This window comes from Telmatherina bonti (assembly GCF_933228915.1).
Source record: "Telmatherina bonti genome assembly, chromosome: 6".
Lineage (NCBI taxonomy): Eukaryota > Metazoa > Chordata > Actinopteri > Atheriniformes > Telmatherinidae > Telmatherina > Telmatherina bonti.
The window spans coordinates 14,473,377-14,543,559 of record NC_136624.1 but is presented as its reverse complement, the minus strand read 5'-3'; the positions used below and the strand labels follow the sequence as shown (position 1 = coordinate 14,543,559).

At 40.4% G+C, this 70,183-nt stretch overlaps 1 protein-coding gene across 10 annotated transcripts; it reads left to right on the top strand.

The window, feature by feature from the left end:
* Nucleotides 1–11,608: 11,608 nt before the first annotated feature.
* LOC306757486 (plasma membrane calcium-transporting ATPase 1-like) lies at nucleotides 11,609–68,494 on the top strand (the record flags this gene model as incomplete). Of its 10 annotated transcripts, none has more annotated exons than XM_079242549.1 (21): nucleotides 11,609–11,804; nucleotides 33,935–34,132; nucleotides 34,453–34,710; nucleotides 35,208–35,333; nucleotides 35,616–35,741; nucleotides 37,834–37,869; nucleotides 44,439–44,621; nucleotides 47,177–47,391; nucleotides 47,486–47,728; nucleotides 48,165–48,406; nucleotides 48,524–48,761; nucleotides 49,581–49,760; nucleotides 51,466–51,553; nucleotides 51,733–51,839; nucleotides 54,517–54,708; nucleotides 56,265–56,478; nucleotides 56,604–56,815; nucleotides 57,813–57,920; nucleotides 59,627–59,809; nucleotides 64,531–64,620; nucleotides 68,048–68,494. In XM_079242549.1, the coding sequence occupies 21 exons, from the start codon at nucleotides 11,609–11,611 to the stop codon at nucleotides 68,249–68,251; spliced, it is 3,639 nt and encodes a 1,212-aa protein (XP_079098675.1). In that variant the 3' UTR covers nucleotides 68,252–68,494. The 10 variants fall into 10 exon arrangements, with proteins under 10 accessions (XP_079098675.1, XP_079098674.1, XP_079098671.1 ...); XM_079242548.1 differs by having other exon boundaries at nucleotides 35,616–35,762; XM_079242545.1 differs by having other exon boundaries at nucleotides 35,616–35,771.
* Nucleotides 68,495–70,183: the final 1,689 nt, after the last annotated feature.

Genomic DNA, 70,183 nt, shown 5'->3' with positions numbered 1-70,183 from the left:
TGTTGGTTGGAGGGAGGTAAGGTGACGCCCCAGTGAGGCCGGTCAGGTTTTTTTAAGCACTTAACAGCCCTAAGTGATCTGATTGAAGAGAGAATGGACAAATACAATGCATTTTATTTGTAATCTGTTCATGACCGTAAAGTCTTACAGATGCAGAACTACAGAATTGTAGAGAACTGCCAACATATTCCTCATTCTGCAAAACACTGATTTCTGAGTTATTGGATGTTTCCTTCTTACTGGTAGGATAACTTGCTTATCCATAATCGGCAAAGCAGATTGGAAAATTTAATTATTGAATTATGGTCAGGAAGAAGGAAGCATTTTCTGTGTTGAAAAAAATCAACATTTCTATTTATACATAATTTTTATATGTAGTAAAAGTGCTTTTAAAAAGTTTGGTCTTAAGTCAAGGGCTCCTCTCAGGACAACATTTAACATTAAGGGGGTCGTCTCTGTTTGCTTTGCATCAGAGATGTTGATGGCGTCACAGAAAAACCTGTATTGCCCTTTTCACATATCTGTTTAAAACAAGGAAACCGGTCGTTCCCATCAACCTGCTTCTCCCCTTAGGTAATTCACACATGCCAAACAGTGGAAACTCAGCCCTTCATCCAGCTGGTGTATTTCATCAGCTGAGTGGCAGCAGCAATGTCAGAAAGGCAAGTTCCACCATGCACACATAAGATGTTCTACTCTGCTTTTCTTGTGATACTACCTGCTGAGCTGGCTCAGAGGTATTCCAGTGGTTCAGTATTTTTTTTGGCTTCCTGAAAACTTTTTTCTTTCATCTTTCAAATTCTAGACAATTGTTTTATTTACACTTATTTCTAACGGTACTTTTGTTTTACACTGGGCTTTGTGACGTCTTTAGGGTTGTAGGTTTTTTGCTGGCAAAAGAAAAAGATTTGATGGGGCTTGTGTAACATCTTGGGCTTGTACCCAGACATGTTGGTTTGTCTTGTAGGTTCATGTTTGTTACCAACACAGCGGTGCTGCTGTCTGTGAAAATGATCTGACTTCATTACCATTACTCGAGATGTTTACTGTGGACACATCTTGCACAGAAAAGGAGATTTAACACTAATATTGCATGTCTCAGCTGGATCATTTTACAAATTACAAACAAAAACAAAAAAAAACATGACCCGATTAACAGAATACAGTGAATGGATGTAAAGTTCCCACAGTTTTTTTTTTTTTTTTTAAAAACTTTTGAGGTGTTTTTCAGTAAACTAGCTCCTCAGAAGTTCAGGTGTGTTCCCATCCATAACACCAGATGGAAAAACATATGAGACCTGCTGACTGTACAGTTTATCGATTAGCCTTAAAAAAAATGTGTATATACTTTAGGGGAGATTTTCAAACTCACATTTACTCCTTCTTTAGGAGGATACAGCAGACTGACAGTCGCCTTTTTCTATCTTCAGTCTGCTGTAACTTCTCAAACATACTACACTGATTTAGTAAAACAGTGATTTGTCAACCTTCCAGCAGTGAATCTTTTTTTTTTTTTAATCTTTGAATTTATTTAAATTTGATTTAATTTGAATTAAATTGTACTAAATGCCAGAGCCATGACATCAAAATGCTTTCAGTATTAATTTAAAATTTGTTCAGTAAAAATGAATGATAAATAAAATTTTATTTACTTTTTGCATTTCCTTCATTATCCTCCATTATTGGTAGAGATCTTTTATATTTGTTGTTATGCAACCAAGTTTTTGACTTTATCTCATTTAGTAACCGTGGAGAGAATATAAAATCCAAATTAAAAAGCAATAATTTCTTGCATTAGAAATCACCATAGCAACTCTGGAAGTTTGATTCATTATTTAAAAGAAACACGTGCAGATGAAGGAGAGTATTGATGCTTTAATAGAGATGTTTGTCCGAATGGTTGGATCCATTTGTTGAAGGCAACAATAATAAGAGAATCAGTGTAATCTGAATTAGCTTCAGATGTTTCAGCTCTGCTCCACTTCTTTTCCAGCAACAGTACTTTCTCCAGCTGCAGTCACACCAGACCACTGTCTGATTTGTTTTTCTGAACACATACAGGCTGTTTTTGGTGTGTTTCAGTAAATCCGGGTTATGGATCTGGACTCAGCTGTGATGAACAAACTGGACCTTACAGCATGAGGCTCCAAACAGGATTATTGAATTTCTGGATGCTCTCCAGATACGTCTGATTTGTTTTGGCTCAAATCAGTCTTTTCTTTAATCAGTCTTTTTCTTTGGACAAGAAGGACACCGTGTGCCGTTAATAACTTTCTCACTCCACTTCTTGGCTTCTTTGCTTCCTCAGAAATTGATCTAAAGCCACAGCCAACGGTAGAAGTTGGCTGTTGCATTAATTCTTCTGCAGTTGTGTACTTAACTGGATGTTTGAAGTTTTTCATTCTGCATATTTTATCTGGACCCTTGCTTCACTCTGATGGGGAGCGATAATTAAGTCCAAGCTGTTGCAGCAAAGCGCTCAGAGATCGAAGCATTAATGTGTAGCCAGCGTTTGTTTGCTGAAATCCATCCACTTATGTTTGCTAATTACAGTTGGCTAATTCATAACAAGTGTATCTGAGAGGTTAACTGTGATTTGGTGCTCTCCTGCTGGTGCACCATTCGTCACTGTGTCTTCCTGTTGGAAGTGGGAAATAAACGTGTCTCCCTCTGTGTCTGCCCATCCACAACGCTGAGAGTTACACATATGAACCTCTGCTGCTCAGTCTGTGCCTCTCGGTGTTATGACGGCACACAGTGTGACTTTAGTCAACCTGTGTGATATGTGCTAGGTTGAGACAAAAATATCTTTTTTCTAGTGTTACGTCTTCTTTATGTGGACACCCTGTCTGAAGATGAAATATTACTGTTATATTGCTGTTCCCTCTGAGCTGTGACAAAGGATGAAAGTAAAAATGTTCATGTCCTCTCCACAGCTCCCAGGTTGACTGGTCTGATAATAAAAATGACTGAATTTAAAAAAGAAAAAGATTGTAACCAAAGAGGGAATTAAATGCATTTAGAGCAGTAATTAACACATTTTAAGGGAGAAGTAAAAGCAAGTAAAGTGACAAAATAAATGTCAAAGAAGAATAAATCTAAAACAGGAGAACATTTGTGCAGTAAACACGAGGTACAATGCATGAGGCACATGTATGAATATGCAGCAATTTCTGTATTTGTCTGAAACACAGCTCATTTTGTATCCTCACAAAGTGCACAATGGACTGTGGGGCCTTAGTAAGGTAGTCTAAACTGTCCTGTCATCCAGCCAGTCAGGAATCAGGAATCCCAGGAATGAGCTTTCTGCTTTAAAGCATGACGTTTTAAATGTCTTCACACTGTTATGATGGTTGGGATAAACTGTTGCTTCTCCTTGAGAATTTTTGATGTTGTCTGTCTTTGCAGACAACAAGTTGTCTTTAAATTCTTTAAAACATATTGGATCCATTTTAGGCTATTACACGGCTTAAAATGATACACAGATCAGTAGTAGTATTTTTCTTTTGTTTGTCCATTTTAATTTACTTCTCTCTGTACATAGAGCATATACGCTAATTTTACTTTTTGCACAACCCCCCCCCCCCCCCCCCCCCCAAAAAACAGGCTTCATGTTACACAGCGACTCTAACCGGACCAGAGGAGTGTCATAAGGTTGTCTGTGTCAATGGTTTCTGTGTTGAACTCTGAACTGTCCAGCGTGCATAGAAAAGGGACTGATGAATGTTTATGTTGTGGTTCAGTATTGACATTAGTTTAATCTGCCTTTGAACTCAATTCTGTCTTTCCTATTTTTGTGTTTCTGCTGTTCCTTTTGTATGCCAACTCATAACAACTGATTAATGGAGTATATTTGATGGCATGTCTCCTGCAGCAGCCATTTTAGAAACTGTTCTTGGTATATATGTTAAAAAAAAAAAAAAAAGCCTAAGGAGCAGAGCTATTACCTCTCGGTGCTACCCTTTTCTTATAAACACACCTCCTGCCAGTTTGCCATACTTTGCTTCATTTCACCAGTAAATTAGCAGTGGATTCATTTGTGACGACTAAATCCCTGATTTGTGTTGCATTTATATGATTTCCACCGACATTGGGACGTTTGAAGCATTTGGAAACTTACCAACTATGCATTCAGGTTTGCTGTGTGTTAGGATTATATAGTATGAGTGACAAATCTACAACGCACAGAAGATGTGTTAAGCTTCAAGAGCTGGAAATGGAAACAGTCAATCAGAGCCAGGCAGACTTCTAAACTGGCTGCATGAATGGCCAATTTTACAACAGCTTGTCAAGATTCGGTCATATATCATAATAAGCTTTATGTCTGTGTATCAGAAATAGTATTTAAACACACAGACACTCTGAAGGCCCGTCAGACTCAACAGATGACTTGTGTATTTGAATTATTTCCTGTTAATATTTCTTTATAGTTGTGCAATGAATCTGCCTCAGAGAGCATTATTAACACTCTGAACTGTGTGCCTGTGTGTGAGTCCACACCTCCCTTCCTCTTCTCTGCAGTGTGGGATTTCCTTTTTTCCCCTGTCACATGACTGCAGATATGGGTGTGGTCTCCTGCTTTCCTGGGCTCTCTCACCAACGTTCTCTGGTTGCTGTGTGACACACTGCGCCACGCCGTCTCTAATGCGCTCACAATTTCTGGTCTAGGCCAATCACACACTGCTTAGTTTGGGCTGTTTGATGTGACCTGCATGTGGAAATGTTTGAGTGCAGTTGAATCAGTAAGTCTGCATGTGTGGGAGTGTGTGTTTGTTGGGTGCACCAAGACAAAATGTTTCTGTTTGTGTGGAAGGTGTGGCCAAGTTGGACTTTGCATAGTGGATTGATTGTGAGTGTGTGCTGAGGAGGGTAACGCAGGCTGCTCCTTTAGTATGCAGAGCAGGTGTGTCTGCAGAGGCAGAGATGGAGGGAAGAGGAGGAAGAATACCGGCTGCTGAAAAGACGGGTGGTCTGATAGATGATGAAAAGGAGACATAATGTTTCCTGCCTTGTGCTTACTCTATGTGTGTGTTTTGTATTAGTTCTAGGTTTTTGACTTACAACACACTGATTAATGAAATAATTGATGGAAGACCTGCTTTGGTATGCAAAGTGACAACAGGTGGACGGGAGAGCAGGACAGGAAGACAACTCCTCAGAGAGGAGCTGTTTTAAGGTGGAAGCCACAGATTATTTTTCTCTATTTATTCTCTCTGCTTGATGTTTCTGTGGTTTTGCATCTTGCTGCAGCTCCTTTCACTGCTGGTAGCATCAGGTTACACAGGTAGTTGAGTTTGCAGTGTTTTCCAGCACAGTTTTATAATTCTGAAGGGGAGGCCTTCATATACATGGAGAGCTAGACATGACAACAGCATGGCACCATCCAACTTCAGGTACAGTATCTGCTTCATTGTGTGTGTGATCACTTCCAGCAGGCTGTTTGTATTCAGGATTGTTTCTGAACACTTGAAGTTACAGTCGGGAAAATTTGGTTGGTAATGATTCAGCTGTCTTTGTTTTCTGTCACTATTTTAGTAAAAGCTAACTGAGGACTTGGTGATGGGCATAATCCTTCATAAAAACAGTAGCCTTTCAATTATTAGAAATAAATACAGGAGCATATAGGAATAAAGGCCTGCTTGCTTTTAAAGCCTTCAAAACAAAAATAGAATGTCAGAGAAGATCTTTCTATATCAGATAATGTTGGTAAAACTGTATCATCTTCGTCAATCAGTCATCTTATTTAAGGGGTGGAAAGTGACGTGGAAACCTGACAGTTTCACCCAGCAGTTTTCATGCAGCTGAATGAAAGTGATTTTGACAGCTATGATGACTATTATTTTAAAGAATCTCTATTATAATATGTTAATTGTGATAGGCCCGAGAGGAATGCTGGTGCTTCCCTGCGAGTCTGAGGACCCTTTTTCCCCCATTCCAGGCACATCTTTTTTTTCTCTCTCTCTCGACACATTCAGCTCCCCACAAGGCTGATAATTGATCTAAGCAAATGTAGATGTAAATGCAACCAGCATCACATAATTTGTGTTTTATCAGATTTTTGGATAATAAATCAGTAATTTCTGGTTAACTTGTAGTATGTGCTTTAGTCACTGCCTTATACTTGTGTTAAAACAAAACATGTTTAATGAGAACAGCTTTATTGGTCCTTCATCTGTATTTATATGAAGAATATTTCATATGAAGAATATTTTATAGGACTGAGGTAAACAGACAGGCTGCTGCTGAGCTCAGAGCAAATTTCTACAGTATTATAAGACAATATCATATGTATTAGAAGAACAGGACACAGAAAAGAAAAAGTTTGACAGATTAAAGTGGTATGTATTAGTTTAAAATGATCAACTTTGCATTTATGTTGATCCACAATGTTAAAAATAACCATCAAAATTTAAACCATAGTTATCTGGGATTTGGCTTCAAAGGTAAAATGAACACATGTTGCATCAGGTCTAAATGAAAAGGAGATTTTAACAGTAAATTTGGAGATACTAGCTTATCTGTCAATTCTTTTTTTTTTTTTTTTTTTTTTTTTTTTTTTTTTTTTTTTTTTACACTTAACCTTCAAATCCTCAAGTTTCCTTCCATAATTAGCCAGAGTTTAAGTGAAATATCTCCCAGCTAACTGACGTGTAGCTTCCTATTGACTGTCTCCATGACAGTCCATACCGGCTCTCAAGAAGACAGAAGTGTAAGAGAAAAAGATTTAAAATGAACAGTAATCTGACTTGGTTACCCAAACAGATGGTGGTTCTGCTCTGTCTTGGGTAATGCCATACATCAGCCAGTGGCTCATTCTTAAAGTGGAACTATTATGTGCATTTCAGGCTAATTTATTTTTATTTCCGAGACCAGAAGGGCTGGGATTGATCGAGTTATTGTCACAAATCGCTTTATTTACTTCAGACCGACCCTCTCCGTAGGCTGTCAGATCAGCCTGTGGGCAAAACGAGTGGATTGAGACTCTTCCGCATTAAGCCCCACCTCCCGCCACCGCGCTACGTCGGGAGCGCGCACCACACCTGCTTTTGCCGTCATTGTAACATCTCATAAACAGAAGGATTAGGCTAATATGAACTCAATAAAAAAACAAAATACCATGTCAACACATAGCATACAGGCTTACATGTTGGAAAACAGCAACCCACAGCAACAAATGCAGCAGGATGTCTCTCTTTGGTAAACTCACCAGCCATTGTTGGAAATAACTTTATCCGACGTTTTCCACCTGCCTGATGTATTTGTACATACCCTTGTTCACCAGTAGAAGGTAACCAATCACCGAACCTTATTCCCCGGGACGTCACAAGGATTTCCAAGTTGAAAAAACTCTCTAAAACGATGCGTTTTTTGTCGCCATGGAAACCGAACGGAGAGAGTGCTGGAAGTCAAACTCAAACTGAGATATACGTTTAAGTGATAAAAAACGGTGTCGTTCACATGTCTGATTCAGCACTGTAACACTGTAGAAAGCTCAGAAAACTCAAAATACCATAATAGCACCCCTTTAAATATTTTTACAACACCAAGCTTGCATTGTTTCTTCATGGAATCTGAACTTGCATCCCTTTTCCTAAAAGCTGCCTATTTTTTATTTTAAAGGAAACTGTACTACCCGGCTTGGATGAGAAGATACAAACCGTTCTAGTGGATCAGCTTGCCACAAACTCATTATTGTGGTTCATTCACAAACCGGACTGTCCTGTTGTCTGTGTGTTCATGATAGTTTTATTGGCATTTTGGTCTCAACAAAAGCATGAAGATCTTTAAAATGCCCCCCTCTGCATGTTCCCCTGTGATTCATGTCATGTTGGTCTACGAATTTAGCCATTCTGCTCATCAGCTTTCGTTAGTTGAAGCAAATTTAGCTCCCTCTGTTGCCACACCCCATGCTATTATGGAGACATATTATTTCTAAAATGGCATGTGAAATTGTGGGTCTGCGCCTGAATGTGTCCTTCAAATTCCCTTTAGTTAACCCTGATACATAAAACTATTGGAAACTCGGTCTTGTTATCCGCTCCAACCTGATAACATGAACAGATAGTATTTACGAGTTTTACGGCTGTGTCTGAACTCAGATTCCTGTGGTAATTGTAGTATTACAAAGCATATCTATGAACACACAAACCAGCAAATAACTTAAATACCTGAACATTGACATGAACCCTACAGAGAGGGTAGAGGTCTGCTGAGATTCCGACACCCCAGACTATATGCAGTCATCTCTGCCGGTACACGCACAAACTTCCTATTTATTTTCTAAATGCATAAAATCTGAATGGCTGGCAATGTGCAGTCTAACTGAACCTTGCATCAATAACCAAAAGATAAATTGGACAAAAACAGATACTTTTACTCTGTATAGAATAAGCTGAATCCATGAACTCACTTCCTCCATAATAAAAGCTATCCAGACTTTGTTCCTGTAACCTTTATGGGAAACTAATTCATGACACAAGCCAAACATAATTCATCTGTTGTGATCAGCCACACAGAATATTTAGACTTACTTTCTTTGTTCCTTTAATGCTGACTTCACTATTCTAAGAAAGATGCAATGTTGCCTTTTTTTATTTTTTTACTTGAATCACTGCTGTGTTCAAAGTTAAGAGACTTTTATTGCAGGGCTGGTTTATGGGTTTAATTTTCTTCTAAAAATGTGAAGGATTCAGTGCCTCCTGATTTGGTTTTGCCTGGTTGCTGTTTGCTGTAAATATTCAGCACCCTCAGTTTGTGTTGTGTAAACTTAAAACTTTGGTATCAGCTGATCAGTGTTTGTCCATGAGAATATGATCAGACCTGTAGTTTCTTATCTGACCTGGTGTTTTTAATGTCTGGTTGGTTGTGCTGTCTGATCCATCTGCCCTCCTAGTCCTCATTCATTTATATTTTCAGTTAAATTGATGCATTTAAATTGTGATGATTATAAATTAGCTGTTGGTTAAATGTGCTTTTTGTGATTACATATGATGTGTTGTACACTCCATAAATCATTGCCTTGATTGGTTGGATGATTTTTATCATTCCAGCTACTGGTTCTGTACAGCAGTGATTCTGGCTGTCTTTGTTTGAATAGTTTCAGCTTCTCTTCTGATCTATTAAATTTAGTCAAAAGCAAACTGTACTTGTCCTGCAGACAAGGCTAATGGCTTTGCTGCGTTTTATTTACATTGACTGTTTCAGTGGGTCTCAGTCTGTTAATGTGCTTTTATGGGGGAAATAACATGATGTCAGTCAAAGAGAGAGGATTTGCTCTGATTCAGTGTCAGATGTGATTCAGTTTAGTCGGTGTATGTGACGCTCACTCTGCCTCCCACACACATATTCTTTATTCTGTCTTTTAAAAGTTGGCCTAATGCTTTGTGTTAGGCTAAGTGATAATTAAACGGTGTGTCTGAGCTGCTGGAGTTAGTTTCAACATGTTGACTTCTTAGTTCAGGTGTTCTACGTAAAACAGCCAGAAACTGTCAGTCAGGCACATGACTGGGAAGGAAGTGTTTGTGAGAGTGTGAACAGGTCCGCCATTAAGGTCTAAAGATAGGAATGTTTACGCCTGGATTGGGTTGGGTGGGGTAGTGTATTTTAACAAGGTGTGTGTGTGTATCAGAGTGTGGATATTGTAAAACATTACCAAAACTATTCTGGCTCGTTTGGCTCCTTCGTTGTCATCTTTGTGAACAAATATCTCATTTTCATGCAACAATTTGTTTTTTTTCTTCCTGTTTCTCGTAACCACATATGATAAACAGTATTTAGTGATTTTACAACCTTCCTAATGTACACCTAAGAGATGAAATAACCATAGACTTTGTTGTTCTGCAAAAGAACAAAAAAAAAAAAAACAAACTCAAAACAGGCTTAGAAATCTGTTTTTATTTGACATTTTCTAATGAAACATTTCCTTGTACAATTCTAATCACATCATCAGCTGATTGTGTAAAAATGTTTATAAAACATGCTGTTTATTTGAAATTCATTTAGTCATCATTATATATTTTTTTTTTTAAAAAAAAAAAAAAAAAAAAAAGCAAAGAAGCAGATGATGACTGCATTTCTAACAAGACCCACAGATGTCACCTGGAATTTATCTCATGATGTCGATTGTTGTTTTGAAAAATTGAGCTGAATGATACGCTTGTTAAAATAAACTATTCACAGCATTATGAATAGAAAGATGACAAATATATCTATTGAAAGTGAATTTCTGAGAGTTTACCACCTTTGAAGGATGTTGCTGCAAACACTTGACCAACCCTGGGCTGATTCGGTGTGTCAGAAATAGATTTTATTTATTTTTTTTTTGCTTTTGTTTTATTATATTGCTTCCTAATACAAACTCCCTCACTGGGGTTTCCTGTTATAGAAAGTTACAGTGATGATGTAATGAAGCTCCATCTGCGAGCCTGGCTCTGAGCACACAAGGAGTCTGCTAAAGCAGCCAATATTACACACACAGCATCTGAGCTGAGCTTTAAAATAACTATTACACCTGTAATTACAGCACACTGCTCAGAGTGCACCTGACCCTAGCATCAGCAGCACTGCTTCTAGCAGTGTGTTCCTGTGTGTACCTATCTCCAGATTTTGACGTGCTCTTAAATGATCTTTGCCAGTGGGTTGAAATGCCACAGTTTGGCCTTGCTCTTTCTTTTACACTCACACTGGAGTTCTTCCATCTCATTGGTCAGCTCTCCTCTGCTGGAAGCTGATTTGTTCGTAGAGCTACACAGCGTTCATTCTTGACCTCTGGTTTTTTCACCGATGAAGAACCAGAGGCTATCCTGAATGTGTATTTACAGCTTTTACAGCATTGTTGATCTGATTCTTGTATGTATTCTCAGACGGATTTGTATGTGCTATGGTTACATTTGTTGTCATAGCTTTTTGTGGATTTAAGATTCTTCAGGTGTTTGGTCTGTTGTATTGTAACGTGATTGATCTGAATGTTTGTGATGAGATGCTGCTGCTGGTTATATTTCATGTTGTGAAATACTACCCCCTGTTAAATAGGCTAAGGAAGAGGGGGGTCCTGTTTTTAAATGTTTAATGGGATTTCCATTCTATATTCATAAAGATAAGGAGATGTTTCAACGATAGCAGACATTTAACAATCATGAGTCCCAGAGGAGCAATAAAATACCAATAATCACTCTTTTCTAAGGGTATATCTCTGTGATTCACTGAGTCCCTTTAATGGTCTGAGATAAGAAAGTCTCCTCTAATTGGCCAAACAGGTATCTTTGCTGTTAGTTAAAAGGAGGGAGGGAGGGTCCTGAACGGATTTCTGTAATGATGTTGTTACTTTGTATTTAGACTTTTTTCTCTCCATATCTGATTTCTAAAAACTTTCCTGTTTCCGTTTCCTCCACAGTGTGAAGCCAACAGAACATGTCTTCTCCCCTGTTTCCATGGTGATCAAAAGGAGCATGCACATCCAGGTCAGGAGTTAACCACAGCGTTTGTCTCCTTCACCTGCCTTCTGTAACAACTACACTACCCACAATCCCCTGTGAACTGACACAGTCAAGATTCAGACCACTACAGCAAAGACAGTCAGTGGAGCAACGCTGCTGTGAAGAGGACCAACATGGCCAACAATACAGCAGACCATCCTCCGGGAAATTCGGTTGCTGAAGGCAGCCATGACGGGGACTTTGGGTTGACAACGGAGGATCTTAGGGCTCTCATGGAGCTGCGAAGCACCGAGGCCGTCAACAAGATCCGGGATGAGTTTGGAGATGTGCAGGGCATATGCCGCCGCCTGAAGACATCACCCATAGAGGGTAAGATTCATCCTGTGTTCAGTCAGACTAATCTAAATCCAGTGATATTTGGAGGCTTTGATTCTTACACACATCCATAATTTGTGAGTTTTAAGAAGATAACGTCTTAATTATTTCATGCAATTTAGATAGTTTGTATTTAAAAAGACTCAAACAATTAAGTTCTGTCATCCTGAGTAATTAATAACAAGACTTGATCATCTAAAGCAAATACACAGCACACACGTAATAGATCAAGTCCAATTGATATGACCATGTGAAATGTCAACCATTTCACATGGTTGACATTTCACATATACACACTTGGTGCCAAAGCAGTACCAAGTGTGTATAAGAGAGGAAGAAGCAGCTTCCTGCTTATGAAGAGAGCAGGAAGTGTCTGGAGGTAGTTTAGCTTCTATGGGAGCTTGAAGGTCTGGTTTGTTTGGAGAAGTGTGAATGCGAATTCTGGTCCACCCACAGATGTAGTTCGTGATTTGCTTACCGTGAACCCACAAAGCAGACTAGCACAAACGGCATTGTGGGTAAACACAACCAAAATATACACGCATGCAGGAAAATGGGCGTCTCTGTCTGGGAGAAATAACTGGGATGAGGAATGAGAATGATATAAAAGTTGTGATTTTAAAAAAAAAAAAAAAAAAAAAAAAAAAAAAAAAAAATCAATCCCAGACGGCTATAAATGAATGCAGCTCCATGTTTAACCCCCATGCAATAGAAACTGTTTTCCTGCATTAACCTATAGATAAACAAGTTTTCTTCTTTGTTTATCTTGACAGGTATATGAAAATATTCCATTCAGAATGTAGTAATGGTCAACCCGTCACACAGATTTAAAAAGAAAAGCAACAATAATCATTTTATAGTCAAATTGCACTCATCTTAATCATAATCATACAAAATCATGAGCAGCCTAAAGATTTCCACCCACCTTGAGTAAAAATGCATTCAACTCTAATTCACTGTTTCTTCTTCATTTAGACAAGGCATTGTTAAAAAAAACTCTTAAACTGGTGGAGATTACACCCAGTTTTGAGCTGGGTCAGTGCAGGTAACATCACACTAACCTGTGTGACATGCTGCGATGGTCTAAATACATTCAGCTCTCATCCAACTTTTCTGGTTAATTTTGTTCAATTGAATCCAGTTCCCGCAAGTCTCTTTTAGCGTTTCTACGACGTACCAAATGTCTAATGTGTGCTGGTCTTAAGTTCAAGCCGGATCGTAACACGTGTACAACTGTGAATTAAAGCCAATCAGAGGTGAAACCCCACCCCTCCTCTTAGTTTTTATTTTGACATTCCTCTATGAGCTCAGGTAAGACAGGAATGAACACAGAATAGAGAGAGATATTCAGAGAGATAATGGAAGTCCTTAACCCCGCTCTGTGAAATGTTAGTTGCACTGATGTGACCAAGTTAAAAAGTTAAAATCCCATCATAGAGCCAGCTGTCGCTGGCAAAATTCTGTGACCATTATAATTGACTGGAGCACTTAGTTGTTGCAACTTAAATTCCCCCCCCTGGTTTCTTTTGTCAGTTAGGGTTGTACATTAAACATCTGTTTACAATACAGTTCTACATCATCAACCAAGGCTTTTGGGAGCCAAATGTAATCTCAGAGGTTTAGATGTGACCTGACTGTGGACTCCAGGGGAGCAGAACAGCTCAGAGACTCATCCCAATGCTGAACTGCTGTCTGAACTCTTCCAGTCTTTGACACTGGTTAATCTGCTGCTCTCTGTGCAGTCAGCACTTGACTTTCAGCACTCGGCTCTGTGTTGGGATTTTATTACTGAACTGTGACACAGCACCAAACAAACTCTCTGCTGGAGACTTCAGTGGAACTGGCCAGACCGTGAATAATGTGTTTCTTGTGGTTGTTGGAAGCAGATAAATGATAAACTGACTGAGCCATTGGAAGAGATGACAAGTCTCTCAGAATGGACACATTCCTTATTCTGTGGAAAAGATGATCCGTTTGGGTTTCATTCAGAGCTCCGAGTGAGACAAGAAAATGGCCGACATGCTGCTGTTTATTTCCCCCCTCCCTCCCTCATCCTTTGATCCCTTGTTTTGAGTGTGAGTGTGTGTGTGTGTGTGTGTGTGTGTGTGTGTGTGTGTGTGTGTGTGTGTGTGTGTGTGTGTGTGTGTGTGTGTGTGTGTTGTTGCCATCGGTCCATTCCAGGATTGAAATTAGTTCCAGCCCGTTCCCCTAATGGCTCCATAGATCATTGCTCTGTTCCATTTAGTGATCAGAGGACATTGTAGTGGCGTCCTCCATGTAAGAAATTACTCATTTTAATGAAGAAAGTGTAATTATATTTTCACTGCAGATAGTGGGGGCGGGGGCAGACCTGAGTGTAAAATTGAGGGCAAAAACACAAAAATGAGACTGTCAGCATGTTAAGTGTCAGTCCAGATAAAATGTCCTGTTTGTCTGCCTGTGACAGAAAATCCTAAATTGTCCTCATTTTCTCAGTTTAGTCCACTTATTCAGTCTCTGAGGAAAGATTTTCAACTTGGATGGGACAGATTTTACACAAAAAGCAGTCTGTAACACTTTGATCAGGCTGTTAAACACTGGATGTCCCTCATTTAAACTGGATAGTTTCCTTCAGGCCTACATGCTACTGGAATGTCATCCACTGGTGCCTAAACTCCCAGTTTTTTAGGCAATATCTTGGACTTTTTGAACCCACATGTACCATATTTAGACATAAGGGTGGATGCAATGATTTTAACTTTAAGTCGGAATGAACAAATATCCATAGCTTTAAACTCTAATAGATAACTTTATATGCAGGATGCCCGGATTAACAAGGAACAATCAAGCAACGATAAAAATCTATAATCAGGATTTATGAAGTTGTTACACACAAAATTTAGAGATGATTCAAAACTTATTATTTTATGTTGCAGAATTTTACATTAAAAGTACCTCTAAAGACAAAAGTGCAATAACTTTTCATGTAAAAGTGCCTATTTGATGGGCTATGTTTAAAAGCAGTCTTCTTTTTATACAGACGCAGTTCAAATAGTGCCTGTAAAACATTAACTTAAATATTTATATAAAAAAATAAAATATTTGTGATGCAGGATCAAAATTCCAGGATTTATTAAAAGGAAATGAGTCAACAGAAGGAATTTTAAGGCTGTGAAGCTGCTTCCTGCTGAACTCCGGGATCAATATCTGATGTGAATTTCAGCCATCAGGTGTTCACCTGCTGGAAGATACTAAAACAGGATTTTGGTCTCGGATCTTCCATAGTGTGAAGGAGGAAGTTATGTTTCAAGAAAAAATAGATCACGATTTTTTGTCTTAAAATTCCCATGACATACAAGCAGTAGGCAATAGTGATATCTGATCAGCGGCACTGACATATTCAGCCAAACGTCCTCTGTTTGCAACAGAATCACAAAGTCGGCAACACTACAATTTACAGGCTGTCAAGGATATATGTTTGAGTGTTCATCTTATTTATAGATCATTGTTTGTGGAACTCAGAGTTCTGGGGTTTCGCTGACCACATGATGGTAAAAGCAGTTTCTGGAACTGACCACAAATACTAGTTGCTGTTATGTTTCCGCTGTCCTGTTGTTCATAAACGAGTCAACTAAGAAGATAAGTACTTGTCCAGATGCATATGTTGTGAAAATAATGTGCATGGCACAATATTACCGGTACATGCACAAACTTGTTCATGCACGTGGGGTTTAGACCCCTGAAAGTATATAGATCAAGATATATAGATACTTCAATGCTTTTTTTTTTTTTTTTAATCACAGGGGGAAACTCTGAATGCCTCCTGCTAAAGAAACCTGAATGGGTGGTCTGTTAGAGCCATTTGGCCACACCAAGGATGATTCATAACTTTTTGGCTGGTTTACACGTGCTGGAAGACCAGTTAATTAGATTAATTTATTCTTCATATTAATCTGTTTGCATCATTTCATTTTTCTGTCTTGTCCTGCCAACTTGCAGTTATGGACGTGCAGACGTCACTGTGGCGGGTTTCCTGTGGTGTCAGATGGGATTTAATTTAAATATTTCATTAAGATCTTGCATCAAAGACCGAATATTGTGACCAAATAGGCTCTTAGTGGGTTTTTTCATCCTGCACAAATGCAATTTCAGAAAGACATATTGACATTCAGTGTTACTGAAAATGAAATTTGATTTGCAGTGTCGGTACAGTTCAAATGATTAAGTTTCTGTAACAAAAGAAAACAAAATCTGAGTTTGACCCAGGGTTTAGGGGATCATGTAAAGGGTCAGTGTTAGCCTCCACTTCAAACTGAAACAGAGGAATCATGTTGCTTACTTCTTCTGCTCTGACCTCCTGCTGCTGCTAACTAGTGACCTGATCACAGCAGTCTGAACAAACGTATGAGGTGAATAACTGCTACCGGTCACGTCTGATCAGATGCCTTTTGCTTCAGCATCTGAGTGGACACTGAGGTGGCTGTTAGCATCCCAGGTTAAACCTGAACCCACACATGTTGCAGCTGTGCATCCTGTCTGTTGCTGTTTGTTATTTTTCAGAATTCAGAGGCATGTCACACCGAGAAGACATGTCACCTCTGGAGAAGAGATGGATAGTTTTGTGAAGTTATTTAGACATTTTATAACAAACACCTTTGTAGAATAAACATACAGGTTTCAAATAAAGAACTATTTTAGAACTATTCCAGTTAACAGATGTTGTCACTACTCCGGCAAGACAGTGGTGCTTTTATGTCGTCACATGTAGGAGTGGGATGCTACTACCAATGCTGAAAATCTCATATCCCGATACAGCTCATTTTATATCCCCACAACAAAATACACAACAGTATAAAATCATATGTATAATTTTGTATCAGTCATCAGTAATGTGTCGGATTTGTTTGGTAACAGCAGCAGTGATCTCCTTCCATAAATACAGTGGGGCTCCAGAGTTTGGGCACCCCTGGTAAAAAAAATTTTAATGTGCCAAAAAGAAGCTAACAAAAGATGGAACATCTTCAAAAGGCATCAAATTACAGATTAGACATTCTTATAACGTGTCAAAAGAAGTTTGATCTTATTTCCATCATTTTAACTTTTAAAATAACAGAAAACAAAAAATGGCCTCTGCAAAAGTTTGGGCACCCTGCATAGTTAGTACCTTCTATTCCCCCGTTTGGCAAGTATGACAGCTTGTAAACACTTTTCATAGCCAGCCAATAGTCTTTTGAATCTTGTTTGAGGTATCTTCACCCATTCTTCCTTGCAAAAGTCTTCCAGAACTTTGAGATTTCTGGGCCATCTGTGACGCACTGCTCTTTTAAGGTCTGTCCATAGACTAACTAACTAACTAACTAACTGAAAAATTATGTTGAGGTCAGGAGATCGTGAAGGCCATGGCAAAACCTTCAGTTCATGCCTCTTGATGTAATCCACCCTGGATTTTGAGGTGCTTTTAGGATCATTATCCATTTGTAGACGCCATCCTCTCTTTAACTGTAGCTTTTTCACAGATGACATTAGGTTAGCATCCAAAATTTGCTCAAATCCCATTGAATCCATTTTTCCTTCTACTCGTGACATGTTCCCTGTGCCACTGGCTGCAATACAACCCCAAAGCACAATTGATCCACCCCCATACTTAACAGTTAGATAGAGATTCTTTTCATTAAATTATGTGCCCTTTCTTCTCCAAATGTACCTGTGCTGCTTCCGGCCAAAAAGTTAAATTTTAACCTCATCAGTCCACAGAACTTGTTTCCAAAATGCATCAGGCTTGTCTATATGTTCCTTTGCAAACTTCAAATGCAGAGTTTTGTGGTAAGGACGTAAAAGAAGTTTCCTTCTGATGACTCTTCCATGAATGCCATATTTGTACATGTACCTCTTTATAGTGGAAAAGTGCACCACGACTCCAGTATCAGCCAGATCTTCCTGGAGGGATTGTGCAGTCAAACTTGGGTTTTGACTTGCTTTTCTTACAATCTTGCGAGCTGTTCGGATATTTTTCTTGGTCTTCCAGATCTCACTTTAACTTCCACTGTTCCCAATGACTGCCATTTCTTGATTACATTCTGAACAGAGGATATTAGCATCTGAAAACACTTTGCTATTTTCTTACATCCTTCTGCTTTGTGAGCATCAACTATATTCAGTTTCAGTGTTCTTGACAGCTGCTTAGAGGAACCTATGGTGCCGATTGTTGAAGCAAATTCAGATGAGTCTGGGCATTTAAAACCTTTGAGATTGACATCACCTAGTCTTTCCAGACACTAACTGTAAACAATCCAGGACACTGTCAGGTCTCTGTTGTCAAATTGGGGGCGTACAAGGTACTAACTCTGCAGGGTGCCCAAACTTTTACAGACGCCATATTTTGTTTTCTGTTATTTTGCAGGTTTAAATGATAGAAATAGGATGTAACTTTTTTTGACATGTTATAAGAATGTCTAAACTGTACTTTGATACCTTTTCGAGATTTTCCATCTTTTTAAAGCTCCTTATTTGCACATTTAAATAAATTTTTACCAGGGGTGCCTAAACTTTGGAGCCCCACTGTACCTGTTGTAGCATTTGCGTCTGGAGTTTATTATGAGTGCTTTTGCCACCACTTTACGCTGCATTTGCGGCTTTTGCTCGTTGAATCTATTTTTTATTCTGTATTCTTTATCCTGATGTGCCAGAGTCCACTGTTGGGTCTGTGAGCTAGCCTGTCTGTTCCATGTCGGTCTTTTTATTGGGCAACAAAGAGTTAATTTAGTTTTCATGAAATTTAGAGAAAACCAGAAGATTTTGCCGAACATAGAAGCTGAAACCAGTCTGATGTTGATTGAATAATGACATCACCTGTTTATTGATTTTGAAAATGCCTTTCTGATGTTGTGTGATTAGTTATTTTGGGAAGATGGAGAGTCTCCCTGGTTGTCTGTGTCCATGAAGAAAATATGGTGGAGTAGGGCAGGGTTATATGATGATATATATCGTTTGGACGATTGAAAATGTTTGTTTTATTTGAGGTTCTATTATTTACACCACTATAAGGTGCTCGACTGCAGTACTTTTTGTCAAGATGCGCTTTACGGCATGCACGCTGAAATATAAAAACAAATATGGAGAAAGACTGTAGCAGACGGGTTTCAGAGCAGGATATTTACTAAAAGATGACCAACCAACCAAAGCTGATGAACTTTCCTTAAGAGGGGAAATTTCTGTCCCATAAATCTTTAGATAAATTCTATCTGTGGATATAAAAAGACCGACGTGGAACAGACAACAGACTAGCTCACAGTCCCAACAACGGACTCCGACAAAACCACTGGAAACTCATTTTATCACCTGTTCAAGAACCAGGATGAAGAATACAGAATAAAGAATAGAGTCATCGAGCAAAAGCCACATCAAGTGGTGGCGAAAGTGCTCATAATAAACTCCAGACGCAAACGCTGCAACAGGCTTTTCCACGTGAAACGCCATACAGCCATAGTTCCCCCAGATGGAAGGAGAACACTGCTGTCGTTGCCAAACACATCCAACACATTAATGATGACTGATACAAAATTACACAAACAATTTTATATCGTTATGGGGATTTAAAATGAGCTGTACTGGGATTTGAGATTTTTGTGTAATCGCCCAACCCTACGGTGGAGTGATGTAAACATTTAGGAAGAGCAGCCTCTGAGTTTCTGATGTCACGAGTTGCTCTCAGTTCCTGAAGATTGTTGATGCAATAACAACAAAACCAAAACTGGCACTGAAACAGACAAAACCTCAACTTTTTTATTTATTCCTAGATAGTGCTTCTTTAGGAATGGCAAGATATACATCGACCTAACACCTTAACACACCCACACACTGTATATGTGTTCTAGGGTTTTTCTGCCTGCTGGTGTATCAGATCTATTTCAGTTTTGTGGTGCATGAAGTCTGCAACCAATCTGAGATCCAGTTCAAGCTGCGTGATCCATGTCCTATTCGCTCTTAGACACACTTACACACACAGCCCCAGGACACTCATGCTTTCTCCAGTTAAAGCAGAAAGATTCTGAGCCATGAGAGGGAGAAACAGAGTCCTGCAACAATTACTGTCACTCTTTCAATCTCCCCATCTCACATCTTTATAATTGACTACAATTGGACATGTGCTTATTTTGCTTTTTACAAATTTCTGTACAGAATTGACCTAAATTACCATAATTAAACAAACCAGCATAAAAATGCAGTTTATCATTTTATAGAATTTGTTTATAGAAGTAAACATTCTGAGAACGCATGAAGCTCCGTCTCCACAGCAGTCTGCCGCAGAGGCTGTTTCTTCATTAAAGGCACTGAAGACGCCAGTCTACTGTCCCGAGTTCATCCTCCACCCTTTGTGCTCTCCTGTAAATTAGACTTTTTTGTTAAATCTGACGTCCCTTTATAAATAATTATCATTCTCCTCCATCATCGGAAACATGGCTGACAATTGCCTCAGAGCTTCTTTAATCAAGATGATGACATTGACATAGCAGATTATTATAAATTATTTTATTATTATTCTGTCTGATTCCTTCATATCCTCTCTCAATATAGTTGAATAAATCACTTTTGATGCGAACAAAGCCTTTATCTCTGTTTCCGTGTTAAAATAAGTCAGACAAATAAGCTGCGTTTAGGTTTCTGGCTCCATCAGATTTTACAGATTTCAAATGAAATGTCACATCATCATGGAAAGAAGCTAATGGGATTTCTGAAAAGCCCAGAAAGTTGGGAAATAAATCACATTTGACTTATTAGACTAGTAGTGGGACTTACAGTAGTGAAGTGATATTTAAAGGGCTCAAGTAGTCTTATGGAAAAACACAATTTAACTCCATCTACTAGTGTATTTCCCAAGCATAATGAGGAGTATTGATGTAAAATGTCTTAATGTTATGAACCAATGAAACAGATTTTCCCGACATAAACTGCAGGCCTTCTCAAAAAGCAATAAGTCAATTAATCGCACAATAAGAAAAAATGTGTGCAATAAGTTTGCCAGACGCAATCATTTTCATTTTGTCTTTTTTTTCCCTCTCTTAAGTGCCACATTTGTTTTCAGACAATAATAACTAAACACTGTAATACAACACTTCCATCTGCACATCAACTGCAGTTATCCCAGCTGGGGAAAAAAGACCTAAACAAGCTTCTTGACAATCCACAATCTGTGTTTAACCGACAGATTAAATACAAACAGGACAGTGCAACATGGCGTGCACTCATAGAGCATGGTTGGTATAGCGATGCTGCCCTTTAAAATTGTTAATAAGGCGACACTTTGAAAAAATGTTGCAAACATTTCACAGCCAGTATGAATCACCTGGATGAACATACATGTTACAAACGGCATTTCCACAACTTTACAATGACAAGAAAAATGACTGAAGGTGATCAAAGACAATCAATTTTACCATTCTACCTCTGGTCAAGTCCAAACATGTCCCCTTATATGAGCTTTACCATTGACTATGTAACTTTGGTACATCCTGTTTAGGGACCATATGTTCCACATTGCCAAAACCCCCAGGAGAAATCCTGATCTGTTTTAGCAGACTGGGAACTGGATGACCATAAACTAGTCTGCACATCGAGCTAAATGTTCTTTAGAAACTAAAGTATGTTGATCTTTGAAAGGGTTTGAAAATGACAAGAATAATCGCTTAGCGCAATTTTATCGTTTATCGCAATAATTTCTGAGACATTTAATTGCATGGCAAAATTTGTTACTGTGACAGGCCTAGTCAGTCAATGTGTTACACATCATGAATCAGACATGTCTCATTGTTGTAACTGTGTGTTCAGACCAAACGCATTTTGAGTGTCAAGAGCAGCAAGTTTACATGTAAAGTCTATGTGGAGACGTGTCAAGGAGGCGGTGAGCTTTCTCGCGTTGCGTTTAGAGCGTCGGCGTGACACGCGTCGTGCACAGAAAATTTAAGAATTTTTTTTAAGGTTTACGCACGTTACGTGCGGAACGCGTGTCAAAGCCAGAGATGGAAAACCTGAATATTGGCCACTTGACGCGGGGCGTCAACCAATCAGAGTGATCAGCACACAGCTCCTTGAGTACACCTACGATTTATGTGGTGAACCCAGACTCAATTCAATTCAGCTTTATTTATATAGTGTCAAATCACGGCAATGCCGTCTAAAGACGCTTTACAGACAGAGTGGAAAACATAATGAAGGCCAATTCATAATAGCCTATATAAGGAAACCAACAGATTGAGTTGAGTCCAACTCAATCTCCCATCCTGAGCAAGCACAGTGGCAACAGTGGGAAGGAAAAAACTCCCTTTTAACAGGAAGGAAACCTCCGGCAGAACCCGGCTCAGGACAGGCAGCCATCTGCCTCTGCTGTGTGGGGGGAAGAGGACAGAAAGACAACAGACAACAGGAACTGCTGCTCCCGGCCAGGGAGACCTGCTGAGACAGGAGACATACATGTTAATGATGCAACACTGTTATTGGGGGGGGATGGACAGAAGATGCTGTGTGGGGGGGGAAGAGGACAGAACAGCATCTTCTGTCCATCTCCTCCCCCCCCCCCCCCCCCCCCCCCCCCCCCCTCCAATAAGGAGAAGGATTCTCCTTACATATATTTTCTATTCTAGATTCAACAGGCAGCCAATGAAGAGAGGCTAAAACTGGAGAAATATGATCTCTCCTGCTGGTTCTGGTCAGGACTCTGGCTGCAGAATTCTGGATCAGCTGAAGGCTTTTCAGGGCATATTTAGGACAGCCCAGTAATAGAGAGTTACAGTAATCTAGTCTCGAAGTAACAAAAGCGTGAACCAGTTTTTCTGCATCACTCTGAGACAGAATGTCCCTAATTTTGGCTATATTACGTAAATGAAAGAAGGCTGTTTTAGTAACCTGCTTAATATGTGGGCCAAAGGACAGGTCAGGGTCAAATATTACTCCAAGGTTTCTCACTGTAGCACTGGAAGCTAAAGTAATGCCATCCAGGTTCATTACGAAACCGGAAAATTTAGCTCTGAGTTTTTCAGATCCAACGAGAATTACTTCAGTCTTATCTGAGTTTAAGAGGAGAAAATTTCTAGACATCCAAGTCTTTATGTCTATGAAACAATTTTGTAGCCTGTTGGGCTGATTTGTTTCATCTGGTTTAAAGGATAAGTATATTTGAGTGTCATCTGCATAACAATGAAAGTTTATTCCATGCTGTCTAATAATTTTGCCTAAAGGGAGCATATATAGCGTGAAGAGTATTTGTCCAAGTACAGAACCTTGAGGAACTCCATGACTTACTGTAGTTTGGGAGGAGGACTTGTCATTTACATGAACGAACTGAAGTCTATCAGATAAATATGATTTAAACCAGCTTAACGCTGTACCTGTAATTCCAATCACCTGTTCTAGTCTTTGTTACAGAATGTTATGATCGACTGTATCAAATGCAGCACTAAGATCAAGCAAGATAAGTACGGACACAAGTCCTTTGTCTGAGGCCATAAGAAGGTCATTAGTAACTTTCACCAATGCTGTCTCAGTGCTATGATGAGCTCTAAATCCTGACTGAAACTCCTCGCATAAATTATTTCTGCTTAGGTGGGCATGTAGCTGAGCTGAAACTATTTTCTCCAGAATTTTGGACATAAACGGGAGGTTAGATATAGGTCTATAATTTGCTATCACCTCTGGATCCAGAGATTGCTTTTTAAGTAAAGGCTTGATTACAGCAGTTTTAAATGATTGTGGTACATATCCTGTCACTAAAGACATATTGATAAGATTTAGTAGTGATGTATTATTTAAAGGGAAAATGTCCTTAAAGAGGCTCGTTGGGAGAGGGTCTAAGATACAGGTGGATGGTTTAGATGAAGCTATTATTTTAGTTAATTCAGAGGGTTGGACAGGACAGAAACTATTTAGACACAAGTCAGATCCTGGTTCTAAGGATGCTTCGGAGACCACAACAGGCTCAACATTATAGGTAGAAGGAAGAGTATTGTGAATTTGATCTCTAATAGTGTCAATTTTATTCCTGAAAAAATACATGAAATCATCACAGCTAAGTGAAAAAGGAATACATGGCTCCACAGCGCTCCGGCTCCTAGTAAGCCTAGCTACAGTGCTGAAAAGAAACCGAGGGTTGTTTTTGTTTTCCTCTATCAATGATGAATAATAAGCTGTTCTTGCCGTACGTAAGGCTTTTTTGTATACAATTAAACTTTCTTTCCAGGTTAAGTGAGACTCCTCTAGACCTGATGAACGCCATCTGTTTTCCAAATGCCTTGACGCCTGTTTTAGAGCTCGAAGCTGGGAATTAAACCAGGGAGCCTTCATAATCTTACCTAATTTCTTCTTTTTTAGGGGGGCAACATTATCCAAGGTTGTACGCATTGAAGCTGTTATAGTATCAGCATGTTGATCAATCTGAGCAGGAGTAAGGCTTAAAGGGGGACTCTGTCATGCTAACACATGGTAGAGGTGAAAAAATTGATTCAATTGATTGTTTAAATTTTGTAATATTATTGTCTGATAAACATCTACTATAGTAGAATTTATTTTTGGTCAGTGAGTAATCAAATAAAGTGAATTCAAAGGTTAATAAGAAGTGATCGGACAAGACAGGGTTTTGAGGAAATACTTTGAGCTTATCAGTCTCAATACCATATGTTAGAACAAGATCAAGAGTATGGCCATGAGAGTGAGTGGCACCATTGACATTTTGTGAAAACCCAATTGAGTTTAGAATAGAGCTAAAGGAAATGTTTAAACTATCATTCTCATCGTCAACATGAATATTAAAATCACCTAGTACAATGACCTTATCAGTAGTCAGCACTAACTCAGACAAGAGATCAGAGAATTCGGTCAGACACTTAGAGTAAGGTCCAGGTGGGCGGTACACTAATGCTAAAAGGAGCGGTTTCTCTGAATTCCATTTTGGATGAGATAAATTTAATGTCAGGAATTCAAAGGATTTATAGTTAGTTTTGTGCTTAGGATTAATTAAAAATTCTGACTTAAAAATAGCTGCAACACCTCCTCCTCTGCCTGTAGTTCTAGGAATGTGAAAGTTTAAATAGTTAGCTGGCGTAGCTTCATTAATACTAACATAATCCTCTTGCTGTAACCAGGTTTCCGTAAGACAGAATAAATCAATGTGGTGATCACCTATCAAGTCATTGACTAATAGACTTATTTGAGAGGGATCTGATATTCAGTAGGCCACACTTTGTCTTATTTTCAGATTTTATTAGATCCATTGTTTTTATTTTTATGAGGTTTTCACGATTAACCCAAGGAGTGTTTTTGTGTTGTTTAATTCTTACTGCTGGGGAGTTGTATAAGGTCAGAATGGGGTTTTGGGTGGGCGGCGGCAGGTGGGAAGCTGCAGAAAAGTGTGTAGGACTACAATTCTGCCTCCTGGTCCCAACCCTGAGTTGTCAATTTAGCTGACTAATAAAAGAGTCCATATTGCTAGATAACAGAGCGGCTCCATCCAACGTGGGATGGATGCCATCTCTCCTAATAAGATCAGGCTTTCCCCAAAAAGCGCTTCAATTATCTATAAAACCCACGTTGTTATCGGGACACCACCTAGACAACCAGCGGTTGAAAGATGACATGCGGCTAAACATGTCATCGCTGATTAAATTTGGCAAGGGACCAGAGAAAACTACGGAGTCCGACATGCTCTTGGCAAAGTTACACACCGAAGCAACATTAATTTTAGTGACCTCCGATTGGCGTAACCGGGTGTCGTTACCGCCGATGTGAATTACAGTCTTACGGTATTTACGTTTAGCCTTAGCCAGCAGTTTCAAATACGATTCGACGTCGCCCACTCTGGCCCCAGGAATGCATTTGACTATGGTCCCCGGTGTCTCTAGTGCCACGTTTCTGACTATGGAACTACCTATAATCAGGGTTTCCTCCTCAGCGGGTGTGTCGCCGAGCGGGGAAAATCTGTTAGAAACGTGAACAGGTCGGTGATGGCCAGTGGGTTTTGGTTTGGGGCTACACTTCCGCCTGACCGTCGTCCAGCCCGCCTCGGCTCCCGGCTGCGCGGGAACTGCTGAGGGACCACTAGGTGGGCTAGCTGCCCTGGCTGGTAGCTCCGCACTGGCTAATGGGGGCTTGCTGACTAACTGCTTCCCTAACTGAGTGCGGAGCTGGGCTTCTAACTCGCAGAGCCTCGCCTCCAAAGCTGCCAAGCTGCTACACTTAATACACCTACCGTTATCACTAAAGGAGGCGGAGGAGTAGCTAAACATCAGACACACCGAGCAAGAAAAGGCAGGGGACCGGGGTGTGGGAAGAGAGCTAGCAGCCATGCTTGCTCTCTTCCCACTGCTTGAGCTGCTTGAGCTGTTTAAGTCAGTAAACAGAAAGCCAAAGATCCCAAAAATAAATGCAATATATAGAACAGTGGTTTGGGAAGATATTGTGCGCTAAAGTGAGTGGTTGGTTAACAATAGATAGAAGTTAGAAAGAAGTTAAAGGAGCCAATGGCTCGTAGCAATCCGCAGTGATACACGCTAGGGAAACAGGAAATGACACAATACGTTACCGCAACGTCAGCGCGTCCGCTGACATGTAAGTCTATGTGGAGACTCGGGGCTGAGATGCCCTACGACAGTGGTCCTCATTGCATGCGGCTCACTGACTCTTGATTTTCGGCTTGTGAATCAGCCACTGGCTTTTTGAAAATGCGATCTAAACAAGTCATAAGGATCCTCAATCAAACAAGAGCTGCAGGCTGCTTGCAGAAACTTTGCTGTCATAACGGCCCTAACTGACCCTGTCAGAGTTGCCAGTTTTGGCTAATTTCAGCTGCTCCAAACTCCGCCAAAGAGTCTGAGTCTGTAGCTCCGTAAATGGTAAATGGACTTGTACTTCTATAGTGCTTTTCTAGTCATGCAGACCGCTCAAAGTGCTTTACACTACTTGTCACATTCACCCATTCACACACACACACACTCACCCAACACACTCATACCCCGATAGGCACATCGGGGGGCAGCTTGGGGTTCAGCGTCTTTCGGCCTGTTAGGGGAAGCCTGGAATCGATCCCCCAACTTTCCAGTTGAAGAACAACTGCTCTTCCTCCTGAACCGCCCGTATATATATTGAAAAAGAAACACCCACATTCTGGAGGCATTATTGTATTTTCACCATATACTGTTGCATAAGAATGCCATTACTCCGTGCAATATTTAGGATAACTATTCCATGCTGAAAAGCTGAATGTTACCGATTTGGAAACGTAGCGGGATACGTTGCGGGGCAACGCTTTTTTTGGTGGGGACGGCTCTCTGCTGAGTGCGGCTCTTGTTGCATTAACAGTGACTATCACTGTCCTACGACGACGTTCTCTAGCTTTATTTATTAAATAAAACCATGCCTTTCTCTCTTTCTCTTTCTCTCTACTGCACCGCCATGATTTAACTTGAAATTCAAGGAAAGCTCTGCCTTTCCCTTTTCTCTTTTCCTCTGTGTTTGCTGCTCGCTCCAGACAAGCGGCAGGAGCCTTGAGCGTTTTGGGCGTTGGACGCAGAAGTGACAATTTCGTGACTAGCGTCGAGCGGTCAACCCTTTTGAGCGTTCTTGACGCTCAAAACGCGTTTGGTCTGAACACACCTTAAGTGTTAGATGTCCGTTGTGGAAGATTTAATTGGAGGTTTTGTTTGAGATAAAGTACAGAAGTAATTGAAAAGATGGAAGCAAAGACAGCTTGTGAATGAGCGCAGAGGTGATAAAGAAAACTGAGCAGACAACACACATACCAGACACACAGACTTGCGTCTTTATTGTAAGGGGAAAGTGAATGAAAATGAGAAGTGTGTGTGTGGGAACAGATGAAACTACATGTTGGCTGAAGAAGCCGTGGGTTGGATGAGACTCCGCGTTGGACCAGAGAGGTCCATTTCTGCTGGAGGCTGAAATTAATAAACATCTGTGACAGCGACATGGTGCAGCGAGCCCTCGTCTCTTGTTGGAACACCATATATATGTTGGAGCTGTAATCTGCATCTCCTCTGGGGCCATCTCCACCAGCGAGCCGCTGCCAGACACGAGATGAAACCTGCCATCTCAGTAATAACAGAATAAGCCAGGAAAAAAGATAAATAAAAAGACAAAAAGAGATTTGTGTTGCTGAGCCAGTGAAGGTTTTCTGTGATGCAGTTTTTCTTTATTTTAGCATGACAGCAGCTTCAACATCACTCACTGGCATTGAAATGATCAAACCAGACTTTGATCTGAGCTACTGGGTGAGGAAACGTTGATTCTTTTCTTATTATTGTTTCATTTCAGACATGCAAAAGTCTTTGGGCAAAACATATACACACCAAAATACGCACACATACGTGTATGTATTTCAAGGAAAAAAATAAACAAATGCAGTAATAAAAATGCCTTTGAATAAAAAATATTGAAAAGAAAAAATAAATACATGAATAAAGATGAAAATAAAATTAGTAATGCAGAATTAAAAATGAACGGAAAAAGTAAATGTGAAAAACAAAGTGTAAAAATCATAAATTGCTGTGGAGATTAATTAAAATGTGGGAATAAAAATAGATTAAAAATTAGATTAGTAAATCTATACACACAATGAAAATTAAAAAAAGCTTGTTGCACACATCTTCATATATACTTATGCGTCTGAAAAATGTTTCCATAATAAAAGATGATGACTTTGAGAACTGTTGTATTTTTAAAACCCCATCATGTGATCTGTCCAGCTCTGGACCACAGACTCTGACTGTCTGTCTGCTTGTAGGGATTCCCATTAACACACACTCCAGTGTTGTGGAGTAGTGACTCACTGTGAAACTTGTATGGTTGATTCAAAAGTAAAAATCTCTCCTGAATGAATCTGTCCCCATTCTCTCATCACAGCACACATAATTTCCCAGTTTTATTTCAAACAGGAATCACTGGATTCAGATTCAGCTCAACACCACCCCAGATAACTCCTATCAACTTGTCTCGTATAAGCTGCTTTCATTTTTTACAAGCTTATCTTACGCTACCTCTACCTCTATCTTTCTCCTTTATTCGTCTCTCATTAATCACTCCTGACCCATTTTCATCTCTTGTCATGTGTCCTCATACTACCTATTTATTTAATTTCATATCACCCAAATGTCATCTCATCTGCCATACCTTGCGTCTTCTAGCTTGTCTTTGTTTGTCTTCCTCTCATCTCTAATCCCTTTAACGTCCTTGTGTTAGTTTAGAGTCTTAATTCTCTTAATGATCTCAACCTAATTATCAGAGTGAGAACACAAGAAGCAGTAATGAAAGCGCATGAAAACAGAAATCCATCTGAGCTGATGTTCATGTAGCGTGTGTGTGCGCTTAGAAGCTGCAAACTCCTGTAAGAAAATGTTTTTGGCTCATGTACTTGTGTTATTACCAGTTCAAGTGTAGGGCTGGGTACCGAACTTTGGTTCTTTTATTACACCGACCGAAAAACTTCGATACTAAACAGTATCAAAATATGATGTGTCTGTCGGTGCCAAGTTTCGGTGCCTTTAAGGGTTAATAACAGGAACGAGAGCTGACAATGCTGCCGATGATTGGCTGTAATGCCACATGTGGTTCGGGCACATAGAGACAATACCGTGTGGTTACGCCCACAACAAGGTTCACGTGTATTTGTGTTGCCAACTATAGCGCGTGTGTTATCAAAGCAGGGAAAAAATGCCTCCCAGGTCAAAAGTGTGGCTCCATTTTAGCAAGATTGATGCCAACAGTGCGCGGTGCAATATTTGCCAAAAACAAATAGTTGCTAAGGCTGGTAACACGACGAATTTGATGAAGCATTTGAATGTGCACGGAATCAATTTAAGGGCAGAAAGTTGCTCCGTGTTTGACTGCAAGAAGAGTGGACCGCATGCGTCGTCCTCACATCATTCAAGTCCGCCTGAGGACGTTGAAGAGACTGGGGGGCCTCCAAAACTTGCACCACCGGACCCCGTTTTACCCGAGCGGACCGACGACGGCGCTGTGTCTGGGATTTCAACAGGTAAGTTCACGTTTAGCAAAATTGGGCCAACGTTATGTTTGTTTACTTACGTTAACGTTACTGCAACTAAAAAGATGCACCGAGATGACTAAAATGTTACTTTATCACGTTCTGGATATATTGTTGTGTAGCTTTATTTTATGGCTATTGAGCTAGAAAGCTAACAAATGAACGACAGTGACTGATATTAGCATCTTTATTAGAGGTTATCTGTTAGGTCGGTCGATTGGTTGAAGAGTACATCTTATTTTAGGTGTGTTGTTTATTTTCTCCTCACAGAAACTGCTGATCCAGTTCACCATGGTGGGAGGAAGACAAGGCCAGCCAATGTGAATCCTTTCACACTGGCTGAAAAAGGAAAACTGTCCAAAGAAAAACAAGATGAGTGCCACAGGGCAGTTACAAACTTTATTGTTAAAGGTTTGCTGCCTTTTTCCACAGTGGAGGCTCCATGGTGGAGGTAAGTAAGCCTCAAAAGCTATTGTTGATTAGTTATTTCTCAGCTACAGCTTAGATAATGGTTTTTTTTTTTTTTTTTTTTTTTTTTTTACTTTTATAGTAAGCAGTAATAATAATACAACCATACGATCATTGATGTTTTGTGTTCCAATTTCAATTTAGGGAGATGATAAGGGCCCTAAACCCCAGATATCAGTCCCCCAGCAGAGACACTCTGTCAAATACACTCATACCTGCATGGTATGCAGTAGAGAAGGGAAATGTCAAGACAGAATTGCAAGACGTCAGGGATGTAGCTGTGACTGCAGATGGCTGGACCAGTGTGGCACAGGACCACTACCTGACTGTTTCAGTCCACTACGTGAGAGAGGGTGCCATGAAGGAGAAAATCCTGCATACCAGGGCAGTCTACACATCACAGACAGGGGCTGTAATAGCTGAGGAAATAGGGGATATTCTTGATGAATTTAATATCAAGGAAAAAGTTGTTGCCATTACTGTAGACAATGCAGCTAATATGGATGTAGCAGTAAAAAAAATGAGCATTCGAAAAATTGGCTGCTTTGCTCATACTCTAAACATTGCTGCTCAAAAGTTGTACACTATACCAGCAGTCTCCAGGTGGGCAGGAAGGATCAGAGCTATGGTGGTGTGGTTAAAGAGGTGTAGCTTGGCTAAACCTGTCCTAAAAGAGAAGCAGCATCTTCTCGGTAAGTCTGGAAATGGAAACAGACTAAAGTTGGAGCAAAATTCCATGGCTAAATCAGTTATTGAACTACTACTACTACTACACAAAGACAACCTATTTGACAACCAAACACATGCTCTCTCTAGGTCTTCCACAACATGCTGTCATTCTGGATGTGAAGAACAGGTGGAACAGCTTGTTTCTGATGGTGGAGCGATTTCTGGAGCAGTTCCCTGCTATCCAGGCAGCTTCCATGGACCCTCGTTTAAAAAAACCAATGGAGAAGGACAGGTATTGTAGATAAGGAAGTACATTGATATTACCTTATTCCATTTTCAATGTAAGCTAAAGTGCTCAAAAGGCTGTAGCTACAAAAAACAATGTGTACTTTTTTCAGACTGGAGAGACTTTCTGATGACGATTACAGAAAAGCAGAACAGTTTGTCAAAGTTATGAAGGTCCTCTATACGTCAACCATCTGCATCTCTGCTGAAAGGAGTCCAACTCTGGGCCAGATTCTACCCATCTTGGGGAAGCTCCAGCAGCACTTTACAGTCACTGATGAGGACTCTTCCTTTACACGGTCCATAAAGGAGAAGATCTGGGAAGACCTCTCAAAACGATACCAAGTGTGTAACAAAATTCTGATTTCTCTGTTGTTTTCATTAAATATACTCAAACAGACATAACTACTATAGCATGTTTTTGCTGTGCAGGATGAGAGCATCAAGCAGTTCTTAGAGGAGGGCACAGCCTTAGACCCGAGATTCAAGTCTAAAGTGGCCGATGGAGTGTGGACCAGATTGGAGGAGGAGCTCATGAGCAGAACCTCACAACAGGTGTTTATTGTTGTTGGTTGTATTCCTTTCCTCTTCCATTGTAGTATATCAGTGTATATGACTCATATAATCTATTGAATACAGAATGAGGGTGTAAAGACCAGGGTCCAGGCCCAGAACTTGAAACAGAACCTTGAAGACACCATTGCTGGTGACCATGTTAATGATGACTCCTCTGATGAAGACTGTACAGCTGCAGTAGCAACAGTGGTAATATAGCATGAATGTGTGTATGTATGTGTATGTGTATGTGTGTATATATATATATATATATATATATATATATATATATATATATATATATATATATATATATATATATATATATATATATACATAATGTTATATATATAATTCCCCCATTTATTATTTTAAGGAAATTGACTGACACCAAGGCTGATTGTCTTTTGCTTCTCTTTTTTTTCCTTTTTTTTTTTGTTTCCAGAAGAAGCCAAAGCTCTCTGCCCTTGAGGAGCTATTTGCTGACGAGGACATGGCAGTTGAAAGGAGACAAGAGGATACTCTAACCACTGCACAGACAATTCAGAGAGAAATACAGCATTACAGGGATCTGCCATCCACCCTAACCTCAGTGAATCCAGTAACCTGGTGGTGGAATGTGAGGGATACTTTGCCAATATTATCAAACTTGGCAACTAGGTATCTGTGTGTGCAAGCATCATCCACACCCTCAGAGCGTACATTCTCTACTGCTGGGGACACCATCAGCCTGGAGCGTGCATGTCTCCTACCTGAGAAAGCAGACATGTTAATTTTCCTGAAAAAGAATTGCTAAGTAAAGCCTCACTAAAATTTGAGGGTGTTTAGTCTGCAGCAATGAGCACCAGATGCTGCTTTGTAACTTGTTTGCAACTGTTCTTTTGCACAAAAAATTTGCATTTAAATTGATGTTGGAAAACTGATTTTTGAGTGTGAGAAAGCCAAAGCTGAAAAATAAAACTCAGAATTTATTGATAATGTGTAATTTTATTTTTGTTAAGTATCGAAAAAAGTATCGTTGATGAACCGGTATTGAAGTGAAGGTATCGGTACTGGTACCAGTATCGAAAAATTTTGAATGATACCCAGCCCTATTCAAGTGTCAGAAGATCTCACCAACTTCCGTAACGCTTTGCGGCAAATGGTTTTTCAATATATACAGATTTTTGTTTATTTCTTTTCTATTGAGGTGTACGTGGTTGTTTAGAGAAACTTTTAGCTTCCTGGCAGCGTGCTGATCCAGACCAGGTTGGTTTGATCAGGTGGTGCCGTGTTGATTACTGGCTCTGGTGGAGCAGCAGATTGAGTTTTCAGCAGGAGAGCAGTTCGGGTCAGTTCAGGTTGTGATGGATTCACCATTACCGCAGGAACAGATAGTGGTCTCAGACCCCAAACCTGGCATTGAAGCCCACATAATGGATCTGCAGCTAACTTGGTGATCCTTTTTAAAAGTATTATGATTGTTATTAGTATTAGTATTAGTATTAGTATTATTTTAAATATATTTTCATAACAATCAAATCATTTTGTGTTCTCAGGCTCTCTGAAAAGGATTCAGATAAAATGAATATTTAAATTTCTTTTTTCTTTGTTTTGTTTTGTTCTTCCTTCTTCCTCTTTTCTACTTTTTGTTTTGATGAAGTAAAGGTGTGCTTAATGGAAATCATGCCGTGATGGACTGGTGCTAGGATGTAGCTTTGATTGGAGACATTTGTAGTGGCTCACAAAGGCTTTGTTGGTTTTTTTAATAAATGGGTATTCTTTCCACACATTATAAAAGGTGTTTAGTCACAATATCATGGACTTTATGGAATTTGTTTTATCATTAATATTGTCCAGTAAACTGTTCATAGCTGTTAAAATAATACCTAATAAACGATACAGAGTAAATCATCGTCTTTGTAGTTATTTTAACAAAAAGTTCCTATGTGATTATTTTGGCTTTTATTATTACAAAGTTTTTTTTCACCTTTTTCTTCTTATTAATATTTGACCAACATCTTGGATCTTTTCCCTTCCTAACTTCCCTGTTGCAGTTTTCGAGGTTGCTCTGTACTACTGGGACAGCCTGACACTGACAGTTTCCTGTTCGGATGGTGATGTTAATGTCTTGTGTTTGTTTCTGCAGGTCTGTCTGGTAACCCTGTTGATTTAGAGAAACGTCACACAGCATTTGGAATGAACTTCATCCCCCCAAAGAAGGCAAAGACGTTCCTGCAGCTGGTGTGGGAAGCTCTGCAGGATGTCACACTCATTATCCTGGAAATCGCTGCAATCATCTCGCTTGGCCTTTCCTTCTACCACCCCCCAGGGGGCGACAGTGAAGGTCTGTTCCAAGTTTATCCTGTCGTTTTGATATATATATGTGTGATATATCATATCATTTGATATTCGTCAGTGTTATGATTAATGGTGTAAATCTATTTTTGGATTCTATTTTATTTGATTGTCTATAAATGTACTTTTTTACCCAGTAATTTAAAAAAAAGTCTTGAACTTCATCCTCTAAATATCTAAGACTCTGTCACTGAATGGTGGTCCAATGCTGGTTTGAGATTTGAGACTGTTTAAGCTCATCAAAATCCCTGACTAAAGATTTTTTGTTGATTTTCTTTTGCCCTGCTCCCCCACTACGACCTTCATCAGCATGTGGCCAGGTTGCAGGAGGTGTAGAGGATGAGGGGGAGGCCCAGGCTGGCTGGATTGAGGGTGCTGCCATCCTGTTCTCCGTCATCATTGTGGTTCTGGTCACAGCCTTTAATGATTGGTCCAAAGAGAAGCAGTTCCGTGGACTTCAGAGCCGCATTGAACAGGAACAAAAGTTCACGGTGATCCGCAAAGGTCAGGTGATCCAGATCCCTGTAGCCGAGATTGTGGTTGGAGACATCGCCCAGATCAAATACGGTACGGAGCACTGACACCAAACTGCACATCTCTAAACAAGCTGCGGGAACTCAAACATATCTGCTTGTTTTCTGTACAACAGAGAACAATGAAGCAGCTTTTTAGCAGGTTACAAACAGTGATGTTTGACTGGTCACGGTTTGGCTTCCTGTTCATGCTGTTAATGACTGATCAGCTCAGAGAAGATCTGTGTAGATCATTCAGCACCAGGCGAGGGAAATCTTTTCAATGCTGTGATGACAAGGGATTGTTGGGTTTAGTTTAGTCTTGATTGAAACTGTGGGTCTAAAACAAAAACAAGAAACAAAACTGCATATATGGTGAATATTTAGATATCAAATGATTATTTTGACCATCTTAAACAATTAGGGCAAAGTCTGTTTCCCTCATGTTCTAGCTTTTATCCTTAATTAGACTTTGAGCTCAGAGTGTGTTTCTCTTCTGAGAGATGAATGAAGCTCAGGTTGAGTGTGAGACCCTCTGACTTCTGCCTGCAGGAGACCTGCTGCCTGCTGATGGGATTCTGATCCAAGGCAACGACCTGAAGATCGATGAGAGCTCCTTGACCGGAGAGTCAGACCAGGTCCGGAAGTCTCTGGAGAAAGACCCAATGTTGCTGTCTGGTAGGTGTCTCAACACTGAGCAACTGTTCAGGCTGCGTTCTTCCTCAAAATCCTGACGGTATGGGTGCAAAACTCCAAGCTTTTGTTTTATTCTTTATTCTATGTCAGCAAATGGTTAAGATTATAAATATAGATATGAGTCTTTTAACATATTCAGAAAAGGAATAAAATAAATAAAATGACAAGTGATTTGTCAGTGATGTAAAACAACAAGGCGACAGGAATGTAATGTGAGGAATAAAAAAACCAAACAAGTTTCTAACTTTTGAATGATTTCCTCAGGGACCCATGTCATGGAAGGATCCGGCAGGATGGTGGTGTCAGCTGTCGGTCTCAACTCTCAGACTGGCATCATCTTCACCCTGCTGGGCGCCAGCGAGCACGACGAAGAGAAGAAGGTCAAGAAAAGTAAGGCACAAAAGAGAAGCTGTCAGACATGTCGCACAAACACAAGTCATGCTGAGGGTCGTAGGAGGGCTGTTTGAAGTTTGAAACGTTTATCAGAGCGACAGTTTCTGCATATTTCTGCTCCACCGTTTGAAGAATGCAGATGGGAAATATTTGTAAGATTTATCAGCTTGTGTGTGTTTGAGGTTTTTGCAGTCGTCCTGGCCGACTTTTTCAGAAGCTTCTTCAGTCTTGACTGATCATGGCAGAGCTGTTTGGAGGACATAAGTGGAGCCTCTTAACATTTTCCACTTTAAGAACACAGTCAGTGAATAAATGAGACCAAAGATGAGTTTACCGCTCATCTGTGATTGTCAGCTAAACAAGTTTCTGCCCCCACATAAGTTGTACCCATTCTGTTTAGCAAACAAAAAGTCCAGAAAGTTTTCAGGGATTTTTGATGATAATCAGAAGGAATTATTTATAGAATACTTTTAGTCGGAGCTGAGTTTGAGAGAAATGTATTTCCTCAGATTTTCTGGGGAATACTAAGGACAAAATATCAAGCTTTTAGCTTTATGTTTAATCTTTTGAGCTTCATCGGGTCTGTGAGTTCAGGATTCAGGTACAGAGAAACAAGCTCAGGGTTCGTGTTGATGTCAGCTCCTCGGAAAATGGCTGAACTTTGGAGAAAAGCAATCTCATCCAGTTAATCTGCCACTGTGACAGTGCGTCGTGTCCGACACATGAAAACATTTTTGTTGACGTTTCCGTGCTGCATTGCCCACACAGACCTAAAAAGACAGAATGATCCACCAGCTGAGGCATCTCTTGGATTTTCTTCATCGTGGTCTCATTTATTTGTGGTAGTTTGTCCACTTTAATGAGCTGCTAATTACACTGACATGACGCTCATTAAACATGCAAAACACACTTTTCTCGTGTACAGCTAAAGACGGGACGATTCTCATACTTTGTGAGAGCAGAGTGATTATAAACCAACAGGCTTCTGCAGTCGGTCTGTATTGCTTTTGATTTGCTTGTGATCATGCTAACTCCCTTTTTACTCATGTTGTTTCCTTTACTTTGTTTTGTCTGATCATTTGTTTTATTGGCTAAAGTTTGAGTTTGTCAGGCATCCATTGTGAATCGGCTGAATGTACCAGCTCAGCAGAGAGAGACACTCAGGCTTACAGTTTGGCTTTAGGTCTGTTAATCAGAAAACTGCAACAATTTAAAATGACAGAAATCCTATTGAGGAGAACCACAAGACAAAGTAAGACTTAAAATGAACAGAAAAGCTTTAAGTGACAATAGTTTAGTCAGTAATCTCCTGACTTCATCATTTATCAAATTTAGCTACATACGCACACTACAGGAGCTCCTTATTTTCTTTCTTTTCTTTTTTTTTTTTTTTTTTTTTTACAATCCACACTGTGAATGACCACGGAGAGTGTGTGTCAGTGTTAGTTTTTAAGAACAACAGGAAGCTGATGTTTGAGGGATGAACCTGGCCGACTAGCATCTGTCGAACTGTTCTGAGTGATCTGTGACAGCTGACAGTGATCAGCAGCAGAAACTGCTGGTCATGTGAGAGAAGTGGTGAGAAATGATGTTCGGCCTGCGACTGTTTTACACAATTCAAAGCCTACTGACCATCCCATTCACAGCAACCCAGTCCTGTCACATATACTCACATCTGGATATGTCATATGTATGTTTAATGTCATTGTTCACAGAGAGAAGGCAGGAATGACAGTAAAGACTTAAACCACACAGTAAAAGCTCCCTGACAAGGCAGGATTCAGACTTCTGAGTCAGCCTCCTATTTTCAACTGGTTTTGTCATGAATCCAAATTTAGATGGACTAATAATTAAATCAAAGTAAAGATTGTCATCTTGTTTTTAAAACATACCGCTGGTTCTCCGCAGTGGGAAGTCTTGTGTCTCTCTCCTCTGATCCGTCCATTCCTGCCCACAGCACACACACGATACACACACACCTGTGGGTTTCTGTCAGTTTGAACTTTATGTTCTCCCTCGGTTTGATTTGATCTTCTTTTTCCTTTGAGCCATTTTATCAGCATTCCGCCCTCTCTCTCTGTCCGAACAGGTAAAAAACAAGGACCCCCTGAAAATCGCAACAAAGGTAACCCCTCCATTCATCCATCTGTCCCTCTCCGTCCCCACATCCTTCCTGTTTCTCACCCCCTCCTCACCCCCTACTCAGCAGCAGGAGGGGGGAGTGTCCTGTCCATCTATCTCTCTGCTGTAAAAAAGGGGGACTTTCTCTCGCCTTGCTTTACCTGTTGAAGGGTGCAACTCTCAACCTTCGAGTTTCTGACAGCCGGTCACATCCACAGTTGCCATGGTAACCATCATGGCGACATTGTGGAATGATGGCCATGACTCAGTCCTGAAATAATTAGTCAACAATTGTAAACTGTTGACAGATTATTTTCAAAGAATGCTTAATTTGACCGAAGTCTTTGTGGTTCCTTTCCCCCTTTTTCTCAACACTGATACACAGTAGTCTGTTTCACTTTTACTTCCTTTCTCTCTGATAGTTGTTTAACCCCTCAGCAAAGACAGGTGAATATTATGTAACTCCTTTTAAAATAAAACACAACACCACATGTTTAACAGCTGCCGTTGATGAAGTGGTTTTAATGCACTTAATAGCTTAAATAATCAGCAAAAATCTTCAGTTACTGGTTAAAGATTTTTCTCATCAGTGTAAAGCAGCGGATTTTCAGGTTTGTGTTGCGTCTAAAGTGGTTGCAGGTATTCACGAGGGGAACTCCAACCTAAGGAGTCAAAGTGATAAATTTAGGCTGCATTGGTCTGTGAGAAACTTACGACAGAGTATTAGGGCCACAATGAGGAAAAAAAACAATAGTGTCGGATTATTATGTTTTCTTCTGCTTTACTGCTAGAGAATAAAGTTGACATGACAAGAATAAAGTAGAAATACAGTTTCGAGATTTAAGTTCTCGTCATTTCGACTTTATTCTCTAGTGAAGCAGAGGAAAAAATAATAATCCGACACTATTTTTTTTTTCTCTTTGTGGCCCTAATATGCCGTCGTAGAAACTTGTGATGTTTCAGGCAAAAATAATAAGAAATGCAAAAACTAATATGTGGACAAAGGCGCTTGAATTGTGTATGTTGACAAGGAATCGTGCTCGAGTCTTGCGAGCTGTGAAGTCGACACTTGCATGAGAGCTTGTTTCAAGGAGGAGCTGGCATGAAGTGCTTCCTAAGCACTCCGCCACAAAGCTGAGTGTGAACACACAATCTAAAAGCTCTCCACATATCTAACCTCTATTCAAGGCTGAACACACATTTTTCTGAAGTCACTGATATGATCATTTAACCCTTAAAACTGCTAGATCCTCAGCACCCCTGACTGCTTCTGATAATATTGTCAGCAATTTCTCCGGAACGGTAGTTTGTGTGGTTCATTGGGATTGATAGCTTATGCTTTGGGTGAGTTTTTCCAGGCTTGTCCCATCAGGGAGGTGCACAGTCCAGCTTCAAAATGTGTTTAGTTTGAAACGTTTTGATAAATCCATAAAGGTCCATAATAACACAATTATTTATCACATTTTCATAATAAAAAAAGATCACTACAGTGTCGCTAAGACACTTGTTTTTACCTGAAATTTGTTGCTAACCCTGTGCTAGAGAAAAATCTCTCAATGAAGGACAGACACTCAGATCAGTGAGAAGGCACAAACGTTTACTTGTTGCAAGGAGCTCACACAAGCCAGCAGACCTGGCCAGTGGAAAAGGTGAACCAACATTCAGCTTAAAATGACACCTTTATGTACTTACCTTCCCCCAACCCCATCTGGGGGCTTTGTAATGTCAGTTCTTGGTGTAGGACCCCCAGAGTGAGGTCTACGTTGACAATCTCCTGCAGGCGGTCATACTGTTCTTTGCAGTTGTTCTTATTCCAGAGACACTTGGAAGCAGGACATAAAAACTTCTACAGCTAGTATTCTAATCAAGCCAATCTAACCATCTGTTCTCTAAAGACTCACAATATCATCATTACAAGATTTGTCCGTCACCTCGTCCTGTTAAACATTCGACTAATGAGATGGCTTAAATGGCCGGTAATGTTCAATCCGAAGCAGAACAAAAATAATGGCCCTCTATGGGTTGAATAAAGCTAAGAAAACATTTTGATGCATGGAGGCATCAAAAACGAACTGAGATTGAATTAGTTTTGTGAGAATTGTAAGTAAATAATTATTGTAGACATAACTGAATAAGGCAAAACAGCTGGTGGAAAAAGCGTAAACATGTAAATAGTTTCTGTTGTGTCTCTGCCTAATTGCCATTTTCTTTTGTCCTAAAAGCAAAGACTTGAAAGAATGCTATGCAGATTGGAAAAAATCTCCTCACTCCTTATTTGTGTAATAAATTTATAAAGTACTGCTAGTACTACTGCTGGTAGTAATACTTTCTGTTTTGGTTTGTCTTTGATTTGCAGTATCTGTTGATACATTAATTATTTAAACTGCATAATTTGACAAATGAAACTGTCCTGGAAAACTGTACGCTGACTCTGCCTATAAGGCTGAGACTCTATATAGTTCACATTTAAAAAGTTGAAGGACCAAAGATATTTTAAAAATGACTTGGGGGTTTTAAGGGTTAAAGATGCTCCTCATTTATCAGCACATCAGTGACCATGTTGCTTTGAGCTTCCACCTGGTAAAGAAGCTGCTGAACGTTAATGAAACAGAATTATGCAGCCAAAACACTTTAATCTGCTTTAGCATGATTAAACCTGAAGCACCTTTATATGATCGAGCCACATTTCTGACGACAATTTGCTTCCAGTATAAACTGGTACAGCTCTGCAAAACATTATCAAAATGGCCTTTTTAAGGCTGAGAATTACAGTTCTTTACTCAAACACACCCATCCAACCTCTGACATGTCCTTTTTTTTTTAAATAGATAGGATGACTGTGTGATTGCTTTATCTCAGTACTGTGAAATCAGCCAACTGTCCTCCATGTTCCATGTGATCCAACACATGTCCAGCTTCCTCTGCAAGCTGCCTCAGAACACAAACACACACACACACACACACACACACACACACACACACACACACACACACACACACACACACACACACACACACTCAGACGTACAGCTCCCCTCCTCCTGACCTCCTGTGGTTAAAGCATCTGCTGCAGACAGAATGCTTCTTGATGTGGTGAAAAACACACGGCTCATCACACTCTTGTACACAGAGATAAATCTCTGATCTGCTGTCAAAATATCCAGAAGTTCTGAGCCCACCTTCTCCCGACTCACAAGCTTTGATGAGCTTTTTAACGTCCTTTTGCTCCAAAGATTTCTATAAATAAGTTTTTGTGCCAGTGCTCCCATCAGAGATGTTTGCAGCAGCGGCAGGCAGCTGCTTTCAGGTGACTGGAACAGGAATATGCCGTTTTGTCTGTTGTCAAAGACACATCTTTTTTCTATACAAACCAATAAGGTCTCATATTTTCTAATACTTTACCACCACTTTGTTTGCTTAATCACTAGAAGCACCTTTCAGTCAATATTTTAAATGCTGTTTGTGAGTGTTTCTCACTAAAGAATAAAAAGGAGCGTTTGGGTTTGTTTTCAGCATTCGGTCAACCTGCATATCAGTGTTTTAAAATCCGAGGTGATATTTCCCAACATCCCCTTTTAGTGTAAAACTTTGACAGTGTGATCACTGTCACATCAAAAGCAGCAAATTCTCTCACATGAAAATGGGAACAACTTGTTAAAATTTATTTTATTTATTTTTTTTAACATGAGCTTATGGAGCGTCATCTTTTATGCGTTTTGAATCTGAATGTGGATTTTATGGCCACTCCAACATGTAGAAACGGAGAACATGAGTTTGCTTCAGTGACAAATGCGAAAGTTTGAGAAAGCAGATCCAGACACGACATCCTCTGGCTGCAGCGACGCTGTCGGTGTGGGAGTTGCATCCTTGCATCGGTGGGCCGTGGGCTCCTGTAGCACCAGTTCTGTTTGTGTATCCTCAGTTTCTTTCCTTTTGGCTTTTCTCCTCATTTCTCTCACTGTTGCCTTCTTGCAGGGTGTTGCTCAGGACTTCATGTTGTCTTGTACTCACTGTTTGACTCTCTCCTTCCTCTCTGTACTTTTCTGTCTTGCTGAAGTCTCCTGCAGCCTCCGCAGCTCTGCAGCCTCCACATCCTCCACATCCTCCTAACTCTCTGTTTTGGTTCTGCATTGCTGTAGTTTTTCTTTTCCCATTTTGTTTGGGGTGATCCTTTGAGTTTGTTTGTTTGCCGAGTTGCATTTTCTGTTTTGGTTGTCAGACACGTCCTCCCCTCTGCCCGCCATGCGTTCTCCCATGGTTCAGTGCTGCGCCTGTTTCCAGTTCTGTTGTTGGTCAGTGGGTCTCAGTCCTGTTCATGTGAAGCTGTGTCAGTTAGTTCTATGTTGTGGCTTGTCTTCAGAGTGGACCATGTGCATAAAGCTCCACAGCTTCTTGGTTTGACACATGATTCATTCCCACATCCAGAATGTTTAATGTCATGTTGAGGTCATGTTGTTGTGAACTGACTTTCCTTCTGGTACCAATCTGTGTGGTGACTAATGATTAACCTGACAGAGGTGGTGATGCTCATTGCTTCACGTTGGTGCTGGCCCCTACGTCTACATATTTAGGCTCCCCAAACTGTCTGAATGTTTTCTGCAGAGATAAATAAAACGACTTGTGAAGAGGTTTCTTTTTAAAGTCACTGAGACTTCTGCTAAAGGTTTTCCTGTTTTCTGGTCAGGTTTGTGCGAGAAGGCATAAGCTTTAAGTGGCAGCTTCAACTGTTTTTAATAAATAACAAAAACAAAAAAAACATTTAAACAGGATTTTTAAAGGAATCAAAGTGAAATAAAAAATGAAGGGTGTGACCCAGCAAAGGTGTCTAGTAAGTCTACTTTGTTTTACCTTTTAATGTTCCAGATCAGACATGCAGTCATGGAGTTTGTTCATCATGATTGATAACTTATGTTTTCCATTTATGTTGAGTTCTCCATAACTGTCATCCAGGAAATTGACTTATAACAAAATCATTGTACAAAAGGTCATTGTACACTGACACCAAACCTCACACAGAGTTTGAACAACAAAACTTTAACTATTAAAGTTTTAAGAGGGTTTTTCCCCTTTATATTTGTATAATTCCTAATGAACACTGCTTAACTCTTCACATTTAGTTGTAAACCCAATCTGAGTCACACAAAATTACAAATGAGACAATAATTAATTTAATTGTTCTGTTAGGTAAACAATAACATGCTTTAACCCAGGAAAAGATTTACAAAGCTGGCTGTTGTGCTGCTGTGCCGATGTCCATCTAATCTTTTCTGGAAAGTGACTACATTGAAGGATCTTTTTGATTCATTAATGATGGCAGTTAATTCCACAATTAACTGTAAAATCTAGATATGATGTTCATAGAAGTGAACTGCATTTAAATTGTTTTAACTTTATCTCACCGGCTTACCGCCCAACTTTATTTGACTCTGGTTCTTGCGGTAACAGAAGTAGGGCAGTCAGTCAAAGATGTTATGAGTCAGGCAGTTTTCTTTCTGTGGAAACATATGATTGATTATCCAGTAGTCCAACCTGTTTTTGTGTCCATAATCTGACTGCAGTGTTGGTCCCAGGTGTGATAGAGCTATTGTTAGTCATCAGGTTGATGCGAAGTCAGCAGATAGATGTCTGTGTAGTTGTGTTTGTATTTAAAGACCATTCAGACTAGATGCAGTATATAAAGTTAATTAAACCAAATTTAGAGAGTTTAAACCCATTCTTGCCTCAGGCATCTTTGTCAGCTCAGACATTCATGATGAGAGACACCACAGCGGCCGGTCTGTTTCTGTTCATCACCTGCTCGCCTTTCTTTGGTTTGCAAATATAACAAACAGCAGAGGATGGAGCGAGCTGAGCTGAGATTAGACTGATCAGTAAGTTCCAGATGTATTACTCCAGTCCAAACAGGAATGCAGCTGATGAAGTGAAATGCAAATACAAAGTTTGTTTATGCAAATGAGGAGCAGCAGAGTCATTGAGCAGGAAGTGAAACTAATAACCATATCAGGTGTCAAAGCTCAGGACTCTGACGGGCAGAAACTGTGCGTGTCTGTGATTGATCCCTGCTCTGTCTGCTGCTCCTCATTGCCGACTGCTGCTCCCAAATTATCAGTGACACTCTGAAACTATTTGAACATTCTCATGGATGATGTTTGAAATGATGAAATGCCTCATTATTCTCTGCATTCAACCAGCAGGCCACCATGTAATAATTAAAAGTCTGAGTTCTCGTCAATATCTGAGACTAAACTCGTGCTCGTTTCCTGCTTTTACTCACTGTGTAACATATTCTCTGCCTCTCTTTCCTCATTCCCAAACCACCCCCGTATCCTGCCCCTCCTATTTTTGTTATTTATTGATATACATTGATTTATTTCATTCACCGTTTCTTTCATCTTTTCTCTCTGATCTTTTCACAAATCCTTCCCCTTTCCCATCTCCCTTCCTGAAACTATATATAATTTCCATTTCCACCATCACAACTGCCATTCTGTTTCTCCTCTCCAAAAACCCTGATCTAACCCGTTCTCACCCACCACCCCCTTATCTGGCACTCACCTCCACCTCCCCAATCAGCTAAGACTCAGGATGGCATCGCCCTGGAGATCCAGCCTCTGAAGAGTGAGGAGGCTGCGGAGTTGGAGGAGAAGGAGGAGAAGGAGGAGGTCAAACCGGTCAAGAAGGTCAATGTAACTAAGAAGGAGAAGTCTGTGCTGCAGGGCAAACTGACCAGATTGGCTGTACAGATTGGAAAGGCTGGTGAGAGGGACACACACACACACACACACACACACACACACACACACACAGAATATTTACTATTAGTAAATATACTCACAGCACCTCTTAATACCACTATTATGAGCTGGAGGGAATCGCTGACTCTTTCTGAAAGTGGGGGGAAAAGTTGACCTTTTAACAGTTTTGAAGTCAAGTAATGTGAGTTTTGTACTTATTAAGTTAACATTGTAAAGAAAACTCAAGATAAACTTGTGAAACTATAAAATGCAGCAACATAAGCGAAAGCGATGACCCAGACTTGTCAACATTTCATCTTACCCGATACATGTCAACAGTGGATTTATTTTTAGAGCTTTTTTGTTTTCCTTTCATTTTTTCTGACAAAGAATAAAATGATTTTCTTGACTGGATACAAAGTGATGGAAATATTCTGATCTGAGATCACAGAAAACATTGTCAGAAATCTGGGACTGTTCCTTTTAAAAACATACAGCGCAATCAGAATGTGCCACAATGGAGAGCCTCAGGTTCAAAATGCACTCAGTCTTATTGGATGGAGTATATATATATATTTTTTTTTCTGGGATCATGCTTCATCCCGGAACTAAAGGTGTTTTCTGTGTCATTACAATTGACCTTAATACCCTTGGTGTTTTCAGGACAGTGTAGGTAGGGAAGGAGGGGTAGCCTGGGTAATAAAACTCCCCTCACTGTAAGACAGAAAGTGAAATTTAGGTCTAAACACTTATCTAAGGTGACTAAGAAATGTCTGTTACTGATTTTACATCCAGAAAAAATTTATTTAAAAAAAAAAAAAAAAGCTTTAATTTTATTTGTCAGCTGTTGAACTCAGCTGCTGAGCTCTCGATTTTGGTCATTGTTTTGCATCCAGACCACTCTAATTAGTTTATATTTTATCAAGGTAAACTATTTTTGGCTGCATTTCAGCTGTTATTTCAGGGATTTAGCAGCCTTGTAGGGAGGAAGGCTGCCTGTCAGCAGGGAGAATAAACATATTTAAGAAGATGAAAGTCTGCAAGTTAAGTTAGTTTTGATAACTGATAGAAAGTGGAGGAGAAAGGGCGAAGGGGGTTACAGGCAACAAAGAGGCTTTTGTTGAGGAATCAGACCGAAGAAAATGTGATTACATGTTTCTCGGACAGCTCAGACACAGGGACCGTCTGCCAGCAGGACTCGAGCAAACCACTGTTAGTTAAAGGACATCTGACCAGCCGAAGACAGCTCTTCTGCAGACACATAAGCGTCACGTTAAGAATTTTAGTTAACAAAGAAAACCTAAAAAAAACAAGTTAACTTTCTTTATGAAATAGACGTTTGTTTGAATGCAGAATTTATTTAATTTGTTTAAATCCCAAAACAAAACACTGCAAGCTTAATATAGAAAACAAAATTATCCATTTAGATTGATTTAATCTTTATAAAACACTATAGTGAGCTGGTGCAGATTCATGCAGGATAACTCTAATATTATTTATGTATCTTATGTTTTTGTGCTTGTGGTTTTATTTGTTACCATTGACTTTATATCTTAGTACTCTTGTAGTAAAATGCAGTTGATTGAAGTATTAGTATTTAAAATGCCAGTAAGTAAAAGTGCACCAGTTGTAATAACAGTCAGATTAAATTTAGACATTATATAGAATATCAGCAAATAAATGATTCTGATCAAAATACTGGCAAATGTTTATGCAAACAAAGAGGCCAGATCGCTTCTTCCCTCTGCTAGGATTCATCACATTCAGGTGATGCTGCTGCAGGCAGAGGCGGTTGCTGATACATTACAGCAGTTTACCAATTGCAAAGAAATTCAGTTTTAATTAGTTTCATTACTCAGTGTCAATTAACAACAGCCGTCTCAAGATACTTTTACAGATAGTCTAATTTCTTCCAGTTTGTTGTAGTCTATAATCCAAACAAATGCATTATATGATCTGCATTAGTCCAATTAATAATAACAGTGTTCTTATAACGCTCCGCTCAGGAAATCAGTTGGTTGCTTTGGAATTGCTCTTCTGTTTTATGAATGTCAAACTCCTTTTAATTCAGGGTTTACGATGCAGCGCAACTTTATCTCGATTTGTGTCAGATCAGTAAAATTAATAAATAATAACCTACTGATAACAGAAATGTAAAGGTTTTCATTTAGTTTTTAGGGCAAAGAAGTACAAGTACGTGGTCATAGCTGTACATTTTATGGATTTGTCTTTTCAGAAAATCCATGATGAAAAACCAGAAAAACTCTTTGGAGAAAATGAAGCGCTGTTAAAATCACATTTTGCCTGAGTTTATTATTTAAAAGTATGTTAGGACTTACCAATCACAATCGATCTGCAAAATCCTAAAATTTTTATCACAAGTATCTGAACCTGAAAAACGCAGCAGTTCACATTATGATAAGAATAACTTTAATGTACATTTCCACATAAATGTTGAAACACTGTGTTAAATACAAACAAACCAAATACACAGCCGTCAATGACAGATTCATAATTTTAGTCTCATCTGAATAAAACTTGTTATCTTAAGTGGGCGATTATGCCTTTTTCCCCCAGGTCTGTTCATGTCGGCTATTACAGTCATCATCCTCATCCTCTACTTTGTGATTGACACCTTTGGGATCCAGAAACGGGCCTGGTTGGCTGAGTGCACGCCCATATACATCCAATATTTTGTCAAGTTCTTCATCATCGGTGTGACTGTGCTGGTGGTGGCCGTTCCTGAGGGATTGCCGCTCGCCGTTACCATCTCTCTAGCCTATTCTGTCAAGGTACACAGGAAGAAAAAGAGAGGTGGAACAGTGATGAATCTCCTCTGTCTACATCCTGTTTTGTTTAAGTGGCACTGCTGTCTGCATGTTTTAGAAAATGATGAAGGACAACAACCTGGTGCGCCACCTGGATGCTTGTGAGACCATGGGCAACGCGACCGCGATCTGCTCAGACAAGACTGGCACGCTGACCATGAACCGCATGACTGTGGTACAGGCGTACATCGGTGATACTCACCACAAGACTATCCCCGAACCTGATGCCATCAGACCAGAGACGCTGGAAGTTATGGTCAACAGCATCTCCATCAACTCGGCGTACACCACCAAGATACTGGTAAGGTCACCACAATCCTACTGAACACTGCTCTTCATGTAACCCTGAGCTCTCTGAAGAGGTGTGCTGCGAACAGAAAGTCCTCTGTGCTTAATAAACTCTTTGAAACAATAAACAAGCCGATGTGTTCAAACTTTTTAGTGGTAGAAAAAATTTTTTTTTTGGCTCATGGTTAATCCTGGATGTAAATATCTGTAAAAGGGAGAGAATCACATGCTGTTTTCTGAACAACTGAGAGCCTAACCATGCTAAAGGAAATACTGGTGCTTTTTTTATTTTGTTTATTAATTCCCAAAGGATTAAAAGGAAAAAAAAAAAAAAGAAAAAAAAAAAGCAAAATAAAATAAGGTATTTTTCATTTCATTGATTTAATTTCTTTTTTTTTTTTTCTAACTTGTTCTGCTGTGAAACTAATAAAACTTTCATATTTTTGCAGCCTCCAGAAAAGGAGGGCGGCCTCCCCCGCCACGTTGGCAACAAGACTGAATGTGCTCTTCTGGGTTTTGTACTGGACCTGAAGAGGGACTACCAGCCAATTAGAGAAGAGATCCCTGAGGAGAAACTCTACAAGGTTTATACTTTCAACTCCTCCCGCAAGTCCATGAGCACAGTGCTGAAGAACTCTGATGGAGGCTTTCGCATGTACAGCAAAGGAGCATCAGAGATTGTCCTGAGAAAGTAAGAAAAGACTGAGTCAGCTGATTAACAGTCATCTGTCAGCAGTCAGAGGTCTGCTGGATGAATGGAATCATAAATGGACCTGTTTAGTAACGTCTCATAATATCTGTCTGTCAGATGCTCTCGTATCCTGGACAGCCAGGGTCAGCCTCGTGTCTTCAAGCCCAAGGACCGTGACGAGATGGTGCGTAAGGTGATCGAGCCTATGGCATGTGACGGCCTGAGGACCATCTGTGTGGCCTACCGGGACTTTCCTGCTGAAGCCGGAGAGCCGAACTGGGACAACGAGAACGACATCCTCAATGACCTCACCTGTATTGTTGTGGTGGGCATTGAGGATCCCGTCAGACCTGAGGTACAACACAATCTACAAGCACATGATGGTCACGGTAGCCTAGTTGTCAGTATTTATTTTCTTAAACGCAATTTATGAGAATGTTCCACAGAAGTTCAGGATTTGGCTTTTAAATATTGTCAATTGCTTTCTTCAGACCGGGCGTCCCTCCTGCCTTTAGGACGGCGGCGACTAGCGACCTGTATCCAACTATCCAACTTACCGCTCTTAGACAAAATAATAGAACAAGTTGTTTTTATTCACTTAAGTGAGTTTTGACTAAAATAAGATCTTTGAGAAATATCAGTCTGGTTTTAAGATGAACCACAGAACTGAGACGGCCCTTTTAAAGATTGTTAACAACCTTATGTGTAACTTAGACTCTAAGAAACTTTCAGTCCTGGTTCTACTGAATCTTAGTGCTGCATTGATACAGTAGATCACCAGGTTTCATTACACAGACTGAGAAATCCAGTGGGTCTCTCGGGTACTGTTTATAAACTGTTTTACTCCTATCTCACAGATAGGCAGTTTTTTGTAAGTATGCATATAAGTTACTCAGGGACCATTTAATAAAATTTTGGGTTCCCTGAGGTTCAATTTTCTGCTTTTAAATCTGTATGTTACCACTTGGGTATCAGGTCATTAGGAGACATGGTGTTTGTTTTCCCAGCTATGTATCAGAGAAGCCAATTTTTACCTTCTTTCATAGTTAGTGCATGTTGTTTAGAGGTCAGTCATGTGCAGGCTACAGCCATCAAATCACTTTTAAACCAAGAAGCTGACAGCTTCTTCCTTCTCCGAGAATTCACAAGTTCCTCTCTTCCTACTCTCCTCCAGGTTCCAGAAGCTATTACTAAGTGCCAGCGCGCGGGAATCACAGTTCGTATGGTCACTGGAGACAACATCAACACTGCTCGTGCCATTGCAACCAAGTGTGGCATCCTGCAGCCCGGAGAGGACTTCCTGTGTTTGGAGGGCAAGGAGTTCAATCAGCAGATCAGAAACGATAAGGGAGAGGTGAGACGGGCTTAAAGACTTGTGTTTACCGCATACAGCTGAGACTGAAACTGAGCAGATGTTATAGACTTTTAACTTTGTGTTGCTATGACAACACCTAAAAACAGTAAAACAAAGAAGAATGAATCCAGTTATTACCATATTTATAAATTTATGTGTAAAATCAGTCAGCCTTTAAGTTACAGGGCACATTTTATCAGTGTGTTGTGGAAAGATTGTTTGTTATAATTAGATTTTATGTCAGAATTTTGTTTTTCCTCCTTCAACAAGACTGGTGCTGGTGGAGTAAAATGTGTTTACTTCACTGTAGTATCGGTACACACATACTCCATTTTGAACACAATGCAGCCACCAGACAAACTGTACCATCTGTGGCAGACAGTGTTCTCATTTGTTCAGAGGAAAGAGTGACATGTAAGCTTTAGTCATCAACTCATCTTTAAACCAAGAAGCTGCCGGTTTGTCTGTCTGAGCTTTTCCTAGTGAGGAATTACAAGGCGCTGGCTCCCATTCAGAGATGGGTCAGTTCTGGAGCTTTCTAAGAACCTGTTTGCTTTTCCAGGGGTCAGAGATTCTGTACATACTGTTCACATCGACTCCAACAGCAGCCGTATTGTCAGATCTGTTTCAGTAGGTAGACTCAAACACAAGATACTGGAGGAAGGTTGAGCTGCACTAAACAGAATTGTATTTAGGCTTCATGTTAAACAAACACAAAGCTAGGAAGGAGACAGAACTTAACCATGAGAAGAAACAATGATGTGCATCTGGCTGTGAAGGAAACAGTGTCTATACTGTTGAACCACAACAGAACATCTCTACAGTATGCTATGCATTTAATCAGGGATCACTGCTTGTTTCATTATCTGCAGCTCTGTCTGCGAACCCTGTTCCTGAAATTATTTTGTGTTTGTAAAATAAGTCTTTCTAAACACAGAGCAGCATTTATAAATGCCAGAGTAAGTGATTACATGCAGTGGCAAGATGCAGAAATGCAAACATGAAACACCAGGGACACGTGAGGACTGGTTCTGCTTCAGCCTTGTCTCCGCATGTAATTGTTCTAAGAGATCTGGCAAGTAATTGAAGAAACTTGCATATTTCTTTCTTTTTTTTCTTTTTTTTTCATGAAAGTGGCAAAGTTTCAGTTGTACCCCTGTCCCTTATTAAAATAATTTCATATCTGTACCAGCAAAGGTTTATTGCTGCTCTGGAATCGCTTTCTGACTCCTTTACCCAGAAACTAGCTCCAAATTCTACTCAATATGAAAAGAAAAAAAACCCCATCAATATTCAGTCAGTGTAGATAATATCTACTGCTTAGTCCAGAAGTTGGTGCCTAACCCAGCTTCAAGCAGGCAACAGGCAGGGTAACCCCTGGACAGGTCATATATCTATCACATTGCTTTGTGGGACAGTTGAAACTGCGAACGTGTGTGTACTCACCTAAAGAAATTTTTTCTCATTTACTCTGAGCACAGCTTTTTATTCACATCAAGTCACTTTGTGAATGTGTTTTTTAACCATTTTAAACGACAACTGTAAACACACATGCTGATCTAAATGGCAGTATTTTCTGTAGTAAATCTGCTCTTTGTCCCTGGCAGGCTCTCCTGTGACGCTTTCAATACACACTGACAGAACTGGAAGCATTAAGATTATTCTGATTGTATTTCATATCTAATACATAGTTTTACATTTCTAGGTGGAACAAGAACGTCTGGACAAAGTTTGGCCCAAACTACGTGTTCTGGCTCGATCCTCCCCGACAGACAAACACACTCTGGTCAAAGGTGAGCTCGCTCTGTTGGGATTTAATGTTGAAATATGGACACGCTCACTCGTCCTTATTTATAATGGGAGCTGAATGTAATCATCTGCTTCTAACGCAGCAAATGGACCTTCCATGTGTCTTAAAATATTCACGCAGTCACTCGAATGAATCTTGTTTTTGTTCCACTCGGTTGATCAGGCATCATCGACAGCACGGTGGGAGAAACCCGACAGGTGGTGGCGGTGACAGGAGACGGTACTAACGATGGCCCCGCCCTCAAGAAAGCTGATGTTGGCTTTGCCATGGTAACTAACTCTTCATATTTTTCCTTAATTTTTTCCAGCTTTCTTTGTTTATTCTGTTACTGGTTCACTCGTCTGCTGTGTCGGTTTCCTCCGCTCTATTAGCTTAAGAAAAAACCATGAAACGCCATCCATGAGAACTGTTGACTTTAGTGCCATGGATTCATTGATGTGGTTGTGAAATGGAATTATGAATCAATAAATGTTGAGCTTGGATGCACTCAGCACTGCAGGCCCCCCCCTGCCATCATGTTACTGCCTTTGTTCTGGACACACATTGAGATGGTTTGTTTTATATGTTCTGATTCACAGTGAAAATAATTATTTGCCATTTCCCTCTGGGAAAATGAAATGGTTTTTTTTCATTTTAGGTGTCAGTAACTTAAACAATATCCTGATCAGGGAGCTCAATCCTCAGAACTGTTCCAAAGATTTTTACTAAAACTGGCTCCACTTGGCATCGCAAACAGTTACAGCTGTTTTCATACATTTTCGTGTGTTTCTCTGTAATGGAAAAATGGCAGCAAGAATAATACATTATTTTCTGGTATTCGTAACACATCTTCACAGTGAGCCATAAAATCTTCCATGCTTGACTGCTGAATAGATGAGAAGAAAGCATTCCTGTCATCATTTCAGTCTGGTGATATATGAAACTTTTACTGGTGAAAGCAATAAACTAAGCTCAAGATAGAGCAGCCATGTCTAAAGGTGATAAAAGAAACGAATCACAACTCACATTTACTACCAGCCAACTCACAGAATGGTAAAATGCTGCCATATCAAAGACTCAACCTTCACCTCGTATCTTAAATATTTGATTGAGATGTTATGATGCTGTTGCATATCTTTACGTTGTTTGTTCAAGGTTGTCCTGCTTTCTTCTTAACAGAATCTTGTTGTTTCCATGTAGCTGTTTTCTGACAGTCTGACTGGTTACTGTTTGTTAGCATGATATGGATCAGCTGCTGATGATTGTTAGATATAGAAAGATCCATTGTGAGGAGTGTCTCCTAGCTGGTGTTGGAACAGATAGGCACATTGAAACTGGAGATCAGCTGATTCCAAAGCTGGTATTGATAGACTAAAAAGCACAATTGGGGTGTGTACATGAGTTGCGTCCCATCAGCTGGTTCCTGTGTTGTTGTGACCTTTATTTTTTGAGGAAAGTCATCTGAACAGCAGCGTCTCCTGCAGGCAGCTGAGCAGCTGCTGCGCTGTCAGTCAGCAGCCTGGCAGCAGTTCCTGTTCTTCCCCTCATCACAAAGGCAGCGAACCCTCAAACCTAAAACATCTTAAATGATTATTTTCAGGTTGCACTCAGATGTCCCTGTTCAATTCACGCCTGTTTAGTCTGAAATCAGTCAGCGATTCACCTCCATCTGTTTGGGAGCGTATGCCTGCGTACTGAGACACAGCAGCTCACATCACAGCTTCTTTACAGATGCTCTTAGTGACAAAAATAAACAGGACCGTCACATACGAGCTGTGTGGAAATAATGAGGAGCATAAAAAACTGACTGAAAGATCTGCACCGTAAAATAGGCTTAATCTCTTCTTGGCCATCGGGCCAATTGTTCTTGAGGCAAAAAATATTTTTTCATCTTCAGCAGCTGGATTGCCCTCATTTTCACCCCTGTATTTGTCATACAGCTTCTGATGTTCAGCAGAGTGATGCTGCGGAGGTTTGACTCATGCAGAGCAGCAGCTCTCTGCATCCGAGGCAGAAAGCAGTCACAAATGATTCCCACCTTTCTAGACTTTCTGTTTTTGTGCCCTGGCTTCTCTGTAAACTAGCGGATATGCTGCAAATCCAGAGTTGGTAACTTAAAAAGCACCTTTGAAACATAAAAACCTGTAAAGATCACCATGGTAACTTGACCTGCTGCCGCTGCTGCAGAGGAGGAGCTGTTCAGCGGTGCACCTCTCAGGTCTCAGCTGATTGATGTGAAGCAGCTTTTTCTCTTCTTGTGCTCATGTTTAATTTGTTTCTCTGTGTGTTGGAATAAGATCAAAGACTGGAATCTGTAAAGCAGAAATAAATATTCCTTCTCTTCTGCCTTTATTGTTTCTCTTTTCTGCTGAGATTTCATACGTCATTATTTGAAAACTTGATATTTAAATGAATGAATGAACTAATTAATCTCACAGTGGAGAAATTACGTTCCATTTAACCAAGTAAAACATGTAATGTTAAAAAAGTTTTTTTTTTTTTTCTGATTTTACATTTACTGGTTGAATTTTAATTCAAATGTAAAGAAGTGTTTTTGTTTTTTTTTTGTTTTTTTTTTTTTTTTTGCAGTAAAAATTATGATGACGATGTTCGCAGGGTTCGGGTTGGTGAGAGGAGAACTCACTGTGTTCCAGCTAACGATGATTCATTTTGTGAACTTTATACTAAAGGCAATTTTTAAAACACTTTAAAACACTACAAAAAACCTTCCAAACAACTTTTAACAAACCAGGTGTGGGGAAAATAAAGGTGCTCGTGGACTAGGAGTACAAGGAGTTCAAAGTTTAGTTTGCACACATCTAGTCTGTTCCTGGTTCCATTTTAGTGAATTTATTGACTAGAAAACAGATAAAATATAACACCTAACTCAACTAGACAGTCTCTTTGGTCCCAGCTGATGATCAGTCATTGAAATCCTCATCTGATCATTTTTTTTGTCTCTGTCAGGGTATCGCTGGCACAGATGTGGCAAAAGAGGCATCTGACATCATCCTGACTGATGACAACTTCACCAGCATCGTAAAAGCTGTCATGTGGGGAAGAAACGTATATGACAGCATCTCAAAATTCCTGCAGTTCCAGCTGACTGTCAACGTTGTGGCCGTGATCGTGGCGTTCACCGGCGCCTGCATCACACAGGTAACACACAGGGGCTCTCTGGGGGAGCCGTCTGCATTTTAAATAAGTGCCTTCTAGACTAGACAAATTTGAAATAAGAAACAGGAATTTATCTGTGTTTTCAGTCTGACCATGTGGCTGCCACATTTTTTTCCCATTGTGTCTGTTATGAAGCGACTAAGCTCCTGACTTGATAAAGAAAAAAAATCTCTGGACTGTCCACTAATTGAAAGGCTCACAGCTGGCAGGATGGATAACTAACTCCTGTAAGAACATAAACTAAGCTAAGATTCACCCTGAAACCATGGTAACTCAGCACCGTATTAATCCTGAAATGTAGCGGGCCTCGGTAGGTCTGAGGTCTGTGGGCTGTGATCACACTCGCTGATTATCAGGCGCTGGTCTGTTAGGCCGCTGACACGTTAACACAGATCATTAAAGATGACTCGTGTCTTTGTTGTATATGCTGAGACGGATGCAGGGGTGTAAGCTGCGTGGGTGTGGGTGGGTATCCAGCAAAGTGTGTTTATGTAAGCTGGAAAACCTCAAACACATCACCAGCACGTCTTTAAGATGCTTAAGTTCTGAAGACGCAAAACTAGTTAACAGACTCACAGGTAGTGTGTGTGTGTGTGTGTGTGTGTGTGTGTGTGTGTGTGTGTGTGTGTGTGTGTGTGTGTGTGTGTGTGTGTGTGTGTGACACACACTAGAATTCCCCAACTTCTGTCCTCAGTCATGATCAGAGTAGCAAGTTTCACACTGCTTGTTTGCCCTTACACATATAGCCCACTTAGCCTCTGTCACTGTACATATCAACATGGATCATGTTGTGATCTTCATCTGTAGTTCTTTCAAAGGTCTTTCATGGATTTTCTTCAGGCATGTTCTGATTTTACCCTGATTTGCAGTCGTCTTTCACTTGATCAATTTCATTTTGTTAAGCCATGGAACTTTTTCAGTGCTGTTGACACATAACAGACAGCTTAGAAGTTGTCTTACGGAAGGGTGGCTGTCAAGAGGTTGTTCCTGATGAAGAGAGTTGAGGAGAAAATGCGGAGATATACCACATGAACTTGGCTGGAAATCAGTAAAACACGTCTGGTGAAGGGATGAATCCTACTCAGAGCCTTGACCTTAACATTTCTGAGGTAGTGTGTGGGATCATTTGGAGGGAGAACTGGGAAAAAAGCAGCCAACATCCATAAAAGATCTTTGGAAAGTCCTTCAAGAAGCCTGGTGAACTCTTCCTGATGACTACTTCAGGAAATGACAGAAGGCTTATCTCAGAGGGTTCAGACTGTTGAAGAAGTTTAGGAAACATGAACGTTTGTAAACATCAGGTTTTGATGAGACTAACTGAAAATAAAAGGGGTTTTCCAGTCCTGCATTTGATTTGAAGGCACAGACTTCCTCTGAGTTACTTGCAACAAAAGATATGCTCTTCCACTTTCTAATCACACAGAGACGAGACAAAAGCGTAGAGGGTGATGAGGAATAACGAAGAATGAGACTTTAAGGGTTTTCTGTAGTTTGTTTCCTGACTCAGTTTGTAATGATGACTTCTCCTTTTCCTGCAGGACTCTCCCCTGAAGGCTGTCCAGATGCTCTGGGTAAACCTTATCATGGACACTCTGGCATCCCTCGCTCTAGCCACTGAGCCACCCACCGAGTCCCTGCTGCTACGTAAACCTTATGGCCGTGACAAGCCTCTCATCTCCAGGACCATGATGAAGAACATTCTGGGCCATGCTGTGTATCAGCTCATCATCATCTTCACCCTCCTTTTCGCTGGTGAATTGAACAATAGCAGCCATGAGTAGAATCTTGTCCACCTACATAGATGTTGGCTTGTCTGTGCTGCATAGTGAGAAATATTCAGACTTTTTTTCCGCTTCTTGTACGTCATTGTTTCTCAGGTGAGAACTTCTTTGACATCGACAGCGGCCGCAACGCTCCCCTTCACTCACCGCCGTCTGAGCACTACACCATTGTTTTCAATGTGTTCGTCATGATGCAGCTGTTCAACGAGATCAACGCCAGGAAGATCCATGGAGAGAGGAACGTGTTTGAAGGCATCTACAAGAACCCTATTTTCTGCAGCGTCGTATTGGGAACCTTCGCCCTGCAGGTAACTCCATCCTCACCTTTCTCATCCTCCAATGAAGAAGCACCGAAATTCTGTCTGTTAAATTTAATTTTATTATATTATTAGGATATTATAATTATATATAATTATATTATAAGGATATATATATTAGGATTATAGATGCTCAGATCCTGTGAACACAAGAATGGGATGGTTCAGTTTAAGTTTATGTAGACGGAAGTATTGGTGAGATGCCAGTTTCGAGACATGAACACTGAACCTGCTCTGTTAAGTTCAGTTTAGGAAATATTTTTAGTTTATTTAGAATCTGGTTAACATAAGTGACGGGACTGGAGGAATGCTGTTTGGGGTTTTTTACTATCATTACTGAAGCATGCGCTTTTGTTTCACCTCCTGCCAGAGCAAAGTGCTTTGCAAATAGAAATGAGATCATCTGAATAAAGTGTAAAACTGTTGTCCCTTCAGCTGAGCTAAGATGACATGCTAATAGGATTGATGAGTAACTGTTCCTTTGTCTCCTTTTCAATTACTTTCATTAATGGGGATGTAGTGTTAAAATTAATCCGAGGTGGATAAACAGAGCAGGAGAGAGGAGAAGAAACTAGATTTGAGATGGTTTCTGGTCTGACATCAACAGAGTGGGTCGATTAGCTGCGGCTCACAAAAATGCTCTAAATAACTGCTCGGTGGAGTTTAGAGAAAATGTTTCTCAGGAAGGAGGAAATGATGCATTCATTAGGGACTCCTGTCGACAGACTCATCGACATTTGGAACTTGAGTGCTTTCAGGATGACGTTAAGACTGAATAAAAACTATTATCTGTTTATTGTGGTTGTTCCGCTGTTGGCCTAAACAAAAACAGTTCCAGACTGGTTCTGATGATGCGTCAGACTTTGGGCAGTTCTGTTAGTAAAGATTTTTTTTTTTTTGGAGTTATTGACAAGAAACATAAAATATCAACAAACAAATCCCTCTGGACCATCAGAAATGACTTCACTGCACTTCTGTTTCTCCTCAGATCATCATTGTTCAGTTTGGAGGGAAGCCCTTCTCCTGCACGGCTCTGACCATCGACCAGTGGCTGTGGTGTGTGTTCATCGGTGTGGGAGAGCTGCTGTGGGGACAGGTGAGAGCAAACTCAGGAGCTCTAAATTCGAATGATCAGCCCATAGTAAGTGAACTGATGCTAAAACAGGTCACTGTAAGAGGTTCATGGTGAAGAACTGGTGCCTGTTACACAAACACAGATGCAGTGTTGCCATCACAACTATCGTCATAGTAATGAGCTCAGCACATGAAAGCAATGCAACTCCTGTTTATGAGCACCAAGGGAGAACGAACCCAGTGCATCAGTCACTTTGTGGATATATGAACATTACACAGAACATGCATGATCCTGTTAGCATATGCACACACACACACACACACACACACACACACACACACACACACACAGGCTGTAAAAACACAAATTTTAGTTTTAAGAGTATTGGGTTCATTTGGAGGACAGAGCTTAAGAACAAAGAGATGGAAAGATGCTGACAGAAACAGGCTGATGTGAGCGCTGCGACTTAACATGTCTTTTGTTTCATACGAAAGGAAAGACAAAGGGAAAGAAAAAAATGGACACGCAGCAGGAGGCCGATGTCTGCTCTGGTTTTAACTTTTTAACTAAACAGTGATATCAGCAGGGCGGTAGTCCAGAATATAACCTGATCGAATAATTATTTTATTCATACAGAGCAACATTATTGAATACAATAAAAAATTAGATAACTGGTGTGTTATGAATTTAGATTAAAAGTTTTTTATGAATATTTTCATGTAAGTTAAGATCTATTTTGAAATGATTCATTAATCACTATATTCGAACTTCAGTAACACTTATTAATACAACAATATTTCTGCTTTTTTATATTTTAGTTGTAGAAAGGAATCAAATTATCAGCTTTATTTAAACAAAATGTTGATTTTCAAATTTAAATTTTTATGTAATGCATTTCCTTTTTTTTTTTCTTCGTTGTTGTTTTCCTACTTTCTGTGTGAGGGGCTTCAGGAGAGTTGGAATCTAAAGTTCTTCAGAACCAAACAAGTTCAAATGAGATGTGACCCAGATTGTGAGGCGCTCACGATGCAACTCACAAAGCACCTATCATGGTTTCCATGTTTGTTACTTCTGCTTTTTACCATATAAAATACAGTTATAAACGCACACCTGTAATGATTTACATGATTTATACAGTTGTAGGTTGAAAGATTGACAGTCATTACAGCTTCACACATAAATATAAATTCAGTCTAAATCTAAATGAAAATTCATAGAAACTACCAGAAACTAATGAACTGTACGAGCTGAAACATCCAGAACATTTGGATAGCCGCGGTTGTTTAACAGTCATGTAAAATAAAAAGTTAAATGAAGGCATGTCGGAGCTGCATGTTTGAAGCTCTTCAGGAGGAAGAACATTCTGGTTTCTCTCCTAAAATTAGAAATCTAATGAGAAGATGCAGCTTCAGCCTCTGCACACATCCACACATCCTCTTCCCTGCTCAATTTTTGACAGAAGTCCTTTTCAATGGGGAAAAAAAGAATAAACAAGCGTTAAACCAGTCAGAGCGCAGAGGATAGAGCTGCAGGTTTTCACAAAGAACAGTAAGCACATGTAGATGGATCTTATTCCCTCTGGATGAGTCACTGTGATGGTTGTGTGTCCTGCAGAGATCAATAAAGTTGTCTTTGGACTTGGTCAGCATCGCTCGTTACAGCTGTTTCTCAGCTGCCCACCTGGACTGAACGCTGATCCATCAACATCTGTTTTCTTTCTACCTCAGCTGATCTCAGCCGTCCCAACTCACCGCCTGAAGTTCCTGAAGGAGGCTGGCCACGGCATCACCAAGGAGGAGATCCACAAAGAGGAGCTAACTGAGGACACAGATGAAATTGACCATGCAGAGATGGAACTGAGGAGAGGTCAAATCCTCTGGTTCAGAGGTCTGAACCGCATCCAGACGCAGGTACGATTTCCATGGTTCATCAAACTCCCGAACCATCAAGAACACCTGAACCCGCTAACTCTTATTTTTCTGACATCAGGTTACCAGGATGGTCTATGAGAAGGTAACAGTTGCTATGGTAACATGGGAGAATCTAGAGGAAAAAACAATAATTTGTGGAAATTGTAAACGTTTACATAAACCGACTTTTTGGTGTTTGTTAGTGAATTGTTTAAAACAATGAGAAGGTTTGGGTTCATCTCTAAAAGCAGAACCAGACCTGTCGTTGCTGATCCAGAATCTGGAAGAGCCAGGCCTCCAAGCTCTGAGAGACTCTAGCTGCACTTCCATTACGCCTAGAATTGCACAAAAACTAAATATTGCAATAAAAAATCCTAATGGAGACGCCTGTATTAAAAAAGACAAAAAACACTATTCAAATATTACTAAAAAAAAAAAGAAAAAGTCTTTTACATGTCCCTGGATGTGACGGGGGGGGGGGGGGGGGGTCATGACCAGTTCTTTTCTGGTAACGATGGTGCAGTATGGAACAAACAGAAGCAAATTAGGTAGAAAACCTCTAAACAATGCTATTTGACTACCTTGCATGAGCAGCAATTCTTGTAAAATCTTGACCTCCATTTACATACCTGATAGTGTATCTGAGAAGTGTGTTGGAGCCACTCAGTCTCATCCGCTGACGTGGTTTGTACTGGAATTCCTCTTTGTATTGATGCCGATTTACTGAAACAGGAAGTCCACACTGCTACAGTGTAAACACACCACTCTGACATGGAAAAGCCTAGAAACACCTTCACAGATGTGTCCTTGTATTTGGAAAAGAAAAGATAAAGTAATGTCCATCACTCTGTAGTTTTACATAAGAAAGTATTCATTTTAGTTTTGGAATTCATTGAAAAAGATGTTTTTTATTATTGATTGATGTTGAATGAAGATAAACTTTGGAAACGTCTGATTTCCAGAGCAAGATAGTGTAATATCTCCCCAAACCTGTCTGGAGGGAGTTTTAAGAAACGACAGAAGTGATAAACTGAGACACCTCCTGGGAAAAAGGAAAAAGTTTTTTCTGGGACAACAAAACAAAAATATTCTGAAACATCTAACATTGTGTGAAAAAAGTGTAAGATGGCTTCAGCAAGAATGTTCTGGATGGGGCTGTCAAATAATCTGATTCCAAGTCTAATTCAGTCCAAATTAAAGAGTTCCTCTCATGAGTTTCTCTACCGTCAGTCTTATGTTTGTGTTGAAAAGACTCACTGCAGTGTGTGTGGAGGTAATACTGGAGCTTAACGCACAGAGCTGCTGTAGACCAGTTCATTTCACACTCTGCTGCAGAGCATTGGTACAGAACCACTTCATTAAAACCGAGATTAAAGAGGAGCCATCAGCAGCTACAGTTGCTTGTTTAGCATTTTTATAAGGGGGTTAACCAGCCTGTCTTAAGTTTTTATCCACCTCTTTCTAAATCAATGTTGAGTGAAAGCAGAAGCATCACCACACTGAAAATCAGAATCAGAACTTGGGCCACAAGAACTCCTGTCATTTGAAAGTGAAAGGTTACAAAGTCCTGAAACGTGAAGATGTTAACACACCTCAAAATCGCACAGTGTCCGCCCAGCATTACTCTCACTGAGAAAGCAGTGCAGTGTGAGGTGATTAGTTGTTTCATCTTTACTCCCCCATCAAACCTTTCTGGGTTTCCAGCTCGATGCTGGTTAGACTGGTGCTCCTCAACAACTGAGGTCCAAGGCATCTCGCCTACCGTTGTGCAGCGGAGATACTGGCCTCGACCCTGTCCGTCTCTTAGTCATCGCTGTGGACGGCGTATCAATGACACTGTGCTCAGTTTCCACTGTTTCTTAGACGTGTTGGCAGGAAGTCAGAAAGTTTATCTGGTGATGAAGCGCCGTCATCTCTGAACCTCCTCCTGAGGCTGCAACACTGATGTGAAACGTACGTTCCTTTTTTACACTAACTTTGATGTTGGACCATTTTCTTCTTCAGTTGGTCTGCGGTGGTGAAGTGATGTCTCCATCCAGCTGCATGTGTGTGTGACGGAGGGATGATTGGTAGCGGCATACAGCGGTTTTGTTTGTTTGGTTTTTTTTAAAAAAAAATTTTTTTTATTTTTTTTTTATTGTTGTTGGTTACTGGCCATCACAGTTTGTTTTAATGACATAAACAACACTGGAACACTTCACAGCTCCTTGTTTAGAGATCGCTGCTTTATCAACAGAAGATCAAATAAAGTTGTGTCATATATCCTAATGTTTAAATATAAGATGATGGTCTGTTCCACAGTATAAAATTGTGTTTTTAATACTTTGTCACGCTGTTACAATGACGACAGGAGAAAAGACGGCCTAACTAGTTCTGAATAATGGTTCCACATCACTTAACAAAACAAACTAAAAGTAATTAACCACAGTTTACCTTACTTTACCTGCAAAACCTGAACACATTTAGACTCAGGCTACTAAACACATGTATGCTATGAAGCTCAACCCGCCTATCCTCAACATGCTACAAGTGTTTAGACTATTTTATCTTTCCTCCTCCTCTGATTCAACCAGTTCAGTTTCATATTCTGTTAGATAATTATTTTTATGTTTTTGGTGTGTTTCTCATTGTAATTTGGGGTAAAGGTGAAAGCATGCTATTTATTTGTCATTTGCATAAATATTAACAGGAGGAGACAAGGCGGTCCTGGAACTGTGCTCACTTCCAGGTCCTTTGGACTGTATCAAGGATAAATGTGAAGGAACAAGCACACACACAGATACATTAAACATGTTTGGAAAAGCTTTTGTCATCTTAAGTATGAAAGCTATATAATTCTCCGTACAATGCCCCAGGATCCAGTTATCCTTCATCGTTCAGTTCTATTTAGGAAAACAAATATTTCCATGTTTGAACTGTTTATAATTAGCTCACCATCAGTGCGTTACACATTCAGGTTGAATTTTAGCAGGAGTGTGTTTTCACTGATGACTCTTTGACATACTGTGACGGTGTGTGTGTGAGTTTTTGGCCTACAGGATCAACATTGAGCATTAGCATGTCCATTTTGTCCCTATGGGCTTCATTATCCTTGATGCTAACACCCACTTACAGAAACAACAGCCAGTGCTCTACTTCCACGCGCACACACACACACACACACACACACACACACACACACACACACACACACACACACACACACACACACACACAAACAGTCGGAAGGGTCAGGTGTTTTCCTTTCAGCAGTGAACGTTGTACTTGTTGAACCCATGATGTATCTCTTCCACAAACATAAGTCCAAATGTCTGATGGTATAAAAATGATGCGAATTGACAACCAGATCTTCAGCTCAAAGGATGATGCGATGGGCTTTTTTGTTGGATGGCAGGTGTGATATTTATCGGGAAAAGCCAGATTTTTGATGATTAATGACATCCTTCACTTTGTCCCAATGAAACTGCAATGCGTCCTGTAAGGAGGATGGCAAACAAAAAGAAACTGAAACAAAGCTCTCATCCTCTTCTGCTCTAGAGAAACAAGGACCTCCCCCCCCCTCCCCGTCATGTCTGCATATCTATAATATCACTCTGCTGTCCCCCTGGGATGGGAGGATGTAGGATGGGAGAGCGACAAAAGGCTGCAAGCTAATTAGGTTCTTATCTCTCCATGCTCCTCTTCCTGTCCTCCTCCTCTCTAATCCTGGTGGGCAGCGTTGCACCGCTCAACGCCTCAACAGTCAGACACAGTGGGGGGATAATTGGTACAAGCAGCACCTCACCGTACAAACTTTATCAGTCACTCCAAATGACATTTTTCAGTTTTTCCTGTGTGGGTTTGATTCAAAGGCTCTTGGTTCATTCTTTTTTTCCTTCTTCCATCCCTTCCTTCTATCAGAGGTTTACTTTTAGTCTCTCATACTGCTTCTCCTTATCTTCCTCATCCTCTTCTGTCTTTATTTCTGTGTAGTTTTTATGTCTTTCCATGCTGTCATAGCTTGATGATCTTTTCTGTCAGCATGTTGGGCTGATGGAAGTGACCCCCACCTGAACAATGGCTGCTGTTCAGTTAAGCGGGATGAAGTGTTTAAAAAAAAAAAAAGAGCTAAATGCTTGTTTTGTCTTCTTTTGGTTTAATCTCAAACTAACAAAGTCATGTGACATGTTGAAACCCGGAAATCTAACTTATTTTTTAAATTTAGAATAAAAAAATTTTTAAAAAAATTATTTTTAGCACTAGAGAGAAAAAGAGCAAATGTGATAAATATCTGAGAAATAAAGCTGTGTACTGTGTCGTATGAGGATGATATTCATATTTAATGTGATGATGAACAAACAGCTGTCGCAGAGTGTTACCGTCTTGGTTGGATCATACTGAAATGGATGCGACTGCATTTAAATGCAGCTTCGGTTCAGTGTTCAGTCGTTCAGAACTCCCATTACATTGTGCTAACTTCTGACACCGTAATGTCTGATTCACACGACTTCATCAGCAGAAGCTTTTCCTCTTTTCTCTGTAATTATCTTCTTTCCTTTTTATTTAAAAAAAAGAAGAATTTAATAATGATTAACCCTTCAGATCTGCATGTCTTTGCTGTTATACTTTGACTATTGTATCTTCTAACCTCTTCAAAAGTCTCTTCCAGCTGGTTTTGCCTGTTCTGTCTTCTGGCTCTGGCTCTGCTACCTAACAGTGTGTTGTGACTGTCCTTCCTTCAGATGGATGTGGTCTATACCTTCCAGACAGGCCAGGCGGCAGTGCCCGGTGCCCTGCGCCGCCAGCCATCTGTCGTCAGCCAGCACAATGACGCCACTGCCGCCAAAACACTCTCTAGCCCCACCCATGTAGGGCTTAGCTCCTCCGCTTCTCTCACCAACTCAGCTGGGGCTGCACCCCCCGCTGCTGCTTCCTCCTCCACTGCAGGCAGTGAGTCTGTGATGGAGGCCAGCTAACAGCACACCTCACCAGGCTGGACTCTGTTTCTTTTTCTCTTTTTCTCTGTTGCATGAACCACACTGCTCTGTTTCTGTCTTCAGCGGGTGTCTGCATGTCCTCATCTGGAATGTCTTCATTGTTAGCCAGTGCTTCCTGCTGCTGTTTTCTGTTGGAAAACTTGTGGCGGGATGCTCCAGGAGATGACCCAGTTTAAACTGGAATAATTAACCAAAGTGAGAAACTCGAAGAGTTTCAGGAAATTGTTTACCAAGAGAACTGGAGCTTTACCTGGATGATGCAGGAGGACTAATGTCTAAGGTGGCACTTTTACCAGCCTGTCTGGTTTCAATCCAAGCCTGTTTGCTCAGAAAGTCCGCTTTGGGAAATTGTGACATGTAAATAAATTCTGATTGGTAATGAAGAAGTGGGCTCAGTCCGCCTTCAAACAGGTCTGTCTGTTTCAAGTGGAAAAAAAACAGGAAGTGGACTATAAAACAAAGTGCATTGTGGGTTCAGCACACGGCACCGTAGGAGGCCACAACCAAAACATAGGTGCCTTTTGGGCAATGGGCAGTTCAGGATGGGAGAAATGGCTCACAGTGTGAGGTAGAAGAATTCAGAAAAGTTTTGATAGAAATCTGATCAACCGAAGGTCACTGCTGGTTCAGCTCCATATGTAGCTGTTATGTACCATATGACAGTTATTCTGCATTAACAATTCTTCTTCATTATGTGTCTCCTCAGTTGGACCGAGTTTAGCGGACTATCCTGGTGTGAATGCACCCTAAATTTCACACTATATTTAAATAAATATTTAAACGTTTGGGTAAAAACAGAAACAAATCAAAAAGATGGATGAGTCCCATTAGGAGTTGAAGGAGTAGGTTAGCACAACTGTCCACTCCCACTCAGTCCTACCAACTCATCCAAAGCTCATTCATTTAGATAATGCAGTTTAGATAGTCATAATGACAGTAAATTAAGTCAAAGAATCTTCCTTGGAAAGCACAAGATGATGAGATTAAAAACATTATGAACACTTTTATCTAAATCTAAGTTTACGTTGGTCAGTTGGCGCTGCAGCTCTTGAGGTGCACTGAGGGAACACGCAGACAACCTGATCTGTTTCTTCATCTTCTATCTGGCCTTCCTCTGCTGCAGCATCTCAACCATCTCAGTGTGTTTTCCTATTTTGATCTCATTCATCACCCCCCCCCATCTGCTTGTTATCAAATGTAAGCATGCATCTGTTAACCCTGATGAGACTCGCTTCCTAAACAGTTGCAGATTACAGCTGTTTGCTCTTGTTCCTCAAGTGAAGAAAACAGCTGCGAGTCCCCTTGATTTGTGGGAATGAGGGAGGGGGAAGAGAAACCAAAATCAGTTTTTGTTGTTGTTGCCTTTCTTTTCCTCTAAGGGCAGAGGCCTGGCCACAAAGATAATTTTATGGGTTAATCCTGAACAGGGTTAAATCTGTCAGGCTGCAAGTCTCTCAAGGTTTAACAGCCCAGAGCTTTTGAACTTGTGTACGCTTTGTGTGTGCGCGTGTGTGTGTGTGTCTGTTGCATGTTTGCCGTAAGCCACAGTGCTCTGCCTTTAGCTCTCCTGTGGTTCAGTAATAGAGAGCTTTGAACTGCAGGGTTATTAATTATAATGAAGAGTGTGTGCTGGTGCGTATAAATCAGTGTGATCAGCTGCAGCTTTGCTGGATTCATCAGAGAAAAGGACTTAAGGCAGAGAGAGGAGAGCAGTTAGAGGACAAAATTATTCTGGCTCTCAACATGATTATACAGCAAACATGATGAATGTGGGTGTGTGTATGTGTGTTTACTGGTGCCGTGGATCATCTGGAGAATTGTTCTGGTTAAGTTGGTCTGCAGCCCAAAACAGCCCACCAGGTCAAGTTTTCCTTTGTGTTTTTCTTTTTTTGTTCATATTAAAAAATTCTCTTCAACAAGTTATCATGAAAGCAGTAGTTTGTGGCTGCAACTTGATCACGTTCTGGAGGCTTCCAGTAACCAGGTCTCTAGTTTGATACTTTGTCTGGGCTCTATGACTGTTGGATTCCTCCCACATCCTAAAGACTGGCATCGTAGTTACAGATGTGAGGGTCTAGTCTATCTGACTGTGATGGATGGCGACCTCCAGTATCCAGGATCTACCTTCCCTCCTCGTAGTGACGCCTGAATAAGCTCCACATCCGGAGTGATTCTACCTTTTATGGCAGAATCTGTTGGGTATAAATACGTTGAGATGAATGTTAAATTTTGCATATATTTTAAAACAATCTTCAAAATGTCTAAAAAGTCAACAGATTAGAACTCTTTAATGCACTGTCCACTATCCACGACATGCATGGGTGGGAATGGTATATTAGCCACTTCATTTGACATCAGTGAGCCATGCATCGCCATTCACTGGAAAATAGACATTTAAATTTGATATATAAATGGGTTTTATAAGTTTGCCTTTATTGATATATAAATAAGATGTAATATATTTTTAAATATATTCATAATATAATAAAAAAAAGTAAAAAAAATAATGAATGGACTTGTACCTAAAAGGTGCTACTAAGCGCTTCACACTGCATGTCACGTTCACACACTTAATCCCCAATAGACACGTCAGGAGGTGATGGACAAGGACACTTTGGCATGTAGTCTGGGGATGGCTGGAGTCCTGCCATCTATCTTCCAGTTAGAGGAAGACTGCTCTTCTGCCTGAGCTACAGCTGCCCTATAAAATAAAATCCATCTGTAAATGTCTACAGGAAATCTTTATATGTACCAAAGTTGAGTCAACTTTTATTTATATAAAGTCATTTCCTGTTTCCAAATGTCTTCACTGCCACCTTCCCAGTTTGGTGTGGAAAATCTGGACTTATCTCACATCCAGCACATGTAGGATGAATTTGACCTCGACCTCCACTGTCGTGCGTGCGTGCGTGCGTGCGTGCGTGCGTGTGTGTGTGTGTGTGTGTGAGTGAGAGTGCGTGCGCTTCCTGCACTTTTCTGCCTGCGTGCGTGCGTGTGCGTGCTTCCTGCACTTTTCTGCCTCCAGAATCCCAATGAACCTTTTTGTACCTTTTGTGTTTGTGAAGTTTTTGGTGACATTTTTCAGTTTGCGCCTCTCAGTTGTTGATGTGTTTTGTATGTGTGTTTTGGTTTTTTTTCTTTTCTCATTTGGCAAATTTAGATTGCCATGTTGTGCCATACGGCCTTGCTGCCTGTTTAACATGACACTATTAAAAGCTGTACTTGCTGCTCGTCCCCTGACGCAATCCTTTCTCTCTTTCAGATTAAGGTGGTGAATGCATTCCGTAGCTCCCTGTTTGAGTTGGAGAGCCCACAGTCCCGTAGCTCCATCCACAACTTCATGGCCCATCCTGAGTTTGTGCCACAGTCCGAGGAGGAGGCTCGCTTCTCTGTCGAGGAGACGGGAGACGATATTGAACCCATCTCCGACTCCTCGCCTGGTACCAGCGGGAGAAGAGCCTCCTAGTGCCGTCTCCCACAATCACAAGTCATCCATCTGAGCTCCTTCTCCCTCCCCTTCATCAGCCTCCTCAGTCACCCTGTGAACTGTCACACTAAGGGGGGGAAGTCATGACTCTGCTCATCCCCTCATCCCTCACACGTCCATGTTTCACATTTTGTTCACCCCCCCCTCCGTCATTCCTTCCACGTTGTGTTTTTAATACTGACTGTGGTGTTGTTCTGCCTGTAAGTTTGTTCTCCACCTCACACAAGAGTCAGTGGGTGGGGCCCAGAGTCTCCACTGTGGAGGGCCTGTTCCACTTCATGGGTTTTTTTTCTACTTGAGGATCCTTTGAGAAGCTTTTAAGATGTTTTGGGTTCAGTCTTTTCCAGACTCTCAGCATGTCTTGTTTTGTATTTGCTTCATTCCCTTCGTTCTCAACAACGGCACTGAACTTTTCAAAGTGCAGTGATTTTGATGTACATACGCTTCTGCTCCTATACATAGCCGTAAGCTGGGTTTGGTGATCCCAAGATTTTTAGGCAAATGCAAACCTGTAACCTTTTTTTTTTTTTTAATTTTTAAGATGTTGACCATTTGTTTGTTTGAAGGCATTTAATGAATGCTCACTGCTGGTTGACTCAAACTTCAGAGAATGTCTTGTGACACTACAGTTGTTCACGGTTCACATGTTAAAACTGTTCTTCCCTTTATCGTATGTTCGTGTTGGTTTCTTTAGTTGCTGTGTTGCATGTGGAAGGAAGGAATGTTTACTTCCCAAAATGACCAAACATGGCGGCATCCAGAGAGGGATTGCTTTTTGCTCAGTGGGGGTCTGATCTTATTCCCCTCCCCACCCCTCCAGTATGCATCCGTAGAAAACAGAAGTGTGGTTGATGTGTCCCCCCTGTAATAGGATGCAGGTCTTGTTTCATTCGTGTTGTGGCGCATGATAAGTTAGGAATGAATCTTCTGTTTGTATTAGTCTGCAGCAGGGTCTTTTCACTGCTCTGTTGGCTTCGTCTCTGCAAAACTGAGTATCCTGCTGCCAGAACTGGACAGAACTAGGGTCCTCTACACTCCCAGGATGTGAAGGAAAGCCTCAGGGCTGTGAATGTTGATTGGCTGCCGTCTGCTCGTGCATTGTGTTCACTTTGGAATCCATCTTCACTAACGGACTGAAGGCAGGAACACCCTTAGAGACTCACTTTTTCCTTTTTGCTGCTGTCACATCACATGTAGATGTGCTTAAAATGAAGACACTACCTACACACACACACACACACACACACACCTGTAGACTAGCAGTAATAAGAGCACAGGATCTGTCCTTTGGCTTATCTTCCCTCAGCTCAGCTCCACCAGCAGCTGAACCACTCTTCACCAAATTAATAGTAAAAATGAGAAATGATCCACAACACTTAAGAGAGTGGATCAGCAATCCTCACCAAGCAGAAGGATTCCCGCTGTCATCTGTTACTTGTGCCTGCTTGTCGTCTTTACTCCAGCTCTGATAGGAAAGGACCTCACCTTGTTTTCCACATCCATTCTTCACCAGGTGAGATGGATCGGTGCTTCAGTTCAGATTAACTTCCCTCTCCGTCATCAGTCCGTCTCACCACCCCCTTCTGTCTTCCTCTCTACATCCCTCTCAGGCCTTTTGACTTACTTACACAAAACATTTGTTACGTAACAAAGATCAACGAAGGATTGGAAGAAAGCCCCGACTGATGCGGAAGCCTTCTGAAATGTTTAATCATCTGCTTTGTGTCTGCTGCAGAGAAGCATCAGCTGCTTGTGAAACCCTGCCGTAGAGTTTAGATGTTTAAAACTGGATTATTGATGCGTTTGCTCAGTTCCAGCAGGACGAAGTGAACAGAGCTTTGAACAGTCTAGACCGTCTACCTGTGTTAAAGACCAATCTTAGTACCACTGCGGATGTTTTTGTCAGATTTA